Here is a 70,626-nt window from a genome sequence, read left to right as displayed (position 1 = left end):
GCCCGAGTCCTCGGTGATTGTGATCTGGCGGGGAGTTGGAAACGGAGTCTTTTTGATAGTTTCCCCGCTCCTGGTACGACTGAAGGATTGCAGACACGTCTTCCGATAGTATGCCATCTGCTTTTCCAATTCTTCCTTCTAGTCGTCCCTGAGGTCTGCTTCCGTCACTTCGATGACGTTGTCTTCCGAGACTTCGGCAGCTTTTGACATAGTGGCGGTTGTATTGGTCCCACCGGGCGTGCCAAAAGTGTGTTGGCGCTAGAAATCGGCTGATCGAATCCCCAGCGTCGGACACACGACCCAGGAGAATCTGCTTAGCTCCTGTTCGGGTGATCGCCCTGGTGCGGTTCACGCGGTGTGCCAGCCAATCTGACCTGTTGATTGGCAGGGAAAGAAACGTGTCAGATCCCAAAGGTTGCGATCAGCTACGGTTCCGATCTCGAGATAGCTTATCAGCGAATCGGCCGATTTGCTGTAATAAAGAAATCGGCTATAATGCAGCCGATTACCGGGCAGCGTTAATAAAGAAGACTGCTAGAGTGATCTGAACAACACTACAATAACAACACTAGGAATAGATCTAAATCGGCTATGCGTAAAATAATAGATTGAATAACGAAGCACAAGAAAGCCGAAAGTTCCCAATTCCTAGCTGTATAACTAGTGATAAAACTAGAATAATAGGCAAAACCTAGGATTCTAGTAAATATCGATAACTAGTGAATAAATCTAAATGAAACGACAGCGATGCGCCCGAAGATAAAGCTTAGATATTACTTGGTAAACAGAACTTACAGAATCGGCCGGAGGTCAAGTTGATGCAGCCTTGCCAATCCGTACGAACTCGTGAGAAAGAAGAAAAGTATTGGCGAAGTCACCTGCTCGAAAGTAAGTACGATGAAATAGTAGTTTGTTGTATTGAGTTGATGATGGTTACAGATCTATAAAGGTGGCTATTTATAGCCTGTCACAAACGACTTCTTAACCGACTAGAACTCTATCTCTAATTTTAAACGAAAAATGAATATTTACAAGTACGACTCGTACTGGGTTGATCATCATGCTCTCATGGGCTTACTCCGTCTTTATCTTCATAATCCACTTTAAGCCCACACCAGCCCAATTACTCCAGCCTCCTAATCGGCCGATTTCTACCAACTCCATTGGCAAGGGACAGCCGATTACGGCCCACATGTCGAGGGTTCTGACTACTCCGACCCTGGGACCTAAGGTCGGGCGAGGTGGAGTTCCTCCCTTAGAGGGTCGGGCGCATCCGACCCCAGGACTCAGGGGTCGGGCGAGGCGGAGTTCCACCCTCAAAGGGCAATCGGCCGATCCTCGACTGTAGCACCAATCGGCCGATTTCCAACCGTGACCTCTATATCTTGCCGCATCTCCTGATTTCTTCCTTTCCTGACGCTGATTTCATACGTGTCAAAATCTGGCGTCAACACAAGCCAATGTGCCCAGAACACCTAAAGGCAGTTTTGGAAATATCTTCTTCAGCCATAAGTATCTGATTATACCCAGCATTACCATCCATGAAACTGATGACTTTGTGCCCTCCAGCAGCATCTATCAACACATCAGCTACTAGTATTGGATAACCATCCATCAGTGTGGCTTTGTTAAGATTCTTGAAATCAATACAAACCCATAGCTTTTCATTCTTCTTGTATACGGGAACCACATTAGAAATTCACTCAGTATAACGATACTGCCTAATAAACTTAGCTTCAATTAATCTTGTAATCTCAACCTTAATATCGGGTAACACTTTTGGATTACAGCACCGCGCTGGCTGCTGATACGGCCAATATCCTAACTTTATAGGTAGCCGATGTTCAATGATGGATCGGTCTAAACCAGGCCTTTCATAATATTCCCAAGTGAAGCAATCTTTAAACTCCCTTAGTAACTTAGTCAACTCTTCCTTATACTCAAGATCTAACTTAGCACTAATGTACGTCGGCCTTGGCTTGCTACCATCTCCAAGATCTACCTGCTCTAATTCATCAGCCGATGTAAACCCATGCCCAAGCTTCCCTTCGTCCTGAATGAACTCATCCATCAAGATGATTCTTCTGAGCCGACTGCTTGGATCGGTTGTAGTCCAAAAATCGGACACCCTCAAGAAATCCGTATCCCAGGCTTTGCCAGATATGCACTTTACTCGCTCACAGCTCCACTGCTGGGCATCGGCTGCAGCAACGCTAAAAGAAGAGTCGGCAGTAATGACTTCCACCGAATCGTCGATCCATTGGATAAGGCATTGATGCATTGTAGACGGGATGCAGCAATTGGCATGAATCCAGTCTCGACCTAAGAGCATATTATAGGACCCTTTACCATTGATGACAAAAAATGTAGTAGGTAAGGTCTTACTTCCAATCGTCAAGTCAACGCAAAGTGCCCCCCGAGCTAGCGAGATGTTCCCTTCAAAGTCTTTCAGCATCATGTCCATTTTTGTCACGTCTTCTTCGCCTTTTCCAAGCTTGCGAAACATGGTATATGGCATGATATTCACTACCGTACCTCCATCCACCAGCAGCTAGTAACTGGCCTTCCATTAACCTATCCTTTGAGGAACAAAGCTTTTAAGTGCCGACACTTTTCATCCTCAGGCTTCTCAAAGGTAGCCGGCATCGGCTCCAGGGTTAACTACGCCATCCCTTGCTCTACTTCTGATATTTCACTGTGATCGACTGGAGCCATAAACTCCATCGGCAGGACGAAGACTATATTGATATTTGCAGCTGATTAATGATTATCATCTTTATCATCGGCTTTCATCTTGACGCACCATACTCGGGATTTGACTCCTTTCCTCTTTAGGGCACATCTTTCTTTCTCTTGTTGCTGTTTCCATTGACACAAGCATTGAACTCTCCTTTTCTGGGACTTAGTCAAACCTGGTAGACACCACCTAGGGTACTTCGTACCATCGTGCTGTGATGCACGTCGCCTTTCTGGCTCACAACACATCAGTTCTTCACGTAATAACACACGAAACCTAGGAGATCTGCTTCGCTCAAGTATAGGTTGTAGCCCTTTCGATCCAAGGCGTGCCAGTCAATTTGACCTGCTAATTGACAAGGGCAATCGAGGCGTTAAATTCGAGAGCGAATTGGCTAATCTTCCGATTAACTCCAGGGGAAAGTAACGGCTAGGTAGCCGATACAGAAAAAGACAATCGGCTAGGTCAATCGATGTATGCATAATCAATGCAGAGGAATTGCTAGAAAGCAACCTAAACAATACTACACGAATAACAGTTGAAATAGATCTAATTAGCTATATAACAGTTGATTAATTGAAAACCAGGGCGAAAGCCAATCCAAGCTTATTCCAAACTAAGATAGTGGTGATAAAAACTAACGCAACAAGATTAAACGAATAAACTTGCAGATTTAGTAGATATCGATAACTTGGTGAATAAATCTAGTCGAAACACTAGTGATGCGCTAGAAGTTAAAGCCTAGAAATTACTCGATAAACGTGGAACTTACAATCCAGCCGGAGATCAAATTGATGCAGCCCCGCTAGCTTGGAAGAACTCGTGAAAAGAAGAAAAAGCTTGGCGAAGTCGCCGACTTGAAAGTAAATAAAGTAGTAAAGATTTGTTTGATTGATGTGTATATGTTTACAGACCTCGTAGGGCCTCTATTTATACCCTAAATATCAAGACTTCTAGTCCTGGTCGATTATGACAAAATATAAGATCTATCTCTAAAGAAACAAACTTTCTAAACAAAAATGACTCGTACGAGAGTCGGAAACAAACTTGGCCTCCATCGGCCACGACCTGCCTTTCATTGGCCTAACCTCCAATATCTCCGATCAGTTGGAATCCTTCTGCTTGCATCGGCTGACCCTGTCATCTCCCATCGGCTGCACCCTTGTGACTTTCCATGAGCTGAACCTTTGTGACTCCATCAGTTGATTTCACTAGCCATTGCTCTTCTGTCACGCACCAGCACCTCTGCTTCCTTTTGACGCCAATTGTAACATGTGTCAAAAAATGGTGTCAACAGAATTTTATTACGATGGACATTCAATAGCTGAACCGAGCAACACCACGATAGGAAGATCCTAAGAATTACGAGGATAAATTATTGTATATATAGTAATAGTATAAATACTAGTTTGATGTGTATAAAGTACTAAGAATTGTATATATAGTAGTTAAAATTAATATTATACATATACTATCATGAAATATATATACGACATGCATACAACACGAGCGTATACGTGTAAGTAGTGTACGCTAAGCATGTATACGTATAGGTGTATATATATATATAAGTGAAGCAACAATTAGCATTAATATGGAAAAGAATTCAAGGTAAAAAGAAAAAAGGTCTTTATCCCGGTTCAAAAGGGGCCACGTGCAAGCGCATGCATGGCAGTCTTTAGTTCCGGGTCAATGACCCAGGACTAAAGAGGGGGACCTTTAGTCCCAAATGATTAGTCGCGGTTATTTTTTCGAGAGATAGAGGCTTACCAACAGGGACTATGCTCATATTTCTACCGGTGATAATATGATCCTTTTATTATACATACTAGTAAAAGAACCCGTGTGTTGCTACGGCGAAATGATTGGCACGCGATGTTTTTTATCGTGTCGTGTAGCTCACCACATTTCTCCCGATCCGACCAGGCCCCGACCCCTACCCATGGCTGCGCTACCCATGGCACGCCACTGCCGCGGGCCCCACTTCGCTTTGCTTCTGCCATCCGGTTAGCCCTGCGCCTACCCTCTACCTCTCTAATCCTCGCCATCGGCTCTTCGGGATCCAGGTCGGACCCGTGATGTAGTGGCCTGTTAGCTTTCCACCGTTCGAAGTGAGCAGTGATCGCTGCTCTGTGAAGCCAGCCTCACGTTGTTCATGCCACTTCAGGTCCAATGAAGCCCCCACTTCAGGTCCAGCAAAGCCTGAGCTTTCACTTGGGCTGCACAAGCCATTAAAACTTGGAATGGGCAGGGCCAGCAAGGGCACACCACAGACTTAACCTCAGAGTCCGCACCAAACATCCACACCACCTTAATGCCCCCACTTGGGTTACAAGCCCGCGCAACCGAGCTCGGCGAGGATGGCTCACGAGGACGAACATTTAAGCTGGTGCGGCGCTGTTTTGGATGGTGAGGTGGTACTAATCTAAGGAATAGGAAAATTATAGGTGATCATATACTAGGAAATTTTTCTCTCCGTCCGGGATGGGCCACCGCTTTTTCTATTTTGAAAAACAAAAAACAGGGGAGGCTCTTCGTTGCTGTGCAAGTCTCGATAGCTTGCAAGTTTCTTGCTTCCCCTACTCGCGTTGCATGGTTCACTTTCATGCATCAGCTCATCTACGGCATGGCTAATCATGAACGCCTCAATGATGGTCCGGTCAAAAGACCGTGTGTTTAATTACTGAGCACGGATCGCTGTGCCTGTTAGCATCAATCGGTATAGAGTATAATAACAGCACGTCGTCGTCACCGAACACGGCACGACTTTCTGTTAGCACTAAACAATGCTCCCCAAACCTCCGCCCCTCGCTGCCACGGCCGCGCTGTAGGGTCCTTCCCCATGCCTAGCTACGCGCTGCCGGAGTTGACCGAGCCCGCGCCTGCATTCCCGCCCGCCGAGCTCCGCGCTCCTCGATGGGCACCACCTCAGGGAGCAGGACTAGGTGTTCCGCGTCATGGTTGTTTTTTTCTCTGGTAGAAAATTCTACCTTATCCTATCCGTTTCTCCCTTTCCTGGACCTGTACATCTCTATCCTCCACCGCGCAACCCGTGGCTCTGCTCGTCCCTGCCGCTACGCCCGCACCCTCGCCGTTCTTCTCTATCCCTGCCTGCTGCGCAGCTCTTCCGCGACCCTGCTCTAGTCGCGTCGTGCTGCGCCCCCACCGTTCTTCTCCGTCGCCATGCCGCATCTCCGCCCGCCTGCATCTCTGTTGCGCACTCCGCCGGACCTCACCATCGAGCAGCGCGGGGCAGCGGTGCACCCCCCACTCCGGCCGCCGGGGCGCTCAATCCCTTCCGTCGCCTCTGTTCCCTTTAACCCCCTCCCTTCCCTCCTTTTTTCACCCAAGGCCCCTCTCTCTTCAAAATTGGACTGCGGGTTGATTACTGAAAATTTGAAGGGCTTTTTTGTAAAATGACCATGACGGTTGAAGGATTGAAAGAAACATCCTCTCTTTAATATTAGGTATAGAGTATAGATATAGATATAGATATAGATATAGATATAGACTAATGCTATAACTCAGGCACCACCATGAAGTCAGAAATAGTGACTCGCTCATCATTACGTGCCACATCGTGCTCCATCCGCACCGGTGGACCGTGCGGTTCAACCTTGGCGACCTCCGTGGGCAGCAGCTCCGACTGTGAGCAAGCCGGCGAAGGTATGAAGAGCAGTTCGGCTTGCTCTTCCTCCACCGACGTTGTGAAGGTTGTATCAGCAGGAACAGGCGATCACACTGTCTACCAGACAGAGCTGCTGGAGCGACGGCGATGACCGGCAGAAGAACACCGGTGGTCCTCGGCATCATGTCAGCCACAGGGTGTGGCAACGGTGACGGCCGGGCAACGTAACGCTGAGCTGATGGAACGGCGGCGACCGGTACAAGCTGAACGGTGTTCCTCTGCGTGCCGGAGCTGATGATCCTTGGGTCTGGCACAACCTGTGACGACGATGGAGGTGGGTTGTCGCAGGTGTGCGCGTCGAAGTAGGTGATCTCGAGCTTGGATGGATCGGCATCGGATTGCTGGACCTGCTTCCTCGCAGGGCAGCCGGACTTGCGGCCACATTTGAAGTGACTCCTGCAAAAGCCATGCCAAAGGGTTTCAAAAAGACAGTTGACAGAACGTTGTCTTCCGAGCAAATGGGTTTTGCACGCCTCTCAATTGGAAAATACGTCAGTTTCAACAGGGATGACATTTTTTTATGTAGTATAAAAACACAAGGTTGAAAAGATGTCAAAACCCTTGTATGGTTGGCAAGGTAGCTCCCTTACTCATGGAGGAAAGAACCATTCTTTTATATTCAAGTTTAAGCAGTATGCCCACTTAGTGTAATCTGCTCCATAATTTCATAAAACAGTCCACAAGAGACTAAAGAAAAAAAATGAAGAGATTCATTTGTCAAGTAGGGGTGGACCAAAAAGAAATACCACTTAGTTAAATGGTGTAAGATATGTATTCCAAGGAAGAAGGGAGCGTGGGAGTGACTTGCTTAAGGTCAAAATCCTTTATTTACAAGGGAGATTGATGATAGTGGGGGATGGAAACGAAACTGATTTTTGGGAGGATACTTAGTGTGGCACCAGGTATCTCCAAAGACAAATTTCTGGAGTTATTCAATATCAGTAATGAGCAAAGTAAGACTGTTGCTGAGATGCAACAGAGCAGTTGGCACCTTACTTTCAGAAGATTGTTAGATGAACATATGCAAAATCCAATCAGGAGGCTAAGAGATGTGGTGATGACATGTGCGTTATCTAACAATGAAGACAGACCCAAGTGGAAACGGAGAAAAAACAGGGTCCTTTTCAGTTAAATTTTTGTAAGCACATTTGTGTGAGCATACACGTAAGATTTGGCCTTACTGCTACCTTGGTCCATCACATTCAGTTAATCAGTTTGCCCCATATAGAATGTGCACGCAGGGAGCTGACAGTTTTGGCTGGGTCGGATGATGGCGCCGCGCTCAGGGGGTGCTCTTGGGCGACCCAACGCCGGTTCTCGTTGAAGACTTACCCTCGCGCCGAGGCCGACGGCTCCGAATGGAAGTGCGGGGAGGTCGCTGAGATATAAGGTACGTGAAGTTTCTTTTGCAGACTCAGACGGAAGCATAGAGAAGCGGGGAAAACCAGAGGGACAGAGCTCACCGGAATTCTTTTTGGGAGGCGGAAAGCTTTGGTGGTTCAGAAAATGAGACTGGCCATGGCGGATGGCCAAGCAGTGCCGCGTCGTTCTCCTATCCTTCATCGGACCCACTGTCTGGGGCCCGGAAGATGGGGAGTGGTTCCTGTTTCTGGCCACTAGCAGGTGAGGAGAACTCTGAGGAGGAGATTTTTGAAGCTGAGAGTTCAGCCAGCTCGCCAAGTCCATCCGCCGCTGTTGCAAGGCTGCGGGAAACCACCGTAGATAGTTCTACGTCAGATTCGCAGAGAGGTGCTATGTCGCCTCATGTTGTTTCGAATTCACCATGCCCAGCCGGGATGGAGAGTAGGTCACTAGTTGGAACAGTGAGGAAGATCAAACCACGGCGAGGTTCTCTTCCTAGAAGGAGATCATCACCAAAAATATCACTAGAGGACATACTGGTGAATGATGTTCGCTTAGCAGGGAAAAGGGGGAATACTGGTGAATGATGTTCGCTTAGCAGGGAAAAGGGGGGAATGGCGATGGCTGGCACAGTTTGTCGATGACGAAGAGGCTGGTGACATGGATGCCGGCGACACTCCGACAACAGAAGCAGCAGTGGAATTTCCAGATCCTAGGGGAGACGGAAATTTTTAATTTCAAATGGAAGAGACACCTCAGCTTCGTGGGCCAATTGTGTGGGCTGGGTACTCAGGATTTATTCGTGTTGGGGCTCACTCCATTTTCCAATGTGCTGCTGGTCTAGGAGACCTATTCAAGTGTGGAGGGAAACTCAAAGGTGTTGTAAACCCTCGGCCTTCCACCGCCTAGAACAACAGCTCATCTTGAGTGACAAGGGATCAGGGAGAGGAGGCAAGCGGGGAGGCGAGGGAAGCGATGAGGTGTGGCGCTGATGGTCGGGTTGTGGAGGCTCGCGACGGCTGTGATGGGCGTACCACCTTCTACAACCATGCTAGGGAGGGAGGCACCCATGGTGGTGCTGGTGGCAGCCGGAATCAAGGCACCAGCCAAGTCTTTGAAGAAGGAAGGTTTCAAAGAGGTGGCTATGATGGGAGAGAAAGATTTCAGGCGAGAGGACAGGTTGCAAGACCGATCCATAGAGGATACACCGGTGGTGGTCGAGGCTAGAACTGGCCATGACCTGGTTATGGTGCAAGGAGGGGAGCTCGCGGGGCTGGTGGCTCACGTGAGGGCTTCCGCGGCAAGGCGGACAACTGGAGCAAATGTCATGACTAGAGATACCCACAAGGTGAAGGTCTAGAAGATGACATGAGGAAAGGGCCCGTGAGCAATGAGGTTGGAGTAGTGGACAAGGAAAAGGAAACAGTGGTGGACAGTGAGTAGAAAAGGTCAGTGGAGAAGAAAGTATTAGCTGTGCTGATGGAGGAAGCTGTGGCAGAAGAGGAAGGGAAGGGAGTTGATCCAAAAACAGGGATAAAATGCTCGAGGTGCACAAAACAGGGGTACGTGGCTGCAAGGTGTACAACTGAGATGTATTATGTGATTTGTGATAGTAACAATCATGTGAATACAGATGCCCGATGCTCAAACAACAGCGACTAGTAGCACATGTTGTGGGGAATACGGTTCATGGACTGAGATTTTACCACATACCACACCCCCCATTACCTAGAGCTAGGAAAGATTCAAAGACGGTGTTGATCAGAATTGTGGGAGGACAGCTAACCAAGGAGCAAGTGCTTGTTTAGCTTCAAAGGATTTATCCTAGAAAATGGAGATGGGAATTATCTAATCATGAAGACAATTCTTTCATCACAAAGTTTCCTTCAAAGTCTAAATTGCAAAGAGCAGTTGCATTCGGAGGGGCTGATGTTAAGGAAGAAGAAGCTAATGTTAAGGAAGTAGGAGTGCCTTCAGGTGTGAGATTGCAATTTGAGGTGTGGCATGAGAAAGAAGAAGCTAATGTTAAGGAATTAGGAGTGCCTTCATGTGTGAGACTGCAATTTGAGGTGTGGCATGAGAAAGAAGAAGGGTATCTGCTCCCTAAAGTTTGGGTGAGGGTGTTTGGGATAAGGAAATCTTTAAGAGAATTCCTGAATCTTTGGGCAGTAGGATCAATGTTGGGTTCTACTCAAACAGTGGACATGAAAATGACTAGAAAAAATGACTTTGAGTGAGTATGTGTAGCAGTCCTAAACCCAGTCATTGTCCCTCCACATCTTGAGGTGCTGATTGGGGATCACTACTTCGAGTTAGAATTTGAAGTAGAGAGACTGGAAGTGGATGAGAACGGTGAAAAAGCTGTGATTGATTGGAAGGGAGATACGGATCGAGAATGGGATGTTGAGGAAAAAGAAGAAGAGTATATGCAAGAGGATCCAACTATGAATAGAGAATCAAAATGAATGAAAAGCAGCAAGAAAAATGGAGAAGGAAAAGGAGAACCTGAACAAGGGAAGCATACTGTCATGTACTAAACAGTGTGGACACACTCAAAGAAAAGGTGCAGAATATGAGTGGGAAGGAATTCTTAGATTTCCTAAGAGAAGAGGCCAATGCCATCCTTGACATTGCGGTAGATAGAACTCTTGATGTTTTGGTGGAAAAGGTTGTGACCGACAGCAATGAAGGCATTGGCTCTGATGCAAATATGGAGGTGGAAGTTGAGTTGACAGATGAAATCATTTTAGAAGAAACTGAATCAATCCCTGTTGTTGATAACAAGGAACTTCAGTTTGGTAATCAGCAGCCCGAAATGCAAAGTGCAGGAGCTGAGAAACCAATGCAGGATGTGGAGAAGGAAGTTGTAGGGGTTGTGGAAGACAAATCGCCAGCAAACTCACATGATGTGGATGGTGGTGACAAGGTTCAAATGGCAGCTGCAATTCCAGAAGCTCTACTCACACCTATACAGTCTAGTCCAAGCTTGGTGAACTCAGCTGATGAGCACATCTTGTCAAAAATTGAAAGGAGGGTGGCTGCAAAGAATCTTGAGAACGGTAATCCTTTTAACAACTCTCTTTGTTCTTTATTCTTTACATACTAGTGATGCTATCTTGAATGTTAAACAACTAGGAGTCTGTTGTGGATCCCATGATAGCAAAATGGTTAGGACAATGAATGAACTTTTTACAAAAGATTTGTTTAGGCTGAAATCAGAGTTTTGTTCGGATAGCAGTAGTGAGTTATCTCACGATAGTGAGAGTGAAGAGGAAAGTATGAAAGAATTAGAGAAACCAGCAGTTAAACATCTATGTGGAGAACTAGCAGAAGAATTGTTTGATGATGACAGTTATCACCTAATGAGTGATTGCGAGGCTGTCTCAAAGAGAAATAAGTCTAGAGCTAAGTCGCAGAAAAGAAAGACTTGTAAGGTATTCTGTTCTAATACTTTGAAAAAAGTTTCCAAATGAAGGGAATCTTTTGTAATAGCAAAGGTCCTAGTGACTTGGCTAAAACAAGATTTCTCACTGATATGGTTAAAGAAAAACTTAGATTTTATTGCTCTCCGGCCATCCTCTTCTCCCCCAGACACGAGGTCACGGTGGAGCACTACCTCCTCCCCCACCTCTTGGGCTGGCCGCTTCCGGCCGACGGCCTCATCCTCGACGAGATCCCCTGAGCGCGCCACCGCAGGAGCTCCTCGGGCGGAATGGCCGCAAGGAGGAGGCCTTCTTCTTCGCGGAGGGGCAGCCGAGATGCGGCAAGGGCACACAGCAGAAGCGCACCTACGCAGGCGGCGGTTGGTGGGAGGGTCAGAATACGTGCGCGGAGGGCAACAAGCTGCGCGTCCCCGGCGGCCGCGAGGCCGCGTGGCATAAGAAAGAACTCAACTTCCATTGCAGCAGCGGCGGCGGTGGCAAGAAGGGAAGCACGGGGTGGGTGATGCACGAGTACACGGTCACCGCCCCGGAGGATCTAGCCCGGTCGCCCCTGAGGCTATGCCACATCCAGCTCAGCAACTACGGCAGGAAGCAGAGCCGCGGGTCCCTCGCCCGGCGCCCGTTCTCCTCTGTCCACCGGTTTGGGGGCATTTTTGTCCAAGTTAACAGAGTTGACGCTGGCCCGTTCTCCTCTGTCCACCGGTTTGGGGGCATTTTTGTCCAAGTTAACAGAGTTGACGCTGAAATCTAATGGTATTTTCAATTGAGGTCTGCATCTTTCAGTGGTTTTACGACATTGATGTCTTACAGTGGTATTTTACAGAAGTCGCGATCTTTCAATGCTACGTAACCAATTTTCCCCTAGGATTTAGACTTTAGCTGGTGGATTTATGCACCCATAGCTCCTCATCACACCAGAGTCATGCAATGTTCAAGAGAGACTAGCCAAGTTAAACCGGGAATAAACAGCAGTTGCAGACTTGGAAGCAACTTTGATCACACAGCCAAGAAATAATTATATACTGGAGAAAAACGGGGAATTCAGTTGCACCTACGGTAATGATCTACCACCGGGGATCATTTTACCTTTTCTAAATGTGCCTGTAACCTCTTCAACTTTATCATAACCCAAAAGTCAAGAGTCAGCATGAACTTTTTGTAGCTGTGTTTCCGTTGTTTTACGACGACGTGGTATCTTCCGAGTGGGGTGTGTGTTTAACGTTCCTTCGGTCTGGCTGACGATGCTTCTGTCGCACATGGTCAGTTTGAGCAAACCACGTCCTTCTCCGAGAATTGCATCTGGAATGCGTTGCCTATTGAGATGCCATCCAATGCGGTGGTTAGGCATCCAGAATTGTCTTCCAGCATGTGCCGGACGTGCACATTAATTGATACATGAGAGAGCTTAATAACAGATCATTTGGCTGACCACGCAAGTAATCTCCAACCGTATGTCAATATTTTCCAGCTAAGTGCACATGATGATAAGCATAATTGAAAGCAGAATGATGACAATGCTCAAGGTGATAGAGAAACTAGCAAACATAGCAATAATAAACGGCAGGTGCAGCAAATACTATCTATTTACTCAACACTGATAGGACACAGCCAAGAAAAAATGGAGGCAAAAACAATACACACACCAATATTTTTTATACAGAGGAAAAATGGTGGGTTAATTATTCAATACATCACACATTACTAAACTATATGCTTCTTCAGCTACACAACACTGTCCTCCACCTTGATCTTCTTCTGTTCACCCCAAATACTCACAAATCACAAAGTATAAAATACACTTGCCGAGAAGAATACCTTATAAATACAACATATGCAGGCAACAGCGTCCAAAATGGCGGTTGTGGGTCTTGAATTCAACCACTAGGTGCTGCAATAGCTATATCTTCCATACTCTTCTGGAACATTATCTCAGTAGGTTTCAAGCACACACGAATGTATTCATGCCCAAGTTGTGCTCGCTCATTGTCGCCAAACCCAAATACAATGCCTTTATTTGTCACGGCAACAGTGTGATACAGTCCAGTACTTATTTGGGAGACGTAATGATCCCGCAGGCTCTCGAGAACGCGGGGCTTCATTACTTTGTCGGATGATCCTCGGTCAGGAAATCCTAAACTCCCAAAGCCCATCCATCCAAACGCATAAACAGAGCCCTCATCAGTGAGAACAAAGGTCTTTCTCTTCCTTGCGCATACCTAATTCAAGAAAATGTGAAAGATTTTACACAGGAAACTGATAGGCATGGTCCTATACTGCTACGAGCAGAATTTTAATTAGAACAGCAATTTGCAACATATATTACTGTAAAGAAGAATTGGTTTAAACTGTTTAAATAAAAACTTTGCAGTGCCATTCTTCTTTAGCTATTGCAGGGCATATGACCCTAGGTGATGCAAGCATGTTAAACAGACCTGCACAGCAACTTGGTTCTTCAGACTGCTGATCAATTCTGGGCTAGTTTTATCATTCTCATCACCATGACCTAAGGCTCCACAGTATCCTCTGCCCCATGTATAAACCTGCAAAGTTCAGATTTTTTTTACTTCTGTCTGGGGAGCAATTAACATTGAGAAGATATAGCTGAATCAACATAATACAATATATACTCACGTGTCCCAGAGCATCGAGAGCCACAGCATGCTCATCTCCAGCAGACACACGAACTACATGAATGTTCCTCCTCTTAAATGATTGAATGGCGCGTGGACGAAGTTCATCATGCTGATCACCGTGTCCAAGGCAGAAATTAGTGCAAGATCCAAAGGAATGAACTGTTCCATCTTCTGTTACAGCAAATGTGTAGCTTGCACCAGCTGCTATCTGCACCACCTGAGTGGGGCCTTCAAATAATTCAATAATCTTTGGAGTGGCCCTGTCTGTGGTGTCACCATGACCAAGTTGGCCGTGTGTGTTACTTCCACACGTATATACTTGGCCATCCCTTGTAAGAATCACAGTAAAACTTAGACCAGTAGCGACCTGTGAAATGTTAACAAGATGGCATCAGAATGGCAATACTGAAATGCAGAAACAAACGAAAGATTTTTAACCACTTGGAAAAAAAGCTAGGCAGATCAGTGAAGCCATGGTAAAATTTTAAGAATAAACAATGGCTTCTCCAAAGATACAATGGGGGCAAGTGCAGAAATTAAGGGCCTTAGAAACTTTATCATAAGAACAAATATGAAACGGATACATATAAAATGATGACTGGTATATGTTCAGTAGAAGTAATCATTTGATATGTAATGAAACTAAAGTAGCAAAACAGATGAAAAGATGGGAATCTCTTGTTCAAAAAACAAATAATAGAATTAGGTGGTTTGCCCTGAGGGCCTGTGCTGTAAGAGAGTTCTCAAAGATATGTGTATATGCACATGATTAAGTGATGAAGGGATCATTAACATGGATCAAATCAATGTTTTAGTGATGCCATATATAAAAGCATCACAAGGTGGAGAATTTATTGATCGAATCTTAAACATGTAAGTCATACTGATTAGCTGGAATGTGCTCTCAATGAGAAATAGAATAAAATGAAAGAAACATTTGCAAATATCAATCCCCTAGAAACCTTTGTTGAGTATGCTGCATTGCTGCTAGCTTCCTAGTCAATGCAAGTATCAGAACTATGTTAGCAACTTTTCAAAAAAAAAAAAAACAAAGAATGGCAGGATACAGTAAAAAATTAGCAAAACTTAGCAGACCAGACATGGAAATAAGTATAACAGCATCACTATCAAGTAAAAAAATGTATATTATGTCATGAAATGAAAGTGTGCCTGCCAAGTCAGATAATCAAGAGGTACAGTAGGAGACACAACACAAAGGGATGAGAAAAGATCGGTGGTCCCACCTGCTTGCATGAAACCCCTTTAAGTGCTTCTACTTGCGTTGGTCGAAATATTGTCCTCCCCACTTCACCATGACCACAGCATAATGATGAATTATCACCACAGGTGAAAACCTATTTAGATGAAACTCTTCAGAACAGAAAGGCAATAAAAAATAGTAATACAGCAACATGCATTATTAGCTTCCATTAAGGAGAGCATCAATTACCTCCCCAGACTCCGTAAGGAAGGCAGCATGATTGTGAGAGGCAGAGATGTTGATAACACGGGAAAGTGATGGGAAGGAAACCCTACTGAATGCCGCACACTGTGTAGTATCTGGGCCATGACCTAGCACACCACACAAGCTGGACCCACAAGAATAGACAGAAGAGTCATGGACCAAAAGTGTGTGATATCTTCCTGTGGCTACTTGCATCTGGAAACATACAGCAGGTTCAGATGTATAAGGAAACAATTTGTACATATCAAAAAATCTTGTAGCTATTTCAATGACATCCACCATCAGGTAAACCTATCTCCAAGCAACAAGACAAAAACATTTTTTCTCATCTGGTATTCTTGCTTCTTTCTGACAAACATATATAAATAAAATCATAAACAATATGAGCCTGACAATTAGCAATTGTCTCGACATACTACTAAACTTCAATGCCATCCAACATCAGGGAAACCTTTCTCCAAGTAACAAGACAACTACAATTTCCTCATTTTGATTTGGTATTTTGTTTCTTTCTGACAAATAAATATGAAGAGAATCATAAACAACATGAAATGCTGATTAGCAATGTCCTGGACATACTGTTCAACTTATAATGATATTGAAGAATCAAAATGCTTGGGAGAAAAAGAATGTCCAACACCACTGTGGGCTCTCCAGAACAACAATATAACCAATCAGGAATTATGTGCCATCTATAATTACTATGAGAGGTTACAACTGCATCAATATGTAGGAAGCTAAGGTATAATTTATATTTTAAGTAATTAGGACATTTATAGCACAATGGCAACAGAATTTTCCAAGATTTTTCCATCATAATTAATCCTTTCCAGAAAGCTTCATAGTGTAAGTGTGCACTATGTTCATGTTACTATTATTTGTCAAAGGTAAAGTGCATATACCACTTATAAATTCAGGAAGTTACCATGCCTGTCAATCAGAGATAACTTATGAACTGCCCTCCAACTCCAAAACTAGGAAAAATATCTACAGCAGCTTAGCAAAAGCATGTAAATTTGTCTAAAGTGGTAATAATATCCAGTTTAAGACAAATTTAGCTAGTTTTAAGCGTTACAGCATAAACCATGCAGGATCAAACATGCCTTACTAACTATTCCATATACAAAGTGGGTAGAATGTGAGATAAACATTTCTACACAGAAGTGAAGTCTCATGGTTGTAAAAGCGATATCAACGTTAAAATTTTAGTCCGGGTAAGTGAAGGAAGAAAGGAAGGGTGCTCACGCTGCCCGATGAGGTCTGGACTGTGCCTGACGACTGCTCGACGGACTGCAGGAACCTGAGCACCTTCTTCCAGCTTCCCCGGCACCTCTCCAGCAGCTCCCCTCTCGCCGCGGGCCCCATGGCCGCGAACGCCGCCCGCGCAGCGCAGAGCTTGGACGCGGCGTACTCCGCGAGCGGCCTGAGCGCGCGGCAGGTGCCCTCGAGCCTGGCGAGGTCGGCGGCTGCGAGCCTGCCGGAGGTCAGGACCTCCCCGACAAGGTGGCCCGGGAGCTCCTCGATGGAGAACGCGCGCGGCGCCTTCTCCCCGGCCATGGATCCACCGCCGCAGGAGCCCCGGTGAGGTGATGAAGCCTTGGCCCTCTTGGTCCCGGACCGATCGGAATCATCCAAGGATCCGGGCGCGCGGGTCGAAATGGCGCCGGGATCAGCAGGAAGCAGCGACGGCGGCGGGGGAGCTGCGGCTGGGGACCGAATCAGATCGAGCAGCAGAGGATATCGCCCAGAGACTCCGGCGCCCAGCTTGTGCGGCGCCGAAGCAACCCCCGGCGGCGGAAGCAGCGAGCCCCCGGCTGGAACCAATCGAATCGAATCGAATCGCGCGGGGGAGCGCGGCCCAATTGGGCAAGGAACAGCTCGCGGCACCGAATTCCAGCACCAATCCCGACCTCGGCAGCACTAACCGGAAGCGAATCGGGGCGGGTTGTGGTGGTGGGGGGATGGGATTTGAGGCCGGGGGAGCGGAGAACCTTTTCTAATTGGGGGATTCCTTGTCCCCTGCCTCTTCGAAAATCGGCGCGCGTGCGTACGCGATTTCACGCGCACGAACGCTGAGCGGACGACGACAAATACGGCATACGGGGTAGCAGACCCCAAAAAAGCTACGCCGCGGGAGCCGAAAGGGAGGAGCGAGAGGGGAGGGGGGAGAGCAGCACAGCCACACAGCCAGCATCCAAGGAATTCTCCTGTGCACGCCAAGGAATGGAGGAAGAGGAAAAGAGGGGGACGCGAGTGATGAGGCGCCGCCGCAAGGCGCGCGTGGATCCACCAACGCCTCCTCCCTCCAGTCCACCCACCAGGCGCGTCGAGCGGGAGCCTCTGCTCCCGGTCACTGTCCATGGGTCCGGGAGGCCTTGGGCCCACCTGTCGGCGAGAGGGCCGTAGAAGGGGACGTCGTGGACGCGACGGGAGTTGAGCGCTGACCCGCGGCTGAGGCTGACATGGAGGGGTCGGGAATCGGCGGGCCCGGATGGCGGTGGATCTGTCAGTGTCTCTGTGGAGACGGGCGGGGTGCGCGTAAGAGGCGCTTGGTACGGAGAAGTACGTGGCGGGAGCGACGGGTCGGACGTGGCGGGCACCATCGCCTCAGGCGAAGGATGTGTCGCGGGCGGCGCGAGTGGCCACAAGCGCCGACGGGGATGGATGGTCTCTTCCTTCAGGGGTGCACGGTACTGGCCGGCCGGCAGGCCGCCGTCGATTCGGCTTTTCCGGGAGGAGCGCAGAAGCACCACGAGCTGCGCCTGCGATGGTGGCCCCACCGGAGCGAGAACAGCAAGCGTCCGGTACTCCTACCGTTGGCTGTCGGCATTAACGGGTGGGTTTTCCGTCATCCGTTGTCCAGTCGACCAGTCACCTGAACGTGTATTCCGTCGCCGTGCCAAAATAATGCGAGCTGACGTCACTGCGTGGCTCGGTTGATGTGCGTTCCGTACGCCCATGTGCGTGCGAGATGCGTGTGACGTGACGACGTGACCCACCGCAGAGGAACGCAGGATAATCGGCTCGGAATAGTTTGCCCTTTGGGATCGGCGGCGTTGTAGCCACGGGTGGGGTGTTTGGCTCCCTGAAGATTTTTTTAGCAAGGGACCTTGGAAGCGATTATACGCGGAAAGTGCATTCGCGAGTGGAAGTGGTTACTTAACATACAAAGAGGTGAACCGGAAGAACCTGATTTTTCCAACTCCCAACAGTTAATTTTCAAGGAATTGCTGATTGGCAGAATTTTCTTGGAATCACTTAGGTAATTACTTTGGTGACAAATTAAACCCTTGGGAGTGGAGCGAGCATATTAACGTAAAGGAAAAAATAGAGTTTTTTTGAGTGAGGGCGGTGCCGTTGCTAAAGTTGCTCGTACAAACGTAAAGAACTTCTTAACTCACTGTTTAGGGGTGGTTAGGGGTGTTTGTTTCTTTAGTTCGGACTAAAGTTCCTATCACATCGAATGTTTAGATACTAATTAGAAGTATTAAATATAGAATAATTACAAAACTAATTGCACAGATGAAGGCTAATTTGCGAGACAAATCCATTGAGCCTAATTAGTCCGTGATTTGATAATGTGATGCTACAGTAAACATGTACTAATCATGAATTAATTAGGTTTAATAAATTCATCTCATGAATTAGCCTCTATCTGTATAATTAGTTTTATAATTAACTTATATTTAATTCTTCTAATTAGCTCCTCAAAGATTTGATGTGGTATGGACTAACGCGGCCTTGCTCCGCTAGATGCTCTGACTCGCTCCATCGTCACTGAGATGAGCCAAAAGTCAATGGGCTGTACCTGATCCGGGCCCAGTCTCTCTCCCGACGTTGGCGGGCCGGGCGGCAGCCCAACGCCGAGCAACGAAGCCACCGTACGCGCGCCAGCTCGCACCCGACTCCAGCCACGCGGCGCTGCCTCCTCTTCCTCCTCTCTCCGAGACTCCCTCTCCGCTTCCCAAATCCCAACTCCCAAGGAGCGAGCGCATCTCTGGATTCTCTCTCCTCCCCTAAACCCCACCGCCCCCTGATTCCTTCCCCTCTCTCCCTCGCTTCCTCCCGGTGCCGGCGGCGGAAGCTCATGAGATCCCGGCCATGGCGGGCCCCACCTCGCGGCTCCTCCTCCTCGCCCGCCGCGCCGACCGACGTAGGAGCCTCCCCCTCCTCCTCCCCCGCGCCATTCACGCCGCGGCCGGGACAGGGGCGCCCTCTCCGACGGCGCCGCCGCCTCGCCTCCCAGCCTCAGCCCCGGTGAGGAGGTATCGACTGACTTATCTCAGCTAACGTCACCGCATCGTATCCCTAGGTGGCAGTTCACTTTAACATTTAGGGGGTGTTTGGATCCTGGAGCTAAAGTTTAGTCTGTGTCACATCGGATATTCGGATGCTAATTAGGAGGACTAAATATGAGCTAATTACAAAACTAATTGCAGAACCCCTAGGCTAAATCGCGAGACGAATCTATTAAGCCTAATTAATCCATCATTAGCGAATGTTTACTGTAGCACCATAGTGTCAAATCATGGACTAATTAGGCTTAATAGATTCGTCTCGTGATTTAGCCTAGGGGTTGTGAAATTGGTTTTGTAATTAGCCTATGTTTAATACTCCTAATTAGTGTCCAAACATTCGATGTGACAGGGACTAAAATTTAGTCCGGGGATCCAAACACCCCCTTAGAGGACATGTGATTTGAATGAACTAGCAAGATGCCCGTGTGTTGCTACGGTCAAATAGTATTTGTGTTCACTTTTGTTATTTTTGTATTCTATACCCTAGTTTTTGTTACACTCAATGAATCGCTACTCCTTTTCTAATAAAATTTTGAATTAACATGTTTCCTTCTATTCGAATACTCATTATGTTTCTATAATTATTTATTTAACCAAGAAGTTGCTAGAGGCAAATAAATAGATATGACCATATTGTACCACGCAAGACAATCTATTTTGCAAGGACTATGTTTCAGACATGGGTTGGCCCAGTAAAGGTCGTTGTTGGCTGAGCGTAGTGAACATGCATTAGTGTGGACTTGCGTCTCATGCAAGTAGCATATGGCCAGCCTACAACAACGCTGCTTAGCGTCTGACATTACTATCACTATCTGTAACTTTTTCTAGTCCAGCATGTATTGTACTCCTCATACTTGATTTATTCTTTTCAAGTCGTTAATGATCCCTAATGTTTGGTAATTTAACAAATAGCTAGAATTAAAAATAAACATAACATTATGTGTGGATGCACGTACGCTTCTTTGCAAGTCAAGAACTTTATATATATATATATATATATATATATATATATATATATATATATATATACACCATGATAATAAACGAAACATGATCATATTTGTTTCCATATATGACAAGTAGGATGAACCATTTTAATCCTAATGTTCACCGTCAAATAAATTCAGATGTATTCCTTTAACACAAACCAACTTTATTCTGACTGTTGGGCAGCCATCTTGGGAACCTGAAGGTTGTGGGTTCGAACCCTTCCCACCCTCCTATTTTTGAGGGTTTTTAGTCGTCCGGTTTTGCTCTGATTTTCACCTGGCGCGGGTTCACGCGAGGGCGGAAGTTCTTTCAGACGTTTCAAGGGGGAGAGGTGGCTGTTTTTATTCGGTTTTCACCCTGTGCGCCGGTTTTCTCCGGTTTTTATCTGATTCTACTGTTGACGTACGAAAAATTTGGCAGAAGCTTTACTTGCTTTAATATTAGGTAGAGATGTACTTGCAGTTTTGCAATTTTTTTGTACTGTGTGCTACTCATTCAATTATCTCAATTATCAACTGTGAAGGCGTATAAGGTTTATGGATAGAGATAACAGCTTAGGGGGCCAGGCTGGCCTAAGTGCCTACCATGGGTATAGGGTTTGATGCATAATTGCATAAATCTCCAAAAGGACTATACCTGGCTTAATCAATGCTGCAAAACAAACTTCTCCCCAGCTATGAGCTAACCCTTCTGAAATTTCTTCATATGGTTTAAAATGAATGCTATTCAGATAACATGATCTAACTTGCCTATGACATTGGACAAATGGGCTTGTCTTGAAGAGAATATTTTAGTTCAATGAATTTTTCAAAGGTTCCTCTGTGCATGTAGGTTGAATGATTCTAGTGTTATTTGGCTTGAGATATTATGTTTAGATGGTTTATTTCTATTTTGTAGCTACTCAAGTGCATTCACCAGTGTGCATGGAGAGAGGCCATCATCAGAATATGCAAAGATCAGAAAGGAGTCACTGGAAACCCAGTTTGGAAGAATCTTGGGGTCAAGTTCGCGCAGGCTCTTTGCTGACCGAGGCTTTGGTCCATTCCTTGCACTTTACAGGGCTGCTACTATCTCTTTTCATGTTGTGAAGCTCACTATTTGGCATTTATTGCTCAACGACATGCACAAAAGGGCGGAAAAGGTAGTTTTCTTGTTCGTTCCTGGTGGAGAACTGAGCATCATGTCTCTGATTATCATTTTCCTTATTTCAGTTCCGAGAGACCTTGATACGCTTGGGTCCCTTTTACATCAAGGTATGCTGTATAGTACCTTATGAGTTGGCATAGATATGTACAATGTAACAGTAATCTTTTCAATTAGTATTTTTTGACGATTAACTTTTTAGTATGGTGAATATCTCCTAACTAAGTAGGGAACAACATCGTTGTAAAATGTCTTAGGACTGTTATAATCACTGTAGTTATTACTATGGTTTAGTAACATGATTTCTATCAGCCTTAAAGAATCAGACAGAATAAAAGTGGTGGATGTATCAAATACATCTTAATATCCCCTTATGCCCACATCATGTTTTTGAATTACAATACTTCATTATTTTATCTTGTCTTAGGTGTAATATTCCCTATTACCACTGGAAAAATTGATGATATGTTCCTTTGCCATTTCTCTTGAACCTTGCAGCTTGGACAGGCTTTGAGCACACGCCCTGATATACTTCCCAGTGCATACTGTCAAGAGCTTGCAAAGCTACAGGTAACTCCTGTGCATTGTATAATTTTGCTTAACGGTGAAAACCAATTGTTAGATCTAAGAACATATGCCTTCTCCAGTTTATGATAATAGGGACGGAATGAGGGTCATAAAGTTGAGGCCATGAAAGTGGGCCACTGAAAAGTTTAGCTCCTAGAAGGGATCATAGGTCAAAGTTGGGCCGAAATGGGGTCTCCAGCCCTTAGTAATGCTCTGTTTAAAACTGAAAGTCTGAGGAACCTGTATTAGTGGATTTACTTTTTTTTTTGGTTTGCATTTCATTGTTTTTGTCGACTGCTTCCTTTTCAGGATCAAATACCACCATTTCCAACTCGCATCGCCCTCAGAACCATCGAGTCTCAGTTGGGTGCCCGAATTTCTGAGTTGTTTGCAGATATCAGCCCGGAGCCGATTGCAGCAGCATCACTGGGTCAAGTTTACAAAGGTTAGACATGTCTGATAAGACTTTTGCTAATAGTTGGTGATTATACTTCTGTACTAATTGTTATTTACCTTAGTATATATTTCAGACCTGAGTTCTCCAAGTTGAAATGCATTTCTTTGATACTTCAAGTCATGCAGCTCATCTACGCTCAGGAGAGCTTGTCGCAGTCAAAGTTCAAAGGCCTGGAATGGCGCCCTTGTTGACTCTAGATGCACTTTTGTTTCATATGATTGGAGGGCAATTGAAACGATTTGCTAAGGCTCGCAAAGATCTACTGGTGGCAGTCAATGAGATTGTGAGCTTCTACTTTCTGAACCAAACTTGTTGATTTCTCCATGCAACTCTGATCTGACTCTTATACTCCCTCCAGTTTTTAAATATATAACGTTTAGGACAAGCTAATTGCTACATTTAAGCTTAATTAGCTTGTCCTGAACATATATTTAAAAATGGAGGGAGAAGTTTGCTAACCTTTGTTGTAGCCTGCTGATTGCTTTAGTTTACTAATCTCTCAATCAGAATAAATTATAATGTTTTCCACGTTATATTGTCAATACTTCATATGCACATTGCAACATGAATAAAGCTTATTTTTGCTCCTCAATACACACAATGCATGGTAGATTCTCTTTGGACTATCTGCTGCATATAATTTTAGTAAGTGTATAATTTGTAGGACTGACTATGTTTATAATTATCTAAAAAATTGCATGCTCCACCTTGTTATGGCCCTCTACATGGAAACTTAACTTTCTGACTTACTGTAATTATAGTACTTTTGGTTTAGGTTAATGCTAGGCAGGACGCCCCCTGGTGCAGTGGTAGCTTCCCCACTTGTGGCCTCTAGGTCCTGGGGTTCAAACCAGCCTCCTTGCAAAATTAAGCAAGGTTAAGGCTCTCTAGAAATTCCCTTCTCCAGACCCCAACTTGTGTGAACTTTCAGCACTGGCTATGCCGTTTAGGTTAAAATTTGTTCTGATCATTTCTTGATTATATCTTTTTGGCTTTGGAGATGCTTGTTCCTTGAACTGAAGCTACATAAAAGAGAAGACATGACTGCCATGCAAGTTGTAGTACTAGTTTCTTATGGTTTTTCTTTTGGCAATTGTCATGCTTCCCCGTAAATTTCAGATCATTCTGCATAGTTTTAGCCTTTGGTATGTGCGTTATATTTTATCTTTGGTTTAAACAGGTCAGGCACATGTTTGATGAGATTGATTATATTTTAGAAGGAAAAAATGCTGAAAGATTTGCTACTCTTTATTCTCATGGTGAGTTCTGAAACATTTCTTTTATTCAATTCCTAATAATTGTCAATTTCCTCTGTATCCATCTCTCAAGTATGATCTCACAATACATTTTTCCTCTCAAGCATATGGACCTTTCACATGCTGACAGCTCTTAAACAATTCATTTTCTGGCAGGTTCAGATGGGGACAATTTTGATGGCAATACAAGTATCATGGTCCCCAAAGTCTACTGGAATTATACACGTAAAACCATATTGACACTGGAATGGATTGATGGAATTAAGCTAACTGATGCTGAGCGCATCAGCAAAGCCAACTTGAACAGGAAAAGGATGATTGATGAGGTATTGCTATGTTGTCTCATAACTGTAAATCGGATAGTAGTGCTAATTTTATTTAGATTGTCTTCTACACTGTTCTTTGTCTCCCTTGTGTGATTCTAATTGAAATTTGTATGACCATATCTTGTTTTATCTTTTTCTTAAAAAAACATTAGCTTGAATTTTTTGGCTAGAGCAAAATTGAAACTGCTCTGTGAAGGTGTTTTACCGTGTTCAGTGTATGTTCTTGCTCTATGCTGAGAGAATGCTGTCTGACTTTTACAGATTGTCATATTGCTTTTGTTTACTAATTTTCAACATAAACTTCACAGGGTCTCTATTGCTCATTGAGACAGCTGCTTGAAGAAGGCTTTTTCCATGCAGACCCCCATCCTGGTAATCTAGTTGCAACTGAAGGTGGATCTCTAGCATATTTTGACTTCGGTATGATGGGAGATATTCCAAGGCACTATCGTGTGGGTCTTATACAAATGGTACATGTGACTGTGTTCTTTACTTGTTCTGCATTCAGCTGATGTAAACTTACAAATAGTTTTGACTTTTCATTGCTATTGTGGAAAAATCAGAAATATTGAGACTTAGGTGTTGCACTGCTTAATCAGTTCTCTCTTTTGGTAATTTCAGTTTTAACAGGCTAAGCATTATTGGTAAGGTCCTCTGAGTGCAGCAAAGTTGGCAATGATTTATAAGTTGGTTAAACGTGGCTAGCATTGTTTCCTGTTCCAAATCACATTATGTAGAAACTAACATAGGAAGTGCGTCAAGGAATAATTTGCAGAAGGGCTTTACTGCTTACAACACTAGCTGTTTAGAATAAACAAAACTGAACTTTGAGACGTGAGTCGACAAAAATACAAAATAGTCCTGTTTTACCACCATTGTTGTGGAACATTATACTTGTAGCCTTGTCCAACCATCTTTGTGAGCTTTGTTGGATTACTTTTTGATGTATGAAATTTATACTATGAATAATCTTCCGTGTTACCATATACAAGCAGGTTATACAAGCAGGTAACTGTAAATTTTCTTTTGTGAAACGAGTGGCACAGTAACTTCATTTCTCTAGTTTGTCTTCTTTATGTCTGGTTCCAACTTCCAAATCAAGAAATAGAGAACTGAATTTATTTTTTTCAGCTCGTACACTATGTCAATCGTGACTCGTTGGGCTTGGCAAATGACTTCCATTCACTAGGGTTTGTCCCTGAGGGAACGGATTTACATGCTGTTGCAGATGCATTGCGGTTTTCTTTTGGTGATGCCAGGAGGCAATCAAATGATTTTCAGGTTAGCTAATATTTCCCTTTCCAGTGCATGTGCTATTTAGGGTGATTGTTGTTTTCTTGAGGGAATTCAATCTGCAAATGCTAACATGTTAGATGCAGTAGGTTTGCATTGGCTAGCATTAACATGGGCTAACAAACAAAATGGCACAACCAGATCATTGTGGCAAAACTTTGGAGTAAATGATGAAACATGTCTGAAATTGACATTTCAATGATGTTTGATAGGATAGTTTCTGATTATTTTTTCAAAATATATTCTATTAACTTAGTTCCTTAACGATTTAACATAGCAATGCCCCCCCCCCCCCCCTTGTTTTTTTACTTCTGTGCCTCCCATCAAGGCTCTGACATTTTGTAGGTAAGTCTAATAGGTTCTGTGGTCTGGCATTTACACTGCTGGTTGATTTGGATTTCTATCTTGTTTTTTCACTCAAAATTATTATTTTGGCTCAGTTTTCTTATGTTGTGTATGGTTTCTGCTCTCATCTTCCTGCTTTTATTTTCTACTGCCTGATCGCATCCAGATAGTATCCTTTCTAAATTCATTCTTTCCTTACCTCACAGGGCTTAATGAATCATCTGTATGATGTCATGTACGAGTTCAATTTCTCTCTTCCTCCTGATTATGCACTGGTGATAAGAGCTCTGGGTTCTCTAGAAGGGACTGCAAAAGCACTGGATCCTGATTTTAAAGTTATTGAGAGTGCATACCCATTTGTCATTGGGAGGCTCCTTGCAGATCCGAGCCCAGATATGAGGAAAATATTGAGGGAGCTTCTTATATGCGATGATGGATCAATCAGATGGAATCGGCTGGAGAGGCTGGTACATAGTTCTTAACTGTTATGCACTTTCTTGCTGTTTCTTTTTTTTTATGATTTTATACACATGGGGTACTGTGATTCCATCATAAAAGTAAAGGAACTTCATACATAAGTTTAAATTGAGTTATCCTAGCAAACCATACAATGAAACTACTGAGTCAGAGAGGACACCGCAACCAATAACTTTTAGTGATGGCCTGATGGGCATCCTATGTTTGGGTGAGTCCTGCAGTTTATTTTTCGCCGGTGCCGGTTCAGGGCAAAACCAATGCAACCAGCCAGGTCCAGGTCTAGTACCTAAAACTGTTCATGCCCTGAACACCTGTTTTAAATTTGCTCAGAGTAAATCTTACAAAACTACAACTATTTGTGCCAATAGCTGTTAATTCCTGTGTTACTAGGGGAGCAAATAGCTGGTAGTTCTTTGAAACTTGATGCAAAATTTTGTGCTCTTGTGAAATCATATCTGCAGCTGATATGGTAATAGGCTTGTTAGAGAAATTTAATTGTGAAACTTTAAAGTATTAATCAGGTGATTTTTCTGAAAACTGGTCTTGATCTCTCTCCTGTGGTGGGCTTCTTCAACTCTGGTGTTTCTTTTGTATGAGTGTCATGAAAAATTTGGCAGATATCTGTGTGATCATGTGTAATCTAGTTTTATTTATTTATTTGTTCCTACTAATACCATTTGGTATTCAGATTGCAGCTATATCTGCACAGTCAGCAGAGTCTTCAAATGGATCTGGAGCTGGCTCTGGTGAGAGTGCCAATGGAAGTTCTAAGTGGAGATCATTTGACATGCATTCTGTAGTTGCAGCTACAGAAGATCTTTTTGACTTCATTTTATCGAGGAAAGGATGGCGGGTTCGTGTTTTCCTTGTCCAGGACATCATTAAAGCTTCAGATGCATTCCTCCAAGAAGCAACATTCCCATATATATTTGAGGAGGAGGGAAAGATGGGAAAGCTAAATCCAGAGGTTAGTTGATGTTCATCATCACTTCTCATACATTTGCATGTGATGGCTTGAAGTCGTATGCAGTTGTATCCCATGTTAGCTCCCTAAACAGAAATCTGACTTTATTTTAGATTTGCATGAAGATCAACTAATATTACCCTCTTGTTGTATTTTTTAAGTATACTGCATGTGTTGCCGATGACTTACAGTCAGCTCAACTTACTTTTTATTATGATGCTCATAGACATATAACCATTTTGGAAACATATTTCATTTGCAAAGTTCAAAAGTGCTTCAATTTGACTTTTGAAACAAATTTGTTCATAATATAGTTCCATACATGTAACTGGTTTAACTCTCTATCAGAGGCGCATTTTATTTGTCCATTTCCAACTACAGGCTAAGGACAACCTAGGATATTCACCTGCTATAATTGTGTCCCACGGTATCTTCTCTGCAATTTCTAGCATCTGAGCAAAAAGAGGAGTTTGGTGCCTCAATTCCTTTTAATATAGCTTGCTGCCCTATTTGAGGGTGGGCCTGATGCATTGGTAGTAAGGATGGCAATGGGGCGGGTTTGGATCGGATGGAGTGCCTGGGCACCCAAAACCGAAACCCGAACCTAAAACCTGAATCCGACCCGAAAACCGATTCGGGTGAAAATCCATCCCCGAAACCGAAACCCGCGGATACCTGAAAACCGACGGATTAACCGAAACCCGAACATGAACAGTACAGTTAGTTAGTACAAAATCAGTTAGTTATCTGGCTATGTTGTACAACACAAATCTGAATGTTATTTGACTATTGGCCAATGGCCACAGGAACTGAAAAAAAGAGAGGATTAAATCCATTACTATGCTATCAGGGAACATAAGGTTCGATGTTATGTTATACTACTCCATAGGTGCTTCGGACTTGTTTTCATATCCTGCTGAAAATCATCTAAGGCAACTGTTTTATTGACCTGCTAAAGGTCGGAAGAACGAAATTCAGAGGGGAGTTCCGATTTCAGATTCCAGTGAGTGGCCTCTAGGGAAACAACTCCGATTCCAGATTGTGCAGCATCTGAATCTCACCCAACGTGCACGATCGATCATCCTTCAACAGTTCAATCCTGCACTCAGATCTCATCAACAAGAAAAACTTAGCTGCTGCAGATTTTATTACTGCTAGTTCATCTCCAGAATCCAGAGACAATGGTGGGTCTGGCATAGTACGAGTCCCATACAGAGAAGAAAAAAAACCCGAGCTACATCATTTACATTTCACAAGTCGCCATCAAGATTCGCCGTTGTCAACTCTAGAGAGGTTCAAAGCAAAGAAAGACTTGCCTTTGGTTCTACTACATCAGCACGGCGGCGGGATGCTGGACCGGTGCACGGCGGCGGGGCGAGGCCTCGCTGGACACGTCACGCGTGCGGGAGGCAGTGGGGTGGGGGTGCCTCGCGGGACGGCAGCGGCCGGTAGCGCGCCGCGCTGGGACGGCACACGGCGGCAGGGTGCGGGCAACCCGGGCGTGCGGCCACACCTCGCGGGAGCGGGATGCTGGACGCGTGCGGGACTGGGAGCCGGGAGGTGGCGGGGTGGGGTGCGGCCGTGCGGCCGGGGGGTGCTGCCTGGTGGGAAGTGTGGATAAGAATGTTATATACCTAGGGTTTGTTATCGGGCTTTTAGTGGACCGAATTGTTTCGGGGGCCCGATGGAGCTCCGCGGGTGCTATTAAAAACCCATCCCAAACCCGCGGTATTTCGAGTATCCAAACTCGAAAAACCGTGGCCGAAAACTAGGAACCGAAACCAAAACCCGCGGACCCAAAACCTGCGGATATTCGCCCCGAGACCGATCCGCTGCCATCCCTAATTGGTAGTCTCTCTTCACTTGTGTGCCTCAATGCCTTTGCAAGGGTAAGGCTGTCTAGAAATTCCCTTCCCCTGACCCCACCTTGTGTGGGAGCTTTCAGCACTGGGTACGCACTCTCAAACTCCACTGCCAAGCATCGATACCAACAAGAAATCAACAGGTGGCCTGGTCGAGTGTGTTCCTTTGAAACACAAGATGATCTCTAGTTCCTAGCCAAAATTATCCCGTGAAGACAGTTATATTTAGACCAGAGGTGTAGGTGATATCACTAGTTGGTTAGACAAATTGGACATGATCTTTGATCATTCAAGCATACTGTTTTCTTGTTTCTTTCAGAAGATTATATTTAATGAAATTTATGGTTGTTGGACTGTTCCTCAAAAAACATGTGCACTGACATCACAGATAAGCAAGTTTTACCATAACATAGCTGCCATTTAGCGCCGTTTTTGCCCCCCTTCCCCTTCCGAAAGAACGCTGATGATCCTCAGCTGCACCACACAACTTGTGTGCAGGAGCTTAGCACGTGGTGATGTTTTACATGTTTATTGCTGCTTCTTGTAATGCTGAAGGTTTGTTTTTCCATGCAGAGAAGCAAGATGATCAGGAGGCTGGTGAATGCTGTTCAATCATTCCGTCAAGCCATCAATTTAGCTCCAGATGCTTGGAGTGCCATGCTAATCCGTACTTTGTTGAAACATGAATCACAGAAATTTGTTCTTGATGTATTTTTGTCCTTGGCAAGCCATTCCAGTTACAAGATTCCAGAAACATTCTGGCTTTGTATTTCGAGATTTCTGAATTACTTGGACAAGAAAGATACGCTTTAGGAGCAGTTGGTGCTGACTCATCTCGTCCAAAATATGTGAGTTCTTTTTTCTTGATGTTGCTTAGCCCTCTGTTAAGATGACTATTGCCATTTACACAAGTTGGTAACTCCTGTCTCTGAAGCGTTCATGCTCGAAAGATCTTTCTGTGATTTTAGAAGAGTAAAGTGCGTGGTCGGTCTAACTTGTTCGGTTGTTCGGCTGTGACATTTAGGTTCCCATACTCTCAATATACTCTCAAAATACATATCTAGCTCCCTAAACTTGAGCTCGGGTGTCATTTAGATCTCTACACTCTCAAAATGCACATCTAAGGCTTCGTGTGTCCTATAGATCCCTAAACTTCTTGAAATGCAGTGTTGTTCCACTAATAGAACATGACTTCGTGTGTTATATAGATCCCTATACTTCTTGAAATGCAGTGTTGTCCCACTAATATAACATGATAATGCAGTGTTGTCCCACTAATATAACATGATAAGATCGAATTTTATGCTTTCGAGTAAGCCATTACTTTCATTGGCACATTTTTTGACTTGTTTTATTGCACCCTCAGTTTCTCCCAATATTTATCCAGTAATTTATCTTATAAATCTATAAGTGCAACGCAACTACGAGTTATTCAAATTTGAACAATTTGCCAAAAATAATATAGCACACATGACTCAAATTTTAACAATCTTCCAAGAATAATATAGCACGCTTGTCATACGCACATGCAAGTTAAGCCACCGAAGTAAAAGATCATATCAATCTTTGTGGATTCTAACACATCAATATTCTTGACCCACGTTAAGCTCAAATTCACTTTATTTGAATATAATTAAATTATATCTATATAAAAATAAGTTTTGATCAATTTAATTGAGTTCACAAGGCTTTTAGATAGTATATGAACCTAGATGACACCCAAACATCAAACAAGTGCAACTCGATTATCAAATGTATTTGTTCGGTACACAGCAAAGGGATGCATGGAGGATTTTTTTTTCTTTGCATCACACCCATTATACATGGACCACTTGAGACACATGGAAAAATGCTCGTGACATCAGAGAAGTAATAGAATATCATGAAGCATAGTGAACTTATTGAATGAAACCAAACTGATTCCAGAAATACAGTTGTCGCTGGGGACATTATTTCTCAATCATACAAGAGAAAAGAGTCTTATGGAAAAGCAAACAAGTAGGTTCGGTGGTACAGGAGGAAACCCATCTTATTGCAGCGAATAAGCTGGTAACTGTAACTTCACTGACGCACAATAACACCAAGTGCACCAACTGCAACTCCAGTGCTAGCGAAGAAACCCACGACACTCCCACCCTTCTTCTCAGGAAGGCTGAAAGGAGATTCGGATGTTTCTTTACCATATGGCCCCAGTGTCCGGAGATTTGTGACTATCGTCAGTGATGACAAAACAGTATATATATTGTTGCATTTGCCAAGCGTTCCAGAGACTTCATGCACAAACTCAGTAGGACCAAGCTCGATCTACATTAAAGGAAAAAAATTATTGAGCTGGAGCAATGCATGTCCAACAATGCCACAATAATTACTGAAAATGGGTTTCAGCACTTCAACTGAAATCCGTATACCCTAATCACAAAAGTGATGTTATTCTGAATATAAGAAATAATATAATATGGTCACGATTTACTTACTATGCCAGTTTCTGAACCTTCTGTACCCCTTCCTTCAGTGTGCTTAGTGCCATATTGGTCAATGTGACTGTACTCTATCGAATAAATGAGGTCACCATGGTCAATTTTGATGGTCTCAAGGCGGTGAGATTCATATTTTGGTTCACGGGCTTGCCCTGCGTCCCCACCCTTTGGTCCATCTCTAGTATATGTATGTGTATACTGGAACAAGAATGATGGGAGAGTTAGTTTTAGTTATTAAAGCAGGTGCACTGAGGAAATGAAACAGCTGTGTAAGATCATATTCACAAAATAGAAGATCATTTTCTGGGATTTCATATGCACACCAACCCTATATATGGACACAGGCCTCACCTTCGTTTGGAAGATCGCATAAATGTCAAGCTCTATAATATTCCCAGTATCAACTACTTTATGCAGTTTTTTGTTGATGAAACCTTGTGCAAAAGTAAACTGTCCAGTCCCACCGACAATACTCCACTGGTCAGTACCCTTGTCAACACCTAGTCCCATCACTTGAAGTGTAGAATCCTTCAGCCTGTATACCACATATGCAGCAATGCAGCATATGTTGCCCTCATGATTCTTGAACTAAACAATAAAGCAACTTCATATTTCAACAGCATTTCCAGCGTTATTATACTCAGTTAGTTACTCACCCATCAATCTCAAAAGCAATGGTGAAGGAATTGTGCCAGTTACCACTCTGCATGTGCAGCCCTTGCGATCGAGCAACGATGGCATCTTTACTGAGGTCAGGCCCGTCGTGTATTGCCCAGTTGTTGGACACAGTAGCACCGAACCCACTTTGACCTTTAGGGCTCAGAAGGGTTAGATGCGTCGGGCTTGGCTCGCGGTAGGCGTGGTGCAGGTATAAGTTGCTAATCTTGAGCTCATTTTTCTTCATTATGGTGGTGGATGGATCAAAACTTTTGATCTGGAAGTTTGAGGGAAGCTTGGGAGAGGCTGCCATGAGTAAACAATGTGGTGACCTAACTACGATTTGATTGATGTGTTGCGTGCTAATGTGCTGATTGGCTTGGGTTATTAAGTTGGTGGTGGTGTGAGGAGGGGGTAACAATGGCTATTAGGGCAGACCTGTTGGGATTCATGAATGTTTTAATTAGTTTTTCCCTTTTTCTATATGCAGCGCGTGGCTCACGGAAATAACACTACATGACACGAAAACATGCATGGAGTCACATGAGCAGCCAGCTGGCTTGGAGGTTAGGTATACAAAACATGGAAAGGAAGCACACTATAGTGCAATGCAAGACACAGGACTCAAGAACCGATGGTGTTTATGCTACTCCGAAGATTTACATTCAATGATTGTGATTCTCACCAAACACATACTAATTAGCATTGTTTCAATGAAACTAGTTCATAATCCCTTTGTTTTCACTGTATAGATTGCTTGTTCCCTTGCCTTTGGGAAGTTGAATTGTAAAAAATTAGCCTTGAGTTAAAAAAAAACGTGACCGGAGGGGGAGATGCCCTCTACCGTTTTTTAATGAGAGGAAGTGACTTTGGCTCCCGGTCATGAAAAAATCTCCCGAACCCTGGTTACACCACGAGGGGGATTTTTATTATACAACATCCAGGGTTCAAACCATGGGTGGGTGGCACCTATACTGGATGTCCTACCACTGAGCTACAAGCTCATCTACATTAGCCTTTCGAGTTCAAATGTAGGAATTAGTTTTCATCTGTTTAATTTGAAACTTCTTAAAGAAAATGCTTATGAGGAAAACCAAACGAGCCATACATCAGTTGGTCTGCATCTTCTTTCATGAAAGGAATATTATAAATGAACTTTCAAGGAAAAAAAAACCCAACAAGAAGAACAAAAGAGAAGAGGAAGAGATAACAAAGGAAACGTGGATGGATCACGGCACACTACTCTTAGTGTATCGTCACTTGATGCCTCAAGATAATACATGACTTGATATTAATTTGATATTGTTGCAATTGTTAAGTGATTATTGGCATTCTTGTACTACATCATATTCTGCACGCGGCATTTATACAAGTTTATAACTCTATAACTTATATATCATGTGTAGTTGATGCTAGATTTAGGTGTTATCAAGCAGGTTTAGGGTGACCACGAGAGATTAATATGGCTTTTTTGTTAGGTTTTCTAGGGCATAGCGAAGAAGCAAAGGTTGAAGCTTGTTGGAGCCCAAAAGTGGCAGCGATACCGATCAGGCTCATAGCCGATTTGATGCATGCCCATCGGTCTGACCGGTGGCCCCGACCGGTTAGACTGGTCAATTCGAGTTTGAGATAGTTCCTGAAATCCTGGTTGAATTGGAGATAAAGCGGGACTTCTTTGCGGGAAAATACCTCCCACCCTATAAATATAAAGGGCCTTGGCCGATTGAGGGCTATTACCCAATCGTCAAACACATTTATCTACTTTTTATCTCCAAACCCTAGCTTTTCCAACCTCCTGCTTTCCTCCTTCGTCTCAACGGCGTTTGAGGACGTTCTGAGTGGCCTGACCGATCTCAGAGCAACCCTAGGCTCGCCATCTCCGACGGGGTCCCTCCCGAGGTGGTGAACGTAGGCTTTCACAGCGCCCTGTGTCAGATCGGCCTGCCTGACCGGTCTGACCGGCTAGGAGCAGGAGCTCCGATGAGGTGATCACTTGATTCGTGCGCGAGCTAGCGCATTCGTGTGTTGGCCGAAGAAGGTGCCAACACATTTTGGCGACTCTGATGGGGAAAAAAGATCTGGTTTTTACAACCGTTCTGGAAAACCCTAGCAAGATGGGATCTAATATGGAGATCGACAAGAATAACATCATCGAGGCTTCCGTGGAGGATCTCAGCAAGGAGGAGCGGCGAAACATCACGACGTTCCAGGAATACGTCAGCATGCAATATCTTATGGGCATCAAGAAAGATCACAAGGGCAAAGCGACGAGAGTGTAAGACTTCGAGATGCCCGCAATCAAGATGAAGGATAGCATGATTGATGAAGTACGCAACGTAAGTGATTCCCCCTCTTATCAGTCCGCATTTAATGAAGAGTTCCGTAAGAACCTCCAGGAACAAAATAAGATTACTGCCACTTTAATGGCACAAATAAATCAACTTGTAGAGAGTAAATCCATTGCATCTAATAAAGATGATTTTTCTCAAGTTGATTCACGTGGGATCGTGCATACGAGTCCATCGGCAAATCCAGGGGCTACTCCTGAAAACCCTAAGTATGGCCTGCCGTTGAACTTCTATGTAGGACAGACGCCGCCCCGGGTCCAACCGCCAAAGCCGAACACGGCTGAAGCGGTCAGACCAGTCCAGATAGGTGGTCTGACCAGTCAAGCTTCCCAGGCTGGCCAGTTGGTAATCGTCCCTGAATCGCCCGTGCCACTCGTTGTTGTGCCTATTCGGTTGCTCCTAACCGTACTAGTGAGCTTGGGATGAATACACCCTCAATTAGCACAACAGCGTACACATCGCCTCTGATCCCTAACACCACTGTTGCATCTAGGGGTATTCGAAATGACGTGTTTTCTGATTTGCATTGCATTCAGAATGGCAACCCACCCCATGCGAGTACTGTGAATACATCAGCCTCAGAGCTACCCGAGTCACATCCCCTTCGCCAGATTAGAAGATTTAGAGAGGAGATGTTGGCTATGATTCAAAGTAAATTTGGCATAGATACGAGTAGTTCAAAGTTATATCAAAAGCCATATCATGCTAATTTTGACTATATCCCCTATCCTGTCGGTTGGCGCATGCCCGATTTTGTTAAATTCAATGGCAAAGATAACCGAACTACCTGGGAGCACATTAGTCAATATTTGGCTCAATTAGGCGAAGCGGGTTATTATAATGCTTTGCGGGTTCGCTTATTGTCTTTGTCATTAACTAGAACTGCTTTCGCTTGGTATTCATCTCTGGCTCCCGGCTCTATTGATTCGTGTGAACAATTAGAGTAGAAATTGTATGATCATTTTTACTCTGGGAGTTTCCAATTTAAGTTGACGGATTTAACATCGGTTAGGCAAGGAAAAAAGAATCTGTCTTTGATTACATAAGATGATTCAAAGAAACTAAAAATGATGCTTTAATTTGTCGCTTTCTGATAGTGATTTGGCTGATCTTGCTCTTAAAGGTTTAAGATCATCCATCAGGGATCGGCTAGAAGGTTTTGAGCTTCATACCATTGCACAAGTACTCATGAAGGATTCAACAATGGAACTTAGAATTGCTAAAGAAAAATATAGCTTTAAGTCTCATCGGTCTAATATGCATGCTATTGAATATGATTCTGATAGTTCGAATGACGACGACAATGAGGTTTATGTTACTGAATTTGTGTGGCCTTCTAAAGCTAAATCCAATTCTTGTGCATCTCTTAAGCCGGCCCATAAGAGTCGGCAAGAAGAAGTAAAATTTACTTTTGATGTTTCCAAGTATGATCATATTTTTGATGAATTGCTTAAACTTGAACTTCTGAAAATATCTCATACTATGCCTCCACTTGAAGAGCTGAAAAGGAAAGCATATTGTAAGTTTCATAATACTTTTTCCCATGCGACTAATGATTGCAATGTGTTTTGTCGGTAGGTTCAATCAGCTATAAATGAAGGACATTTGACGTTTCATGAAATGCAAGTGGACAAGACATTGTTTCCTATCAATACAATGGACATACAACAACCCAAGGTACTGGTTCGGCCGCATCAAACCGAAGCTACTAAAGGCAAGAATGTGGTGATCGGGGAAGAGAAGCCCGATTTGAGGAAAACAGAGTTGACAAGGGAAGTGGTATATGAAAGGACTCTAGATGGCAGAGAGTAATTCAAGATTATTGTAAAAGCCTCTGGACACGTGGAGCAAGCGACATCCACATCATTTGGTAAAAAACCGCTCAAGTCTGCTGGCCAGACCGAACCAGTCAGACCGATGCAGGGGACTGGCCAGACTGGTCAACCCTAGGAACGTCCCCGAATGTTGAAACCGAAGCGTCTAGAAATTGGGACTTGGAAGCTCAACGTGGCAAAAGATCAGGGGAGCAGCCCTAGGGAAAAAGTCACCTTTGATATGCTTCTGGACAAATATTCCAAGCAGAAGGCCGTTATAAGTGATTGGCCGGTAAAAAAGAGAATGAGGTCACCTACTCATCAAGGGAGACAAGGTTCGCCGCCAAGAGTGGTTACAAGACAGAGAAGTGACCAAGTGCAACCAAGGCAATACCTCTCCACATCTTGGGCTCTTCCGGCATCAAAACCTCCATGCCCGGTGTGGGATGATAATGGGGTAATGTGGGTACCTTACCAGTCCATGCAGCAGTCGTCTTTCCATCCTGGATGGGGTGAATCAAGAAATTCGACTTTGGATAGGATCTCACGCCCCGTGCAAGGCTGTTGGGCACCCCGCTCATCTGGTCAGGGTGCACACACCTGACCGGTCAGACCGGTCTACCCCAACAGGTCAGACCGATCTGTCCAGTCACCTAGGACACCTCCTCTAAAGCAAGTGTATCGTCCTAAGTAGAGATAGGAGGAGGTTCAGAACATAGAAGTAGACTCAGGGAAAGGCAGATAGAAAGCTATTATCTAGATTGGATCTATGGAAGTTCCCATTGAAGCAAATGTTGAAGGACCGATTGGCACAAGCAATCTGGTCATGCCATCTGTTTAGAAGGTTCCCGCTGCTAATGATCATGAGGCTAGCAGCAGTGGGTCGAGCTCCAAGTACTTCTTGCCAAGGTGGTGTCCTCTGGGTTGACTCGCACACAGAGGAGGAAGTTGTAGAGGCTGAGGCTGCAGGAAAAGAGGGAACAGGAGCTAGAAAAATAGAGGGATGAGGCATTCAACAGATACAGACCCATGGCACCTCAGAAGGAGTGGAGAGTTAAGGCCGACGCCCCAGCTCCACCGGTTAGACCGGCTGAGGAACCAGTTAGACTAGTTGAGGCGTCTATGCCAACACCCGAGCCGGTCAGACCGGTCGAGCTAGAGTTGCTGCCCGGTTTTGCTTCTTCTGTCCCTATGGCTCATGACAATGAGCTGGCATCAGTCTGCGAATCAGAGGACGATGAACAGCTTACTGATTACAGTACTTCGCTTGAGAGCATGAACTTGGACATAAATGTGATTCATATGTCGATGGATGGTTATGTGATCTTGGAAGATAATTTGGCTCATCTTGACTTTGGGCCTAAGGAAGCTGTGTTCCAGAAGCCTAAAGCTATTGAAAGTCATCTGAAAGCACTATATATGAAAGGACATATCAATGGGAAGCTAATTTTTCAGATGTTGGTTGATGGAGGGGCAATTGTCAACTTAATGCCCTATTCCTTGTTCAAGAAATTGAGAGGTTCAGATGAGGAGTTTATCAAGACCAACATGACTATCAGCGGTGTGGGAGGAGGCGAGCCTTTGGAAGCTAAAGGCGTTATCTCTATGGAGCTCACCATTGGGAGCAAGATGTTGGCTACCTCTTTCTTTGTCGCCGAGACCCAAGGTAATTTCAATTTAATTTTGGGTCGTGATTGGATTCCTGCAAATCAATGTGTCCTATCTACCTTGCATCAATTCTTAATCCAATGGATCGGCGACGAAGTGGAGATTGTGCATGGTGATACGTTGGCTTGTGTTGCTGTGGCCGATAGTTCCACCATAGGTGTGCATGAGAATGTCAAGTGCTTGTCTGGTGTAGATCTTTTTGATTGTGAGTACATTAGTTGCACAAAGGATTGTTTTGTTGCTGCTGTATTAAAGCCGGTTGAGGATCGGCTAGCTTACCACATATGATGTAATGGATGTAAAGCTAGAGTGGTTGCAGCAGAGGCTAGAACACTATCGGGCGCAGAACAACGATATGTGTGAGGCCATTGAGGACCTTGATGATATGAGTAAATTAGGATAAGGGTTCATGTTGGCCAATCCTTTAGAGGAGGTGGATATTGGTGATGGTACTGTACCAAGGCCGACATTTGTAAACAAAAATCTGGAGCCTATTTTCAAGGCAGATTTAATAAAGTTATTAAAAGAGTATGTTGACTATTTTGCATGGAATTACACTGAAATGCCTGGTTTAAGCCGCGAGCTGGTCGAGCATCGACTGCCCATTAAGTCTGGTTTAGGCCTCATAAACAACCTGCTAGGCACTTTAACCCTATTATTTATGACCGAGTGAAAGAAAAAGTCAATTGGTTGCTTGATGCTAAGTTTATTAGGTCTTGTCGATATGCTGATTGGGTTTCTAATATTGTGCCTATTGAGAAGAAGGGCGCGGGTAATCTCCGAGTATGCATTGATTTTAGAGATCTTAATAGATCTTCACCAAAAGATGAATATCCTATGCCTATAGCCGATGTACTTATTAATGCTGCATCTGGATATAGAATGATTAGCTTTCTTGATAGTAACGTTGGGTATAATCATATCTTCATGGCCGAAGAGGATATATCCAAAACACCCTTTGTGTGTCCAGGATTTGTTGGTTTGTTTGAGTGGATCGTTATGATTTGTTGGTTTGTTTGAGTGGATCATTATGACTTTTGGTTTGAAGAATGCTGGCGCTACTTATCAGAGGGCTATTAATTTGATTTTTCATGATTTGCTTGGAGTAGTACTGGAAGTGTATATCGATGACATTGTGGTAAAATCGGCCGGGTCAAGATCCCATTTGGCTGATTTGCATTTGAGAAGATGCGTCGATATGGTTTGAAGATGAATCCGCTCAAATGTGCTTTTGGTGTATCGACTAGGAAGTTCTTGAGCTTTGTAGCGCGTGAGAAAGGTGTTGAGATTGATCTAAAATGATTGAATCTATTAGAAAACTACAAGCTCCTGCTTGCAAAAGAGAGTTGCAAAAGTTTCTGGGCAAGGTGAATTATTTGAGAAGATTTATTTGCAACCTATCCGGGAAGGTGAATACATTTACTCATTTACTTTGGTTGAAGAATGAAGCTAATTTTAAATGGGGGCAAAATAGCAAGAAGCATTTGAGGAAATCAAGAATTACTTGTCTTCACCGCCCATTCTTCAGGCGTCAAAGCATGGTGTTCCTTTTAAATTATATGTGGCAGCCGAAGAGGGTGTTATTGGGGTTGTTTTGACTCAAGAAACTGAAGGGAAGGAGCATATTGTTACTTATGTGAGTAGAAGATTGTTGGATGCTGAAACAAGGTACACTTTTATTGAGAAGTTGTGCTTGTCATTATATCATGCTTGTACCAAGTTGAGGCATTATTTATTATCAAATGCTTGCATAGTGGCTTGTCAAACCGACATAATTAAATAATGTTGCAAAAACCTATTTTGAGTGGTAGAATTGGCAAATGGGCGTATGCTCTCATTGAATATGATCTGGTTTGTGAACCGTTGAAATCAATGAAAGGTCAAATTGTAGCCGATTTTATCGTTGAGCATAGAATTGATGAGCAACTTGATTTAAGTGTCGGTTATATTACTGTTACCCCTTGGAAACTGCACTTTGATGGATCAGTTTGCAAAAGTGGTTGCGATGTTGGTGTGTTCTTATTTCACCAAACGGGACTGTTTTTTATTTCATAGCCGATTGGATCACAAGTGTACTAATAACCAGACCGTGTATGAAGCTTTGTTATTCGGTTTGGAGATTTTGGAAGAGATGGGGGTAAAACATGTTGAAGCTTATGGAGATTCTCTACTGCTGGTACAGCAAGTATCCAAGGTATGTAGAATCCCAAGCGCTCAGTTGACAGAAAAGTCCGACGGTGAGCACTCAAGTTCATTTTGGTGGATGGTGAGTTACATCATCGGACGATTGATGGATTGCTTTCAAAATGCTTTGATTCTAATCAGAGAGGTGCATGAAGGAGTTTGTGATACGCATCAATCGGCTCGTGTGATGAAATGGCTTCTTAAGCGAGCTTGTTTTTATTGGCCTAATATAATAGCCGATTGTTTTCGTTACTACAAAGGTTGTGAAGAGTGTTAGAAGTTCGGGGATGTTCAGTTGGTACCTGCTTCATCGATGCATTCAATTATAAGGTCGTGGCCGTTTAGAGGATGGGGATTGGATTTTGTTGGCAAGATCCATCCTTCTTCATCAAAGGGACATTGTTTTGTAATTATGGCTACTGATTATTTCACCAAGTGGACTGAAGCGATTTCCCTTAAGAATATGACACATCGAGAGGTGATTGGGTTTATTAAGGAGCGCATCATACATAGGTTTGGTATTCCGCAGACTTTGACCACAGATCAAGGAACCTCATTCATATCTAAAAAAGTGCGGGAGTTTTTGGAATCTTATGGCATTACATTGCTCAATTCATTTCCTTATTATGCTCAAGCTAATGGTCAAGCTGAGTCTAGCAACAAGATTTTAATTAAGCTCATCAAGAAAAAGATAGAGGACAATCCTAAAAGATGGCATGAGGATTTATCTGAAGCTTTATGGGCTCATCGTATTTCTAGGCATGGCGCCACTAAAGTTACTCTTTTTGAGCTTGTCTATGGTCAAGAAGCCGTTTTGCCCGTTGAGGTAAATCTGGGTGCATATAGCTTGGCTAAACAAAATGATCTTGACTTTGACACCTGTTTTGCTTTAATGATGGATAATATTGATGAAGTGATTGACAAGCGGTTGTAGGCTTTAGTTGAGATTGAAAAGGATAAAATTCAGGTGGCTAGAGCATACAACAAAAGGGTCAAAGCCAAGATATTCTAGGTAGGAGATCTGGTTTGAAAGACAATTATACCTATAGGAACCAAGAGCAATAAATTTGGAAAGTGGTCCCCAAGTTAGGAAGGGCCATACAAAATTACAAGTGTGCTTCGTGGAAATTCCTATAGTGGAGATATTGCATGGATTTCAACTACCTGGAGCTCTGAATGGGAGGTATTTCAAAAAGTATCATCCAAGTGTTTGGCAAGATACTTGAGAGATATGGCCGAAATTTTGAAATATCGCTCTTAGAACAAATGGCCGGTGGAATTCATCGCCCTTAGGTTTATTTCTTAGTATGCAAGCTTTACCAAGAAACAGGGGGCATGTGTTGGAGCCCAAAAGTGGCAGCGGTACCGATCAGGCTCATAGCCGATCTGGTGCGTGCCCACCGGTCTGACTGGTGGCCCCGACCGATCAGACCGGTCAGCCCGAGTCCGAGATAGTTCCTAGAATCCTAGTCGAATTGGAGATAAAGCGGGACTTCCTTGCGGGAAAAGACCTCCCACCTATAAATATAAAGGGCCCTAGCCGATTGAGGGCTATCACCCAATCATCAAACACATTTATCTACTTTTTATCTCCAAACATAGCTTTTCCAACCCCCTGCTTTCCTCCTTCGTCTCGACAGCGTTTGAGGACATTCTGAGTGGCCTGACTGATCTCAGAGCAACCCTAGGCTCACCATCTCCGACGCGGTCCCTCCTAAGGTGGTGGACGTAGGCTTTTGCAATACCCTGTGTCAGACCGGCTTGACCGGCCTGCATGACTGGTCTGACCAGCCAGGAGCAGAAGCTCCGATGAGGTGATCACTTGATTCGCGTGCAAGCTAGCGCGTTCATGTGTTGGCCGGAAAAGACGCCGACAAAGCTACAGCAAGGCATATGCTAGCAGCGTGATGAACAAATAAAGATCCTATTTTAAGTTATAGTTTATATATTTACAGAAGTGCTGAGTGTGCACTTTTCCATGTACCTGTTTCTTTTGTCACTGGAACTTCAACACGATGAAGATGCATACACTGCACAAGATTTATTGATCAGTTTGGCAGAATATTTTTGGGTGGCGTGAATTAATCGTAACTTAGTTATTAAAGTTCCTTTTGGTGGAATTTTTCTATCTAGGTACTCTGAGTTTGTGACTTAGCATGGGTGTTTATACGTAATGTAATCTGACAAACTTGTGAGGATGTTGTCAATTTTAAGGTATATATGCTGGTCCAATCTCTTGAAAGTGCTCAGAAGGATACAATGTGTGTGTTTCTGTCCATAGGAGCAAGTGTGCATATGTGTATACCCCCATTTTATTTGGAAAAATAATAATTTAGACGTGAGCACATTATAGATATGTTTATTATGCGTACTGACAAAGCACTATAGTTTATTACATGACCATGTTTGCGTGGAGGAAAAAACAATTGTATCCATAAGTTCCCAACAAGATCTACTCGACCATTATTGAACGGATAAAATTACTACGTCAAACTCACTGCTTCGCGACATTGCTGAACGCATCTCATTATTTGGATTACTGACTACTTCCTCCATCCCAAATTATTAGTCATTTTAGCATTTTTAGATTCATGCCTTTTATTATATTATATATCTAGACATAATATATATCTAGGTGCATAGCAAAACTTATGAACCTAGAAATGCCAAAACGGCCTACAATTTGGGATGGAGGGACTATGACTCACTAAAAAAACTGTAAGTTGTTGGTCCGTGAAAGATGTTGACAAGTCTCACTTGATCATCACAGTCGCATGGCCATATAGATTAATTATGTTTAAGGACAAATAATATATTCGCTCCGAAAAAGACATTCCTTGTTACTCAACTCGTCGGTGTACTTCACATTCCAGGTTTCACGTGCAAACACACGTTGCAGTTGTTGATGTGAATATCACTGAATAAATATCACCACATGCTCGCCGTGTGATCACCTCAAGGGCTCAAACCAGAGCGCAATAGTTGGGTGTCGATGGAGACCTCGTGCACCTAAACTTGATTGCAGAAATAGTCGTTCTGAGTAGGAAAAATTAATTATCAGAGACAACAAAGAGAATTGATTGACGCTAACATCACTGAGAATATATCATCATAGTCCAAGGAAGCCATTTGTGCAATGACAGGCACAGATGAAGTCTGCATTGCTTGCTGTAATATAACCGCTTCGTTCAGCGAATACTACAATGGTACACGTCGTCTACGTAAGTGCTGTCGAGGTTAAATCCCATGCTCACATCTCTGTACCTACAAATGCAATGCTCACGTACATGCGCAGCACAGCAAGCTGCAAGCATGCATGCACTCACACTTATTATGAAGTCATATTGGAGACTAGGCTGATAAATCTAGAAATTTATGAAGTCAATGTAGACATCTTAATATTACCGGGAATAATGCAAATGAATAAATTGCTGAAAAAAATGCAAAATTTTAAAGGTATTAGATTGGGAATGAGTAGGACTGGAATAGCAAATGAAATTATAGTCTTAATGGAATAGTTAATAGGATGGATTCCGAATAAGCATTGCCATGTGTCATGATTTAGAAGGCTCGAAAACTTGAAAACTTGATTGGGGTGTTGATGCTCTTTATTGCCAACGTTTTAGTGTTATTTAAGTGGTGTTTTTGGATTATTCTTATGCTAACCCGTCATTTGGCACGTGAAATAACTTTATTATTACATATGTGTTGTATTTTGCAGCATATTGTGTTTTAACGTGTGTTTTAACAGGACATACGACATAATTAGAGAGTTTGCATACGGAGCTCAATTCATAGTTGGACATGGATCGTTGAGGAAGGCTGACACGTGAAAGGGGAGGACTAGATGGGTTAGAAAGGGCTCGGGCCGATCGGCCTAGGACCCTCTAGGCGGATCGGCCTGGCCTATTCTAGGCCCCGTTAGTGCTCTCATTTCTTCAGCATGAAGTCTATGAAGATCCTAGGATTTTTCTAACGTGCATTTGTCCAGACTGAAGGACCATGTGAAGGAGGGAGAGAGGACAGCAAGGTGAAACCCACACATACACCATTCCACCGCTGCTACAAGGTCATGAACAGAGAAGATATTTGATCTACAAAATGTCAGCCAAGGCAAAGTTCAAGAGGAGAAGGAAACACCCCAAGCTGATCAGCTTGGTGGTGCTCAGGCCGATAGGCTAGGGTCCTCTAGTGCCCATTCGTCGCCCCTTTCTATCTGGTTGATCTCCAGAGCCTTCTTTACCCCCTTTGTGCGTCTGTGTAAGATTATGGAATAAAGTCTCTATTTTTCCTTAGGGTTGAAGTGAGATCTTGATTTGTAATTGTTGAACCATTTGTTGAGATCAGTTTGTTATCACATCCTTGTTGATGATGCTTTTATATGAAATGGCTAGCCAACATTACTTTTGGTTGCAATGCTACAATGATTGCATGCCTAGAACCATCAACATATTGTGTTCTTGTTCAATAGTTGATTACCCTCGTGTAGTAACACTTGCAAGTTATCCTAGATCCTTGGGATAAGCGCTACACCTATCTTGTTTACATCCATATCTCCATTTGCTTAGATTGATTAGCTCTTTTACACACTTAATCATATTTAAATAGAGCTTTCTAGTTATCTTAATTAGTGCTTAGTTAAGACTTGCATTCCACTTGTTCCACGGATTGATAAACCTTAGGGGAATACTCTAAGGAAAAAAGCTACAACTGATCCATGCGCTTGAGGTTCACGAACTGACGTGCTAACTGCCGCCAACATTGGGTGGCTATGGCTTTGCCTTGGTTTTTTTTAATATGATTTGGCTACGGATTGAAGTAGCAACACTTCATGATAGGGCCACATGAGGTAGACGAGAAGATGGGAGCAATGGATGCACATGTTGTATTCCAGTCATCAAGCTAGTAGCAGAGCTTGAGTGAAATCTCAAGATGGGACAGATGTATGCACTAATTTCGTCCAAATTTCATATAGAAACTCTATAAAGCTATATGTCCATATCTCGAGCTTTTTCACCATCTTGGAATGGTTATTTTGAGAAGGTTGTTTCTTGCACTCATTTGCCTTCTCTTTGCTCTTTAGCCTTGTCAAGTCTTTTATGAGCCTTTCCACTTCTTACTTGAGCTCTTCATTTTCTTTGCAATGAGATCATCATATGTTTCTACAACAAAATTATTGATACAAGTCTCATTGCAAAATGGTGAGCAAGATTTATCAATTAAAATAATGTAAGAAGTAGAGGCATCCTTTTTAGATTTATTTTGAAAAGGTGTGGATGCCTTGTTTGAGATAGTTTTAGCTTGTTCAAGAATCTCAATTTTCTTAGTTAGCTAATCATTTTGATCAATGACAGCATCAAACTTTTTAGCTAATTCTGATAAGCTAGCCAATTTTTCTTGAAGTTCCTTATCCTTAGAATTAGAAGTTTTGTTATAGATACCTCTTGGCTACAAACAAGATCTGCAAACTCATGAATAGAATGGGAGAAGTCATCATCACTTAATTACATCATCATCCGTACCTTTGGCCATCAGGAAAATGTGCGATGAGCTTGATGATGACAAGAAGGCACGTCGCTTGCGGTAGGTTTCTTCATCACTTGAGCTTGTAATATCAAACTCACCCCTTCCAATGCTTGTGAAATCCTTCTTCTTGCTTGTCATTTTCTCCTTCTTTCTTTCTTTTCTCTCTTTCTTTCTTTGCTTGTGTCTCTCTTCCATGAGTGGACAATATTCAAGTGTCCCTCCTCACAACAACCAAGATATTCCTTCTTCTTTTTCCAATTGTTCCATAGTGATGGGGACATCCTTGGAGTTGAGCTTCTTGAGTAGCTTGTTTGCTCCTTTTACAAGTTGCTTGATTTCTTCATCATTACAGGAATCACTACTCTTTGCTTATCATCCTCTTCATATTCCGTCTCATCATCACTCTCTTCTTCTTCATCACTTGAACTTGAAGCATCACTTGAGCTTGAGCTTTAATTTGGTACTTGCTCTTGAGTTTTTCTTTTATTTGGAAGATCCTTGCTTATCTTCACTTTTCTATTCCTTCTCCTTCTCCTTCTCTTCTTTGCTTGATGTACCAACATCTTAACTTGAGGGAGAAAGGTCTTTGCCAATCTTCATGGATAGCTCATGAACAATGATCTTGTTCAAAATATTTGTTGGCTTCAATTTGTTCATTCTTCAAACAAGTGGAAGTAGGTGACGATGGAGGTGTACTTATCATTAAGAAGAATATGGATGATCTTTCTTGTGACATCCGCATCGGTTAGCTTGGTCAAACATATTGCATTTAGCTCATTGACAATAACATTCAAGCGCGAGTACAGGTCATTAGCTATACTTTTGCTCTCTAACGTCACTTGTGCTGTTGTGGATCTCCATGAGCGTGGTCCAAATTTCGTGTGTACTTTGAAGCTCATAGACTGTATTGAAGACATCAATGCTAAAAGATTCAAAAATAGAATTTCAAGCAATAGCTCATGGACAATGCGAAAGAGAAATGAGGTAGAGAAAGTAAACTCCTAGCATAGCAACATGGTGATTTTTTCCGAGGTATCGAAAAGTAGAGCTTTCCACTAGTGCTCCTTGTTTGAGCCGCTCTCAAGGAATGCCCGTGCAAGGGCAAAAGCTTCCTAATCAAATAACTCCGTAGGATAGCCGATGGGCCTTCCATATGCGCAAGTGGGTCTTCGCCTAGCCTCTCTCAGATGCTCCTTGCCGCTCTTCACTTGGTAGAGCTTCGGCAAAACACCAAGGCCTCTCCTCCCTTTCACAAGCACCGACGGCAACTCCACAAATGCGGTTGGAGGGTCTCGCAAGACTTACAATCCTTGTATTTATAACTTTTGGTGAGCGCAAGCACTGATAACAAGGAGGTGTGCAAACCTCACCTAACTCTAGGCTAATCCCTAAAGCAATGCACTAATAGGCCTAAATTAGCACTAATCAAGACCTAAGCCCTATACTAATTGCTTTAATCTTCTCTTTAGCACTTTGGTGGATAGAGCACTTGTGTATGTGTGGAAACCAAGCCTATAGCTTTTCCAAGCTCTAACCCCCTTGAAATGGCCGGACAAAGAGGTATTTATAGCCCTCAAGCCAAGAAACTAGTCGTTGCTCCAACGGTCAAAAAAAAATAACCACAGACTTATACTATGACCTCTTCATAGCCATCATCGTATCGTACTATGATCACCGATTGATCCTATGCTCCAAGTACTGTAGTCACCATATCATTTGATGTATGCATAAAAACTTCCAGAGCTGAATTTGAGCCGATGCCGAGCTGAGCCGATCACACCGATTCATCCTATGATTGTGCCTGTGATCACGTATCATCCTATGATACATGTTAATTTCATACCAAGCCAATCACCGATTCATCCTATGCTCTTTTCATGGCCGTCACCGTATCATCCTATGATGCATGTTAACTTCAAACCGAGCTGACCACCAATTGATGCTCCCTTCATGGCCATCACCGTATCATCCTATGATCACCGATTGATATTATGATTATGCGATTGTGATCACCGTATCATACTGTGATATGAGATTGGGAGGAATCTTCACCATTTTGCTTCAGTTCTTCGTGTCTTTGTCCCAGCTTATCTTTTATAATGTTTTCAGTTGCTTTAAGGTCTTCTAGGATCTTGTACATGTTCTCTTGACCTTTGTTTGATGTGTTTGATCACCCAAATCCATCATTGCCTTGCATTCATGTGACTATATCTTATATACTTGCAAATGTTAGAGCGTCTCTAACAGTCATCCAATAAATGTTTCCCAATAACTAGTTAATTGGAACATCCCAATATCCATTCCTTGTTATTGGGATAATCTCGTCCCAATCCAACTACCGTATCGGGAGAGTTAAAACTTCTCCATTATTTGGGGAGAGTTGGGGAGAATTATTGGGTTGTCCCAATAATTATTGGGGAAAGGTAAAGGGAGTCTGCTGAAGCATTATTTTTTCACCAACTCCTCCAATATAGTAGTTGGATTGGGGAATGAGGAACTGCTGGAGATACTCTTAGTCCCATAGGTTAGTGTTGGCACACCATCCCCAAAATCACTAATGGTCTAGTTAGGACCATTTTCCTTACAATGGGACTATACAAGAGCAGAGAAGCTGTAGAAGGGTGTATCAAATATTCAGAACGCTGAACAAGGCTTCTCCTTCCTCTAGCTACTCTTTATCTTCTTCCCCTGCCTCTTTGCTGTTCTTCCTCTCCTAGTCTCCATTGATGTATCCCTAATCTCTTCTCCGATCCCTCTGCTTTGCTACCTACCCTGTACTTGTTGTGCTTGCAAGGGAGCTGGCGAGATCTGTTACTAACAACGTTGCTATAAAACCAGATGATGACAGCATTAATAGAAAGCTGTAGTAAAACAAATTTGCATTCACATTTAGTCCGCAATGTTCATGATGCTAAAACCATATACAATGTAACTGCATTATACAAAGAATGGATGGTGAAAGAAGCCACCAAAGTTCCAGTTCGACAATAGGTTAACCCTAGATTACACCCAATGACAAACAGCTGAATGAAACCTTTACCGGAGAGGTGTGCTACACTGAAGGCAAGTGAACTCATCACGACAGCGTCCCGCCATTTCACGGAAGAAGACAGGGCTGTTAGAAGGAACCCGCGGTAGATGATTTCTTCAGACAGTGGAGCAACAACACAGTATAGAAAGAAACACAGTAGCTTAGAGGTTGGACTGTCAGAAAGGATTCCTTTTAATATAGGATCATATGCATCCTGCCAGATTTCAAATTGAATGAACGAAGAATTAGGGCCCTAAAAACGGAACTGTGATAGCTTGGTTGAGGAAGATCGATGTGCAGTATTAAGTGGAATAATGTGCCATCTGACCTCAGGTCCTACCACCTTGTCAGGTAAGATGGATGTGATCCATACCAAGGTCATCATAATGGTGAAGCCTATTACGGTTTCTTTTACCCAATTACGTGTAGAAACCTTACTGGCAAAGAAAGCCTGAACATCATTGCCTGGCATTGAACTGTACTGAAGTAGTGCTAAGGCCAAAGAGAGCTCCGCAAATTGAAGCATGACTGTGGAAATAACCTGCATTGACAGAGTATGTCATTGTCTTGTCCATAGAAAAAAAAATGCAACTCAGGTGAATCAGAATGATTAGTTAACAGAGACTTGTGACCTACTGTTGTCATTGGGTCGAGTGAGGAGCATTTTAGCACTTTGGCCACTACACCAAGCCCTCCAAAGCTCAAGGGGATATGCAAGATGAAGAAATATCCTGCATATATTCTCCATATATCATCAACCTCCCATGGTACAACAGGGGAAAGAACAGAAAAGTCCTGTTTGTCAATACAAAACACCAAATCAGAACTGAAAACTAGGTCGCCATCATGGAGAATTGTAAGGAGATATATATCAACAAGATCCCAATCATCAAGACAAGACAAAAAGAAGGATATATCATAACTAATTCTGGTCAGCATATAGCTGGTGGCCTAATGCACAAGAGCACAAAATTTGATAGTATCTCCTCTGTATATGTATTATTCATGTGACCATCCACATTATACCCAATACTAAATTGTACCTACACCTCACTTCCACTGAGAACCTGAGGACAGCGAAACATGATGGTTTTACTCATAACAGAAAAATGGAAATAGTAATAAGGCATTTCCATATATTCCTAAACCTGCACCAAATCTCACTGTGTGTTGAGATATTGTGGTCTACCTATAGCAGCCTCACAGTCCAGAGGAAGAATTTAAGTTGCATCAAAATCTTTGAAAGTAGCTACTGTACTAGCCAATACCAAATAAGATAGTCGGGAAATCCAAAATATTGAGTAGGACATTCTCCCATTCACAATGAGCTTGGCAAATAGGAAACGAAGGGTTAAATAATTGGAGCAATTTGTAAGCTTGCTATCGGAATCAAACGCTAAGCAACTAGCGGTGAAGAAAATAAGCTTCTTCCTAAGACTGAAACAGAACGTGCTGTTAATTCAGTGAGAAGTTACGTCGAACAGGTGACGGGCTCTGCCCTCTCCACCATCGCCGGGATCGGGATCGGGAGACGGAGAGCAGGCGCAGCTGAGAGTGGAGGAGGAAGAGCGCAGCTGTAGCTCGGTCAAATCTTCTGGTTTAGCCGTGCGGAGACCAGGCAGAGGTCCTCGGCCTCTGCTTCGGGCTCTCAGGAATGGAAGCGGACGGGAAGCTGCGGCTGACGCAACGATGAGCATCCTCAAGGTAGCGCCAGTAGTCCACAGAGTGCCGTTGGACCCCGGAGCGCCTGATCTATATGTGGGCCCAGCCTTGTGAGGCCCAGAAGGACCTTCCTACTCGTGAAGTCATGTGGGCTTGGCGAGCGAGGCCTTTCAAGCTCACCAGCAGCGCTGGAGCCCTCTCAAAGAAAAACAAAACAGCGCTCCGAGCGAGGCAGCGAGTCAACGGTAAGGGGGGCAGAAACAATTTCTTTTTAACAAGTCAAGGTTGGCTCGTTCATTTAACATGAACATATTCATCTACTACAATATCTTAGACGCAACCAGAAGTACACTGCCTAAAGATCGAGAAAGCAACTTACTCGTCCAAGTAGATGAGCCACCTTACATGAACAAATGAAAATGTAGCTTTAGCCAATAATTCATATTTAATCCCAATGATTATAAAAGTATTGTTTGAGAAAAATCTTCTAATATGATTTTTATTGCTGGAAATAGAAGTTTCTTGTAATGTTTTCTCTTTTTTTTTATGGAAATAGACATAGACGCTCACATATATGCATGTACACTTATCCTATTAATACACGCACGTAATCATACTCTATGAGCACCTTCAAGAGATTGAACTGGCATATCTCGAGATTGATAAAGTTACCGCTAGCACTTTGCTATTGATGGGCACATCGACTACCACCGAAAGAATAGCGCCAGTTAATTACTGGAATGCGAGCACAAAAACATGGATGATACCACATATTGTTGGTGCAACATAGATTTTTCTTAGAGCAAGTACATTGCTACACCTCAACAGTCTTATAGGTCGTCTAACACAATGCTGTGTATGATTTTTGCTGATGTGGAGGAGGATGAGGAGGGAGAGAATGAGGTCGTTGTTTCACGCAACAACTACCTCATAAGCTAAATTTTTAGACTACGAGATGATTACTTCACCATTGTATGAGTTGTGGTTGTTGTGCAACTCATAATATTTATTTTTTCTATGCACAAATTAAGAAAAATAGGATTACTACGAGACAACTTAAAAAGACAACCTATTGTATAGGAATTTTGTCAAGTTATCTAAAAATTACATATTAAATATGAGACCGCCAATTAAACAACACTAATATACTTACCTTTGTAGAACAAGACTTTCCCTTCTTTAAGCTCAACATCTAGCCCATACCTAATTTACTTTTGCCAAAACTTCCCCAAAACATGGGATAACCCAACTATGCAAGCCTCCGTAAAAGACGATCTGCGGTTGACTTCTTCGCACTCACTGGTTCAAATATATGAAAAGACAATATTTGGTTCAACATGTGCACCCTCTTAGTGCTGGTCTGCTGGATCATCTGGCGTGCATAAAGAATTAGGACCAAGCCAAATTTGAGTGCGGCAACTTGGTCACACTTTTTTTAATTTGTTCAAAGCAGAATAATACCATGAGAAGTGTAACTAACATTTAACAAGTACAATTTTTGATAGCATGGCCCTTTACCCCGCCACTTACATTTAACAAGCATGGAAGCGCGGTGGCCATGGCAGCTGGTATGGATAAGCCGCAGCCGGGCTTTTGCTCCCTATCCTCGTGCGTTCGACGCTCATGGTCTCAAGCTCAACGGAGACCAGGCACCTCTCCTCCTTTGAGGCCAGAGTGACACAACGGCCACTGGCCGTAACAATGTTTGCGGCTACATTGCCGAAGTACTCCTTGCGCCCTGCAGGAAACCAAGAGGTGGCCATGGCGAAATTTACTTGCTTCTCAAGCATCCAGTCGCTGCTGCCATCATTCCAATAACTCCTAGAGAAGACCTTCAGGTAGGCTCCCTCCAAACAGGCAATGCGCACCTTGTCATCCATCCCATCGACAACCCGGAATGCTGAAAAATCGACAAACAAGTTCGAGATGTGTTCCGGAAGATTGAAGAGTGAGATTTGTGTGCTCCAATGGGCACAAATTAGCCGTTGGGGCTTCTCATCTCTAACCCACCAAAACGAAGCGTTGACAGCGCACCCTACAAACTGCAGTGCTTCTTTGCCTTGAACACTAAGGTGGAGGCTAGCAATGGCAGAACTTCGTCGGCCGACACGCCATCGCCAGATGCTGCGCCGGCCTCTACCGAAGACACATGCCCGGACTGTGCCAACCTTGCCGGACACCCCTGTGTAACTTTGGTAGAGCACGCAGGCTATGCCAAAGTCTGATGTCCGGTTCCCGAATACATTCAAGAAGACGCCGAGGCACTCATGATGCTTCATCTCCTTAGGACAGGGTACAACTTGGTAGAAACGCGTCAAGGGCTCGCAGACAACAAGGTCAGGGAAGCAATGGCGCATCCACCCACTCTTCTTTCTAGCGAGGAGGAGGAGGCTGCGCCTGCTGTCGACAAGCTTCCATGACTTGCTGCCGCCTGCGGGGAGGAAATCAAGGGAGAAGTGGCGGCGATCGACGGAATCGATTACCTGTGAGGAGGGGACAAATACAGGGCTGCTACCTGACAGCGGCTGCGGATTATGGTAATATCCCGCAATAGGGTGTGGATGCTGCTGGTGCAGGCGGCCAGTAAGGATGCGGCGCCACCGCCTGCACGCGGCTGCGGCACGGATGATCCACAGAGGCGAGGTGAGGTGGAGGAGAATAAGCTCAAGGAGCTTGTCGGGGACGTCGTTCACGGTCGTCGGCCTTGCCGGTGACTTCTTCCTCAGGGCCATCTTGCTCTTTGGTTTCTCCTCCGCCATGAGAGGCCTGAGATATCAGCCTATGAACTATATTGTTTTCCCAATGGATTACGTGTAGCTGCAACGCTTTATAGCTCATTATCTTCTTCATACCGTTGACTTTAGGAAGATTTCGCACATGTCCACAAGCTGGAGTGGCGTGCCCGCCAAGTTGTTGCTATATATTCTGACTCGATAACTGTTTACATATTCAACAATCTTTGATGAAGAAGTGGGTGCGTTCTTGGTTTTGTCCTATTACATGCTAACGTCAATAAAAGGTACCTCTGCGTTCAGGAGCAGAAAGAAACAGTAATGTTTTCTTGGAAGGACGAAGATTTCAGACTATCAGGCATCCTCGAGAAAGCAGGAGCAGAAAGAAACAGTAATGTTTTCTTAGGAAAGGAACACAATAAATTGTTGTTCACCCCCAAATAGCAAAGACTACAAAAAGATGTGCCAATTTTACTGTAACGACAAAAGTTTACATTATTGATGGTCTGTAAATACCAAATTGACACCTCTCATCAGGTTCCCTCGACTGAGCAGATGTCACCTGCTCTTTCAGCCCTTCCTGCCCTGAGAACATTGTGAAGGCCCTGCAATTGTGCTCTTCTGATGGTACTCCATTCTCCTGAAGAACCCGTCAACTGGTGAAACTTCTGCTGGTAGTGGTGTTTCGTTCTTCAGGACCTTGACTGCAAACTCGACGCACGAGTCTGGCACGGAGACACCACAGAGTGAACAGAGTGATTCCAGAGCAGATTCTGCTGTCAAAGTATCAAACTTTTCAGCCCCGTTGTTTAGATCCAAGCCTGGAATTATTGCAGGGTCAAACTTAGTACACCTCTTCTCTCTGTCTTGGTACAGACTGATAACATCAGTTGTGGCCATGAGATCATCGGCAACTGCACCTTTGCTCTTCGTGAAACCAAGAAAAGTGTTGTTCATGAGGATGGCAGCCTGCTCGAGGGAGATTTCACTTGGGCCATTGCTCCCTTTCACTTCAGATGATATACTAGCAGACGATGAATCAGATTTGGGCCTGCTAAGATGTTCAATAGCATTTGTTTGTGCTGCACGGCCCATGGACTGGGTACTAGCATCATCTTCACCTCCAACATGTTTCTTTCCCTTAGCCGCCCTATTGTTCACACGCCATGATTTGGTGGCTCGACGAGTTCTTTTCATATTCTTTGAACCAACACCCCGATCATTCCGACGCACTCTTCTTGCCACGTTTCTGGATTTTAAAGCCGCAAGCTGTTGTATCCAAGGTTCAGAACTCTTTACCCTTTGTCGGGCTGAACGCTTTCCCCGTTTCGTAGAGTGCATAATCTTGGTGATGTCTATTTTTGCTCCCAGTGAGTTAACATCTGTAATTTCCATATCCCACTCTTCTTGTTTCTGCTTGTCTGATTTCTCGCTCAAAATGCAGTCTACGGTTTCTTGCCTCACCCGCTGTGACGAGCATCTTGGAGCTGCCTTAACCAATTTGTTTGCTGATTCTACGGGCCTGCAAGATATTTTCGTGGCTGAAGTTTGTTTTGCCTCACGTTCAGAACCTTTCACTGCTCCTGCCATTAAAAAAAAAAGTAAACCAGCCCTTAATAAGTCACATGCAGAAAAGTATGTTGACAAAATCGGATTCATGTAAATTATATTGCAGACAATAGACATGAGACAGAACTACCTGTGGCAGTAATCGAGCTTAAACATAGATAAGAAATGCATAATTTTTTTATCAGATAAACATGTTATTACCCTCTTCTTCACAAACAGAAACAAACTATATTTTCACAATTGAAGAGATGTAGACACATGATACCATGGGATAGAAAAGAGTTAAAGATGGCATAGGCTAGTAGATCTGGGTTCTTGCAGTAGAAACCTACTAACCTCCTGTGTTGAATTTTGCCATGAAAGTCATTCCCCAATCGTTTCGAATCTTCATTCTTCTTTCTTTTCAGCAGCTTAAACCTTCACTATAAAAGTAAATGAAGTGATATAATAGAATGAAAGGGGAAATTAAATGAGAAAACAGTACAAGAAACTTCTATTTCCGGCAACAAAAATTCATTTTAGAAGATTTTTCTCAAACAATACTTCTACAATTATTGAGGTTAAATATGAATTATTTACCAAAGCTACAATTTGCAGATGCTGTCGATACAGAAACATGACATAATTTTGTCGTTAAAGGAAGTAGTATTGCAGAACATATATAAAAGTAAAACAAGCGATGTATTTAATAAAATGAAAATAAATAGGAAATTAAATTAGAAAACAATACAAGAAACTTCTATTTCCATCCACAAAAATTCATACATGAATATGTTTTGAAACAACACTTTTACCGCCATTGAGTTCTATAAATATAGCAAAAATATTAACTATTTTGCCAAAGCTACATTTTGCAGATACAGTCAATGCAGAAACATGACACATTTTTTCACTAAATGGAGTAGTGATTTGACAGAACAGTATATTTAATGGAAATGTATGAAACATGCAGATAGTACTCAATATTATAGACAGAAACTAATTTTATTGTCATTGCTGGAAAATTCATCAGACATCAATTGCAGATTAATTCAATAGGTAGCTATAAAAGAAAACAATGACAATAATAATAACTAAATATCAAAATAACTCAATTGGAAATAGCTTTTCTCCGTGGCTGGCTATAAGGGCAAAGAGTGTACTATTTGCTGAATAGCATGGACATATATAATTTTCGTCATCATCATTGTGTATGCTTCGGTCACAGTTGCATCTAATTTCCACTATCATATAAATGCCATGATTATGCTAACTAACATTTTTAAAGTTTTCATAAGCAAGATGATTATGCCAATGATATCGTAGTAACTGGTAAAAGAATGTAGTCATAAGAACATTGCTGACAAGGAAATACAGATTAACAAAACTATAAGAAAACGCTGGCAATTATCAGATACCAATTTAGTTGATGAGTTGCATGTTTCGAATTAGACAGAAACAACAATGCACAAAAGCATTACAACTTGTGCAGAAAAAGGAAATAATTCCTTCAAAGTGATGGGAAATACCCCAATAAACATGCTTGTTGTGCACATTCAATTCAAGCAGGGCTCTTGAACTTCAGAAATCATGATGACATCATATTGCTAGCCTGGCGCACAAGATCATTAACCCCTCCTGTCCTCACCTCTCAACCACACATGAGGTGTCAGTGTATGGAATAGAAATGGACCCACACACTCACCGGACAAAAAAAAAAGAAGCGGACACATCTCTTTTAATTTCCCCAAGTTAGCATCTCTCACTCATCTCTCCTCCCAATATAGCACCTACCGCATAAATCCCCGCCCCCCACCCCCCCCCCCCCAACGCGCGGAGAGTATACTGCTCAAAGGTTGGTAGTTCCCACTAGCACCATCTCCAACCCTCCCAAACCGCTTGTGGTCCTGTTGCTAGTAATAAACGCTACCAATAATACATGAAAAAGAGAAGAAATTGTCACTTACCAAATGGATGCGCTGATATATATCAGAGCAATAATGGTCAAGTTCCGAATGAGGCCATGGAGGATGCCGTAGTGATGAGCCCTAGATGCGCAAACTTACGAATTGGATTCCTTAAGGATGAAGGAATAAAGGATTAAGTGCTAGAACTCAATATTTGATTGGATTCGTAAAGCAGATGAAATGTCAAGGGATTTGAAGAAAAGGCTTTAGCTACAAGAGGATGGGGAATTCCCTTTTCTTATAGCCCTAGGCAACAATTTATTATGGAGATGAGATTGCATCCATGTAATAAATTTAGAAATAGGGGTGCTTATGTAAATTGCCAGCCAGTTGGTGGCATATCTTCTACTGATAGAAAAGTTGCTTTGTAACGTCACGACACACCATCCCATGTTACATGTGTTACATGGTCCCCACCGACCTATCCTTCAGCATTGTTATATCTCTTAGGAAACATAAGGTTTTTTCTGAGACATATTTATATATTATGTTGCATGGCTAGTTGAACAACTATAACACTATTATCCCATCTGGGGCATAATTAGGGCCAGTAGAGATTGGATACACTACTATCTATGCTAGCATCACAACCGGCATGGATAACCAACACATCTATGTGGTTCAGTTCCTGACATCCTATTAGGGTTAGGATTCAGCATGGATGAGAGTTTCTATAGTAGTGAGAAGTATAGTCTTGATGCCTCAAATGCACAAGATTTGTAAATCTCAGGCTCATCATGCAGTTGTGGCTTTTCCCTAAGAGTATTCTTTCAAACTTTATTGAATCCAAAGAACAAGCAGAGTGCTATTTTTTCACTCTATACTAATTCTCCTAAGAAAACTAAGCAAAAGGGATTTATGTGTCTAATCTTATGAAAGAAGTAATAAAACTAATACTAATAATGATTGTGAACAAGATAGATGAAACTCTATTCCAAAGGATTAGGTTCAGTCGCATATATGCTTCCACCACATACACAAACTTGTTATTAGCATTATGTACCGGCTATGCATTCACAAGGCCTTTTCCCTCCCACAAGGTATCATCACACGAGGGTAATTAATGATCTCACTCATGTACTATGGCGATGCATCCATAGAGATTAAGCAAACCACCATGACTCATTAACCCTACTAAGATTTGTATGATTATCGTAAATATATGGAATAACCATGCATTGATAAAAAAAACCACACTAGCATAAAAGATCGGAATCATAAGCGTGGCAGTTGCATATCAAGATCGTCCTTCAATTTAGGGATGAAAGGAGAATTTACCCCCATGATCTTATGCATACTATCCACATTAGGATGAACAAACTTTGAAGAATGTTGTCACATAAGATGTAGGTGAGGGGATGTTAGAACCCCGTGGGTGAATCGGCCTAGATCCTTGTGTTGATCAGCACAAGGTGGTTCTCCACCTTCCCGAAGCTGCTGGTGTTAGTCCTCATGTTGATTATTGGTATTTCTTAGTCTAGTAGATAAATCTCCAATCGTACGGATACCAATGTAGCTTTCACCTAAGAATATTCTATAATATTGATTTACATGAGGAAGGAGAAGTGTACTAATCCTAAGCTAATTTGTTCAGCTGGAATGGGGTGAAGATGAAGAGAAGAGAAATAGAAAGAATATAGGAGTAGCGAGGGTACTTAAATAGGAGCCTTGATTCCCCTGATTAACTAAATGACCAAAACCTTACTTGCGCTGTCTACTTCGGGGGCAAACTGTAACACCCCAAAAACGTAAAGTGTAAACTTACACTTGCAAGTCGGAAAATCTACATGGTTGACCGGCTATTGTAAAGCAAGGCCAAAAGTTGACTTTTTCATGCGTTGCTCGGATTCACGATCGGACAGCGCAGATGCGTAGCTCTTGTCGAACAAAATCTGTTTGACTACCCATATGCATTGTTTGGATTTAGATCAAAGAGTTACATTTGTTTTTTCACCAAGTTTGATGGCGCTACAGTAATTCGCGTGAACAGTAACAGGCCCTTGATGGTTCTGTCCGTTTCCAATTCACGTACGTGCCCCCCTCAGCCGCACCTTTCTTTTTCCTGTCGCCTCCCCTGGACAACATCCCCGCCTAAACACTTTGTGCCGTCCTCCCTATCCATGGCCGCATAGAGATCATTAGGGAGACAGAGAATGAAGAAGAGAAGAGGAGAGGAGAGATTAGAGGGAGGGGTGTTGGTGTCTCTCCTACTGGTGAGTTTTCTCGTCTACCTTCTGGCGTCGATTTGATCTCACCTCCCCCCTGATTTGGTTGTTGCTGCTGCCATGGGAACAAGAAGGGGAAGGGGAAGGCAGCAAGGGGAACAAGCAAAACGGAACGAGATTGAGGAGTGGATCACGAAGATGTGCTAGATCGCCGTGTGCTCGTTGTTCCCTTCGTTGTTGTTCACGGCAAACCCTAGGTGAGGCCTTAATCATCTGTAGAATATGCAAATTACATGTTCTTAGTCGTAGTAGCTTGTGCTAGATATCGTTTAGAGGTGAGGATTCATTGGGGGTTGTTGAATTGATCAAGTTCTGGACGCCCAGGATTTTTCAGATTGCAGTTGGTTGATCAAGTGATATCTCGAATTTGTTTAGGCCCTGTAAATTAGGGAAAAATTCATATTGATTGAGAGGACTTTATAAGTATACTTCGAGCTCAAGAATTGCAATTTTAGACCTGGTTATTTAGGAGATATGGTGTGTTCTTGAAGGCTATCTGTTTCTGTGAATATTCAGAATAGTTTTAGATCTATTCAGTTTTGGACCATCTTAGTGTCTGATTTTCTCTGGGGAATAGTTGGAAAAGTTTTAGATAATTCCTCTATCATTCTTTGGAGAGTCTGATGAACCTTTTTTCCCCAGTAGTTTTTGAGATATCGTTGCTGCAAGTTGACTGCTGGAAAAGGCAGCATTCTCTGACAGTACTATGTATTTCATAGTCTTAGGCACCCTTTCAGTAGACAATGGTTTACAAAATCATACTAGTGATGTATTGTTTTTCACAAGTTTTCCATCCATGAATGGTACAAATTTTTCCAACTAGTATAACTGCAGATATGATTTTTCTAAGTTTGCCTATCCTGCTTGGTTGTGAGAACAAGTCAGCCCTGTTTGGAGAGGTTTAGGTTGCCTTAATGACCAAAATTATTTATCTGTTGCACAGAAAGTTGTGGTTCTCCTTCTATAGGTTTCAAAAATGTATTTGTTTGCTATAGTTTCTATTTTGTATTAAAATATACAAACAATATAAGCTATGCTGCTCTTGTGCGATGAATGTGAGATGTACTATCTTGTTTGCGTGTTTGATAGTTCAGATCCTAGGATCATTTTACCTAAGGCTTTTATATATACTCTTTTGAGGCTGTATTCTGAGATTATTTTATCAAAACAGGTGGTAGTGCTTTGGATTAGACTAGAAAGGTCATCGCCTTTGATTGGAGGCACGTCACTGTAGCGGTGGTCTACTATTGTTTTGGCTTGTTATTTTTATTACCTCCACTTTAAATTCAAAACCAAGATACTCTAAATATGAGCTGAACACATGCTGCTTTCATTCATGTTTAAGCATATTACTCAATTGTCTTATATGTTGGTATTTTTCTCATATGAGAACAAAGTTGACATTTGAGTTGATAATTTTTATCACAATGCATCACATCATGTGCATTTTCATCTCATATGCATTTGAAGAAGATCACAATCATATAGTTGTGATTGTACCGGTACACATCATGCATTGCCCGAGGAGGGGTGCGATGTAAAAGAAGTCATGACATTGCATCCATATGCATAGATATATTGTTTTGATTATTGAATATTTTAAAGTTGCATTGGAAGTTGTCATGAGAAGTGGTGCTTTCCGGTGGTGGTTTGTATTACAATATGACTTGCAGAAATATGAAGGTAATGTTGTTTTACATTGCATTCATGAAAGATACTTCAACATTTATATGTTGTGATGGATATGAAGATGGAAAGATTATATGTCTTTGGATATGAAACTATACCCGGCGTGTTGATCTTTATGAGAAGCATAACTTTTCTATTAATGCTATGATCTACCATATGATAGAAAAGTTCTATATTAAACTTGATGCTTAATCCACTTGTGATTTAAATAACTTGTGAAAACAAGTTGCTTGCTTAGATTTTAAAATCTCACCCTTGCTTTACTCTTTACAGGTAGTCAAGGCATGTCATGATGGGATGGGAAGTAGAAGCACATTTCACTAACCATATTTCCACTTAAAATTTTGTGTTGTAGCCATATTTAAAGTTTAGTTCATAAAGTCCTTTGTTTATTTTTTTAACTGTGTGACAATTGTTTAAGCTTATATGCTTCTTTCTTGGTGCTTGTTTGGATAATGTTATAAATGATTCTTTGCTTTATATATCATTTATCACTATTATTGCTTTCGTGTTACTCCATTTATAAACGTGATGATGCTGAATTTCTTGTTGGATTCAATCGTAGATTGTGTAGTTTAGTGGCATTCCTAGAATTGGTGGCCTGGGGTGTTACACAAACTCACCTTCGGAAAGGGATGAGAAGGGAGCTGACTCACTATACCACTTTCTCCTACAAGCTTCTAGCCACACTCATGTGGTGGACTATGTAGGTCGGATAAGATTGTGCCGTCTACCACAACAATCCATGAGGCTGGGCATATTCCAAAGGCAATCACCAGCCTAGGCACCATGCCTACACTATTGATCACTACCCTACTCTATGCGAGAGCAAAGCACCCTACTACCTAAGTAGCGAATGAGGAACCCATAGACAGAATAAGTAAGCAAATAATGCTCAATTAATCAGGAAGGACAAGAGTTATTAGACAAGACCTAGATGTAGTCACTCGAAGAGGAGCTACATCTGCCAAGGTACAAAGTGGAAGAGTAGCTTATTTGGAGGTTTAAACATTTAAATTATTGGCTTTGGTAAGAATTTAAAACCACTGAGTAGATGTGAAGTTGAGGGTTTTTAATTTGAGCTTAGAATAAAATTCTCCAAGCAGCACTTGATCAGGAAAGGAAGAAACACTTCTATCTTGTTATATCACATGAACCAATAACTTAGGCAAGATCATCCTAATGAATAATAATCCCACAAGCATGGAGTACCAATTAAGGAATAAAATTTAGGCAAGCTATAATGTGAAGGACCAAGCTATACTCAAGTTATCTCCCTAGTTGTTGGCGCTCGTTAACGATACCATTTTACCCATGTTTATCTTCAATATTGGCATACAAATGAAACCATTATCATTGATCATACCTAATGACCATATTTACATATACCTTGTGTTTAGGAGCATATAGTGTTTTTTAGGAAAATGGCTCAATTTGGGCCATATATATTCAAGGTCCGAAACCAATGTCAATCCCAAAAGGAATGAAGATAAGAAGGCCTAGACTTTGGACAATTTCAGAGGCCACAAACAGCAGCAATCTTGTGCAATCCATATTTCCCACATCCGAACTCCGACGATTGAGGCAACTTTATTGTCTAAACTGCATAGCTCGAAAAGATCTACAACTTTCATATGGACACCCTGAACATTTGAAGCCCACAGGGGGCTAAGCTAATCGGCTTAAGGAGGCCCAAGTCGATCGGGCCGACCCGTTTCTTCGCCCGATGATGCTCAGCTTTGACCCACGATCATTCCAGAAGACTTAGGGATAAGTTCCTGAAGATTAGGCAAGTTGATCTTAGGATTAAGATGAAAGCAAGCAGAAGATTTGGAAGGTTATCAAGAACCATTCTTATTCTGGGGATATCGATGAGCTAGGCCCACACGCAAGTGAAAATAAGACCCCAAAGGATCAGAGAAGACTTGGGCATGAAGGAGGGCACGAGAGGTCAAAAGGAAGGGCAAAGCCAATCGGCTTGGACCCACCTAATCTGATCAGCTTAAGGCTTTCCTTCGCCCCCTCGACTTCCCTTTCGGACTATGGCCTCCTCTAGGTATGAATACACCGATCCTTGATGAACCAATAATCCATTCGAAGCAGAAGCTGAGAAACTTGTGGGACAACCATCTACAAAGATCTATGGACCATACAGTTGTTTGGAGTCTAGCTCATGCATGCTAGGCTCTAGCAGGCTGTTGACAATCCTTATAACCAAATTCAACCGTCAACTTCTGTATCAAATAACTCTATAACAATCACCAAATTAGAGATAGGAGCTTTATTCTAACTATTTCCACAAGCTTTGGTGAAATGTTGTATACAGAAACCCATAGGTGTATAGAGGGAGAAAATGGACTTAAATGAAGAAGAAACATACAACATGGCAATCTACACAAGCCCAAGGGAAAGAAGGGTCCACATGACAGGGCAAACCAGCCAAATCGAAGGCAGGCAAGAAGGCCCAGCACCTACACTCACCTGGAGGCCCTCCAACCAAAGGCGGTTCCGAGCAGGCCTGACCTGGGGTCGGCCGAACCCCCAGTGAGCCCAATCGCGCCCACCTTCCACGTAGACTCTCCTACCGCCTTCCTGAAGGCGGTTGCGGCGGTTTGGCATGAAGCAATGTACCTGGACGTCGGTTCCTTCACAAGTGGAGGGAATAAAGGAATATTCCATAAGGATCTCCACTCTCCCAAGGCTCCCTCTCCACTATATAAACAACCCCCTCCTCCATTCAGAACACACAACACAAGAAGAAGGAGAAGAGAAGAGGGACTCTACCACTTAGCCTACTTTTGTAGTATAGGATAGGGAGTGTGTGAGGAAAAGGAGAAGAGAAAAGCCGGACCTCTTGGCCTCACTCTACCTTGTACCATGTTGGATACGAACCTCCTTTTGAGTAAGTATTCAAGTTTGTCTATGTTGGTGAGTTCTTCAGTAAGGCTAAGCTTTCGTTGTTATTCATTTACAGGTTCATTGTTCACTCTTGTAGCGATTGCTCTAGTAGAGGACTCTTGATAAAGGTGGATAATCCTGCTCAACGCTAGAGTAGTAATCAATAGCATAGACGTAGTGTCTAGGCTAGAGGTTACCTTTGTTTGCTCCGTGCTCCACGGTTTGGAATAAGGTAGGCGGTAGGTGGTGATAGCCTTGTTTGTCCATTGTAGTCCTCCCCGTTCGAGTCAGAGTAGAGCTAAAGGTCAGAGGCACTTGGCAGACCAGGTGTGAACCGGTGCCCTGAAGTAAACGTTTAGTAGCTGAGTTTATCTACTGAGAGTCTTTATCCTTAGACGAACCATGCTACCCAGACCATTCTATCTCTTATCCTTGGGTAAACTAGATAGAAGACCTTTGCACCTCCATTCCTTGAGAAATATACAATACCCTAAATACTCTCTGGGTGAAGTGCTACAACGGTATATTTGTGCGCTTGCAGATTTATTCATGAACGTTAAGAAATACCAACAAGTATTTCTGGCACCATTGCTGGGGAATGGGTGCTATAATTGTCTTTGAACCTAGTCTGCCCGTGTATCCTTTATTTACCTTTCTATTATTTTTATCCTTTCTTTACCATGGAAAACATCTCTAGCCAAAAACTTTCTACTCCCAAGGGTGAGTTCTTAGAGCCTATACCCTTATCAAAGCCCATCACAGCTTCCAGCTATGAGCTCCGTCCTGGCTTCATTGCCATGGTTCGGGAACAAACCTTCGCTGATTTTGATGATGAAAACCCATACCACCACTTGCGAGAGTTTGAGCAGCTGTGTTTGTGCCTGACAATCTTAGGCATGGCACAAGAAACACTTCAATGGAAGTTGTTTCCTTTTTCCCTTGATGAGAGAGCGAGGCAATGGTACGCCCATAATGTAGGAAAGGTAAATGGAGATTAGGATGAGCTTAGAGACAGATTTTGTCTTGCCTTTTTTCATATATCTTGTATTGCTTCCCTATGAAAAGAGATTCTCAACTTTCGACAGCATGAGAAGGAAACCATAGGTGCAGCCTGGGCTAGGTTTTCAAAGTTAACCCATACTGGCCCTGACTCGTCCATACCCAATCACATGTTGTTGCAACACTTTTGGTTAGGGCTTAGCAAGGAATCCGCCCTACAGCTTGATATCACTGCTGGAGGATCATTCACCCCACAAAACCACTGTTGAAGGAGAGGTGCTTCTAGATCGCATTCTAGAAAACACTTCTTTTACCGAATCCCTTTCAGTAGTAGAACCATCAAGCCACAAAGAAGTCCCGTTGGTTGAATCCATACCCATTTTGCTAACCTACCCATAGTCAACCCCAGAGCCTTTCCCCGAACCTAGAACTTCAGAGAAAGAAGAAATTCAACCTCCGGAGTCCCCATTTGAATTCAAGGAAGAGGTATTCGAAGATTATGGGAATACTTCGAATTACTTTTGCCGAAAGAGACCTCCAGTTCCAATCAACCCTCCAGGGCCTCTTGATAAGGTTTTCCTTAAAGGGACCGTTAGAGAGTTGACATCTGTCATGTGCGGTGAATGGCTACAAGAGGGGGAACTTTCTTCTGAAGCAATTCAGATATGCACCCCCTCCTTAACCGTCCAACGCCATATCCAAGGAATTGCGGTAGAGGCCCTTTATAATCCCAAGGTTGGAGCCAACATCATGTCCACATATTTTGTGCTCACTCACCTAGGTGAGAACCCTTTAGCCCCAACCAACAAAACCTTCTGGATTGCACCATGTTCTATCATAGAAGGAGTTGGGATTATGCACAAAGTGCCTATATGGCACGAGAACATTGAGGTTGCCCTTGATTTCCATATCTTTGAAGTCTATGACTTCAACATTTTGATAGGGCACCCCATTGAAAAATTGTTCCTAGATGCACCCATACTAGGAACCCTCAACGTAACTCTTGGGAAAGACGCCTTTTCGATTCTGATTTCTCAGTCGAAAAACTCAATAGCAGATCTTCTCCCCCAAGAAGAGTCGATGGAGGAAGTGGTAGCTGTTTCACCCTTTGAGCCCCCTGAGACGTCCTTAGAAAAAGATGCTAAGCTTTTCATTCACGAAGAGGATGATCTAGGAGAAATGCTTGAGCTACCTACCCACAAAAAGCCATCACGACCACCAATCGAGCTAAAACCCCTTCCTTCTGGCCTTCACTATGCCTTCTTAGAGGTAGACACAGAATTCCCCGTCATCATTAGCGATAAGCTATCTAATGAGGAGACAGCTAAAATCTTAGCCATTCTAGAGAAGCATAGTTATGTTTTCGGCTGCTTGCTACAAGACCTCAAAAGGGATTAGTCCTTCCCTTTGCACCCATCGCATCCCTATCAACCCATCTAGCACACCATCTAGGGAGCCTCAGTGTAGGCTAAATAATGCGATGAGGGAAATTGTTAAGAAGGAGGTCCTTAAGCTCTTGCACGCCAGGATAATCTATCCCGTGCCGCATAGAGAGTGGGTTAGCCCCATTCAAGTGTGCCGAAGAAGGGAGGAATGACGGTCGTTGAGAATAGTAAGAATGAGCTTATCCCACAACAAACCATCACGGGGTGGAGAATGTGTATTGATTACCAAAAACTTAACTTGGCAACTAAGAAAGATCACTTCCCGCTGCCCTTCATTGATGAAATGTTAGAGCGGTTGGTGAAGCACTCTTTCTTTTGTTTCCTTGATGGGTACTTCGGCTATCATCAAATTCCCATCCACCCCGATGATTAGAGCAAGACCACGTTTACATGTCCTTATGGAACATACGCTTACCGTAGGATATCTTTTGGGCTTTGCAATGAACCTGCGTCGTTCCAAAGGTGCATGATGTCTATTTTCTCAGACATGATTGAAGAAATCATGGAAGTCTTCATGGATGACTTTTCTATCCATGGGAAAACCTTTGCTCATTGTCTTGAGAATTTAGACAAGGTCTTGTAGAGATGCCAACATAAAGACTTGGTACTGAATTGGGAAAAGTGCCATTTTATGGTCCGTGAAGGCATTGTGCTCGGGCACCTTATGTCCGAGAGGGGGGGATCAAGGTGGATAGAGCTAACATCGAAGTTATAGAACAGCCTCCACCACCTGTAAACATGAAAGGCATCCATAGCTTTCTAGGTCATGCAGGGTTCTACTGTCAGTTCATTAAGGACTTTTCGTAGATCGCTAGGCCCCTTACAAGCCTTCTAGCTAAGGATGCGCCTTTTGAGTTTACCGATGAGTGTTTAAAGTCTTTTCATATCCTGACAGAAGTGCTTATATCAGCTCCAATCATTCAACCCCCTCATTGGGAGCTGTCATTCGAAATAATGTGTGATGCTAGTGATTATGTTGTTGGGGCGGTCCTTGACCAAACCAAAGATAAGAAGCATCATGCAATTGCTTATGCAAGCAAAACTCTAACAGGACCTCAACTAAATTATGCAACCACAGAAAAAGAGCTCTTGGTTGTTGTGTTTGCAACTGATAAGTTTAGATCTTACTTGGTCGGTGCAAAAGTTATCATCTTTACCAATCATGGTGCCTTGAAATACTTACTCACCAAGAAAGATGCTAAACCTCACTTGCTAAGGTGGATCCTGCTACTCCAAGAATTCAATCTTGAAATTAAAGATAAAATAGGAGTAGATAATACATTTGCCGATCATTTATCGCGTATGCCTATTTCTAACACACAAGATTTACCCATAAACGACTTCCTACGTGACGACCTGCTACTAAAGGTGACGGACTCCAACCCGTGGTACGCAAACATTGTGAATTTCATGGTTTCAGGATATGTACCACCTGGAAAGCAAGAGGAAGCTCATCTATGAAAGCAGACGCCACTTCTAGGACAACCTGTACCTATATAGGGTATGCGCTGATGGACTACTTCGAAGGTGCGTGCCAGCAATTGAAGGGATCCAAATCATACAAAAGTGCGACACCGCACCACACGGGGGCAACTTTGGAGCATTTCACACTCAAGCAAAAATATGGCAAAGTGGTTTCTACTGGCCGTCAATGTATGAAGACACCAAAGAGTTCATCCAAAGGTGTCAAAGGTGCTAGATGCACGGTGGCATCACAGCTCGTAACGCAATGCCTGTCACTTACAATCTTTAAGTCGAGCTATTTAATATGTGGGGCATTGACTTCATGGGGCCATTCCAAAAGTCCAAGGATTGTGAGTATATCCTGGTCGCCATCAACTACATAACCAAGTGGGTGGAAGCACTGCCATGTAAAGCTGTCGACGCCAAGCATGCCCGCAAGATGTTCCACGAGGTCATCTTTCCTCGCTTTGGAACATCTAAAATGGTCATAAGTGACAGAGGGTCTCATTTCATCGACAAGATGTTCCTAAGCTTTCTGAGGGAGCTTGGATCACAACACAACATCACAACTCCGTACCACCCCCAAACCAGTGGTCAAGCAGAAACATCAAACAAACAAAATCAAGAACATTCTACAGAAGACGGTCAATAAGATGGGAAAAGGGTGGAAAGCAGAGCTACCTGATGCACTCTGGGCATACAGGATAGCATACAAGAACCCCATCGTCATGTCCCCATACCAGCTTGTCTATGGGAAAACATGCTAGCTACCCGTTGAGTTGGAACACAAGGCCCACTGGGCCATCCGGCGCTGGAACATGGACATCAAGCTAGCCGGAAGAAACAGAAAAATCCAGCTCTCCGAGCTAGAAGAATGGAGAGAAAGAGCTTACCATAGTGCCAAGATCTACAAGGATAGAACCAAGAGGTGGCACGACAAGAGGATCAAGCCCAAGGAATTCAAAATGGGAGATAAGGTATTAATGTTTAATTCCAGGGTTAAGCTCTCAGGCAAGGAAAACTTCTCAGCAAATGGAAAGGGCCATACACTGTCATCAACTCATCTTCACATGGAGCAATCACACTCCAAGACGATGATGGTAAGATCTTCAAGGTAAATGGTCAACGCCTAAAAGTTTTCCTTGAGCCTTTTTATCCAGAACAAACAATAGATGTAATTGAATTGGTTGATTTCAATTATCCACACTAAAGCTTTATATCTACCTCTTCTTCCAAATAAAAACCATAGGGAAGGATGCCGCTTAGATTCATCTTTTGCCTTCCCGCTTTATCCTTAGGGCGCTTTTAGTTCCCTTCATTTATTCCTCAATTTTCATTTAGTTATAATGCACCCTCCTTTTGAAATCAAATAAATATTTGAACTCACCGGGATTCAAACCGGTAGAGTTTTTTTCTCCACTTGTTCTCTTCTGTCTTGAATAAAAACGCAGGTTTAGAAATAAGTGTGGGGGGAGGCTTCCCCCAGACACGCTGCACAGACTAGCAACGAATTGCATGCCAAAGCTCATGGACTCAAGGCCCAAATAGTGGGTCGGTCGAACCACTCGGAGGCCCACAAGGCCTTAGCTACCTCCTATACACTGGTTTGCGCAGCCCTCTCACTCACCTCCCAGATTCAAATAAAAATTTAAAGTTATTTTCAAATAAAAATCCTCATGCACTCCATGCTTTCCTATGATAAATTTGCATACTCTTTATTCCTCGCATTTCTTCCTACTCTTGTGAACAATCTTTTCATAGGGAACGCATGCTTATCTAAATAATTGACTGATGTGATATGTTTAAGATGAATGGAACCTTGCTCTTTCATGCAAAGTACTTGGGATTTTTTTTGCAAAAAAATAAAAAATACAATAGCTTGACTCCTCAAGTTATGATCAATTCCTACCAAAGCCAAAGAATGATCACCTTGCAAAACCTTATGATCATGCAACTTGTCTTTGCTTTGAGCTTTGTCAAATTCTGTGACCCTTGTTAGAAACCTTTCATGCTGATCACATACACTCCACCGATATATGCTGACTTCTATACTAGAAGTTGCGAAAAAACATGCCATCCATCCATTCATCAAATAAATACTCCATACACTTTATGACTCTCTCAAACTACCATTGCAAAAATATATGGGCTATGAAAAAAAAGAAGAAAAAAAGGAAAAAATAAAGAAATAAAAGCATGCTCAAAAGCATGGTTTGGACATAAGCAAGTCCAAGGAAAAGAAAAGAAAAAAGGGAGAAAAGATAGCCCATATCCAAAATATCAAAAGCAAAGAGAGAGTCATACAAAAGAGGAGTTCATACAAAAAGTCCACAAAAAGTCCACAAAAATTCCACACACTTACACATCTTGATCAGATTGCATGACTTGTTTCTTCTAGGATCCAATCTTTGACTTAGCAATATATGCAAAGCAAGTATGCCTCTTTATTTCTACCCTAAGCTCCACATAAGCTTGTTTAGATGATAGGAGAAAAGATGGCATCAACTTTGCCTTGGTGAGGATTCAAAACACAAAGAGAGACCCAAGAGAATAATTTGAGGAGCAAGTCTATTCTTGTTTTGAAAATAAAAACCCAAGTTTCTAAGCAAAAAGAGTTAGGAACCTGCAGTCCAAATTGTTCCATTCTTCAATTACCAGAGATAAGCATGGTAGCCACTCAAAAAGTTCACAGGATTGGGAGAAGCTTGCAATAACTTGTATGCAGGTTTACTTTCAAGGAGTTGCATCCACCTTATTCCTCCAATCTTTACTCGAGGACAAGCAAAGGGCTAAGTGTGAGGGTGTTGTTGACGGTCCTTATAACCAAATTCAACCGTCAACTCCTGTATCAAATAACTCTATAGAAATCACCAAATTAGAGATAGGAGCTTTATTCTAACTATTTCCACAAGCTTTGGTGACATGTTGTATATAGAAACCCATAGGTTTATAGAGGGAGAAAATGGGCTTAAATGAAGAAGAAACA

The 70,626-nt window shown here is 43.0% G+C and overlaps 5 protein-coding genes and 1 long non-coding RNA gene across 6 annotated transcripts; 2 read left to right on the top strand and 4 right to left on the bottom strand.

The window, feature by feature from the left end:
- Window positions 1–12,795: 12,795 nt before the first annotated feature.
- Window positions 12,796–17,582, bottom strand: LOC117844528 (ultraviolet-B receptor UVR8). The gene is made up of 6 exons (XM_034725223.2): window positions 16,574–17,582; window positions 15,314–15,523; window positions 15,108–15,218; window positions 13,862–14,230; window positions 13,663–13,770; window positions 12,796–13,446 (listed from the first exon to the last, which is right to left on the bottom strand). Exons 1-6 carry the CDS (start codon window positions 16,883–16,885, stop codon window positions 13,105–13,107), a joined length of 1,452 nt encoding a protein of 483 aa, XP_034581114.1. The 5' UTR covers window positions 16,886–17,582; the 3' UTR covers window positions 12,796–13,104.
- Window positions 17,583–19,231: 1,649 nt separating this feature from the next.
- On the top strand, window positions 19,232–30,173 carry LOC117844829 (uncharacterized). The gene is made up of 13 exons (XM_034725623.2): window positions 19,232–19,593; window positions 21,514–21,757; window positions 21,828–21,869; window positions 22,258–22,329; window positions 22,636–22,771; window positions 22,909–23,066; window positions 23,964–24,042; window positions 24,196–24,365; window positions 24,674–24,835; window positions 25,497–25,646; window positions 26,210–26,470; window positions 27,169–27,447; window positions 29,880–30,173. Exons 1-13 carry the CDS (start codon window positions 19,430–19,432, stop codon window positions 30,117–30,119), a joined length of 2,157 nt encoding a protein of 718 aa, XP_034581514.1. The 5' UTR covers window positions 19,232–19,429; the 3' UTR covers window positions 30,120–30,173.
- A 1,194-nt stretch (window positions 30,174–31,367) lies between these two features.
- Window positions 31,368–32,753, bottom strand: LOC117844120 (uncharacterized). Its single transcript, XM_034724890.1, has 4 exons — window positions 32,440–32,753; window positions 32,135–32,318; window positions 31,781–31,981; window positions 31,368–31,610 (listed from the first exon to the last, which is right to left on the bottom strand). Exons 1-4 carry the CDS (start codon window positions 32,751–32,753, stop codon window positions 31,368–31,370), a joined length of 942 nt encoding a protein of 313 aa, XP_034580781.1.
- A 16,089-nt stretch (window positions 32,754–48,842) lies between these two features.
- On the bottom strand, window positions 48,843–50,841 carry LOC117842315 (uncharacterized). Its single transcript, XM_034722713.2, has 4 exons — window positions 50,487–50,841; window positions 49,648–49,806; window positions 49,340–49,552; window positions 48,843–49,225 (listed from the first exon to the last, which is right to left on the bottom strand). Exons 1-4 carry the CDS (start codon window positions 50,706–50,708, stop codon window positions 48,884–48,886), a joined length of 936 nt encoding a protein of 311 aa, XP_034578604.1. The 5' UTR covers window positions 50,709–50,841; the 3' UTR covers window positions 48,843–48,883.
- A 1,210-nt stretch (window positions 50,842–52,051) lies between these two features.
- On the bottom strand, window positions 52,052–53,491 carry LOC117842314 (uncharacterized). Its single transcript, XM_034722712.2, has 2 exons — window positions 53,189–53,491; window positions 52,052–53,104 (listed from the first exon to the last, which is right to left on the bottom strand). The coding sequence occupies exons 1-2, from the start codon at window positions 53,430–53,432 to the stop codon at window positions 52,206–52,208; spliced, it is 1,143 nt and encodes a 380-aa protein (XP_034578603.1). The 5' UTR covers window positions 53,433–53,491; the 3' UTR covers window positions 52,052–52,205.
- Window positions 53,492–58,766: 5,275 nt separating this feature from the next.
- LOC117843253 (uncharacterized) lies at window positions 58,767–61,341 on the top strand. The gene is made up of 3 exons (XR_004637690.2): window positions 58,767–59,133; window positions 59,217–59,342; window positions 61,108–61,341. It is a non-coding gene; the product is annotated as an uncharacterized lncRNA (long non-coding RNA).
- The last annotated feature ends 9,285 nt before the right edge of the window (window positions 61,342–70,626 follow it).

Source organism: Setaria viridis, chromosome 2 (assembly GCF_005286985.2).
Source record: "Setaria viridis chromosome 2, Setaria_viridis_v4.0, whole genome shotgun sequence".
NCBI lineage: Eukaryota > Viridiplantae > Streptophyta > Magnoliopsida > Poales > Poaceae > Setaria > Setaria viridis.
The sequence above is the reverse complement of the archived record's forward strand: the minus strand, read 5'-3'. Positions and strand labels throughout refer to the sequence as shown.

What these genes read in the sequence shown, in the direction of transcription:
- LOC117844829 (XM_034725623.2), top strand. Translation starts at nt 19,430, where the DNA reads ATGGCGGGCCCCACCTCGCGGCTCCTCCTCCTCGCCCGCCGCGCCGAC. An exon ending in TGCTACTCTTTATTCTCATG is followed by an intron (nt 24,043 to 24,195) that starts GTGAGTTCTGAA and finishes ATTTTCTGGCAG; the next exon opens with GTTCAGATGGGGACAATTTT. An exon ending in GGAATCGGCTGGAGAGGCTG is followed by an intron (nt 26,471 to 27,168) that starts GTACATAGTTCT and finishes TTTGGTATTCAG; the next exon opens with ATTGCAGCTATATCTGCACA.
- LOC117842315 (XM_034722713.2), bottom strand. Translation starts at nt 50,708, where the DNA reads ATGCTCATCGTTGCGTCAGCCGCAGCTTCCCGTCCGCTTCCATTCCTG. An exon ending in GAGCCCGTCACCTGTTCGAC is followed by an intron (nt 49,807 to 50,486) that starts GTAACTTCTCAC and finishes ATTGACAAACAG; the next exon opens with GACTTTTCTGTTCTTTCCCC. An exon ending in CACTCGACCCAATGACAACA is followed by an intron (nt 49,553 to 49,647) that starts GTAGGTCACAAG and finishes CTGTCAATGCAG; the next exon opens with GTTATTTCCACAGTCATGCT.
- LOC117844528 (XM_034725223.2), bottom strand. Translation starts at nt 16,885, where the DNA reads ATGGCCGGGGAGAAGGCGCCGCGCGCGTTCTCCATCGAGGAGCTCCCG. An exon ending in TCCAGACCTCATCGGGCAGC is followed by an intron (nt 15,524 to 16,573) that starts GTGAGCACCCTT and finishes GTATGTTTCCAG; the next exon opens with ATGCAAGTAGCCACAGGAAG. An exon ending in CTCTCGATGCTCTGGGACAC is followed by an intron (nt 13,771 to 13,861) that starts GTGAGTATATAT and finishes TGAACTTTGCAG; the next exon opens with GTTTATACATGGGGCAGAGG.
- LOC117842314 (XM_034722712.2), bottom strand. Translation starts at nt 53,432, where the DNA reads ATGGCGGAGGAGAAACCAAAGAGCAAGATGGCCCTGAGGAAGAAGTCA. An exon ending in TAATCCGCAGCCGCTGTCAG is followed by an intron (nt 53,105 to 53,188) that starts GTAGCAGCCCTG and finishes TCCTCCCCGCAG; the next exon opens with GCGGCAGCAAGTCATGGAAG.
- LOC117844120 (XM_034724890.1), bottom strand. Translation starts at nt 32,753, where the DNA reads ATGGCAGCCTCTCCCAAGCTTCCCTCAAACTTCCAGATCAAAAGTTTT. An exon ending in ATTGCTTTTGAGATTGATGG is followed by an intron (nt 32,319 to 32,439) that starts GTGAGTAACTAA and finishes TGTGGTATACAG; the next exon opens with GCTGAAGGATTCTACACTTC. An exon ending in ATGCGATCTTCCAAACGAAG is followed by an intron (nt 31,982 to 32,134) that starts GTGAGGCCTGTG and finishes TTCTTGTTCCAG; the next exon opens with TATACACATACATATACTAG.